Source organism: Quercus suber, unplaced genomic scaffold, assembly GCF_002906115.3.
Source record: "Quercus suber isolate HL8 unplaced genomic scaffold, Cork oak 2.0 scaffold_92, whole genome shotgun sequence".
Taxonomy (NCBI): Eukaryota; Viridiplantae; Streptophyta; class Magnoliopsida; order Fagales; family Fagaceae; genus Quercus; species Quercus suber.
In genome coordinates this window covers 587,689-658,946 of record NW_027069557.1, presented here as the reverse complement: position 1 = coordinate 658,946, position 71,258 = coordinate 587,689, and the positions used below count along the sequence as shown (strand labels likewise).

At 36.7% G+C, this 71,258-nt stretch overlaps 7 protein-coding genes across 17 annotated transcripts in view; all 7 read left to right on the top strand.

Annotated features, from left to right (window-relative positions):
- Positions 1-6,153, top strand: part of LOC111992094 (histidine biosynthesis bifunctional protein hisIE, chloroplastic) — a 9,603-nt gene extending 3,450 nt beyond the window's left edge. The window contains exons 2-3 of the mRNA XM_024023939.2: positions 5,615-5,766; positions 5,949-6,153. Coding sequence (XP_023879707.1) covers positions 5,615-5,766; positions 5,949-6,153 — 357 coding nt within the window. The remainder of the gene's footprint in view (positions 1-5,614; positions 5,767-5,948) is intronic.
- A 16,454-nt stretch (positions 6,154-22,607) lies between these two features.
- LOC111996007 (chalcone synthase) lies at positions 22,608-24,747 on the top strand. Its single transcript, XM_024027977.2, has 2 exons — positions 22,608-22,967; positions 23,474-24,747. Exons 1-2 carry the CDS (start codon positions 22,787-22,789, stop codon positions 24,475-24,477), a joined length of 1,185 nt encoding a protein of 394 aa, XP_023883745.1. The 5' UTR covers positions 22,608-22,786; the 3' UTR covers positions 24,478-24,747.
- A 2,341-nt stretch (positions 24,748-27,088) lies between these two features.
- LOC136067941 (uncharacterized) lies at positions 27,089-27,565 on the top strand. The gene has a single exon (XM_065774421.1). It carries the CDS (start codon positions 27,089-27,091, stop codon positions 27,563-27,565), a length of 477 nt encoding a protein of 158 aa, XP_065630493.1.
- Positions 27,566-27,784: 219 nt separating this feature from the next.
- LOC136067940 (uncharacterized) lies at positions 27,785-28,369 on the top strand. The gene has a single exon (XM_065774420.1). The coding sequence runs from the start codon at positions 27,785-27,787 to the stop codon at positions 28,367-28,369; it is 585 nt and encodes a 194-aa protein (XP_065630492.1).
- A 1,450-nt stretch (positions 28,370-29,819) lies between these two features.
- Positions 29,820-31,428, top strand: LOC136067939 (uncharacterized). Its single transcript, XM_065774419.1, has 3 exons — positions 29,820-30,435; positions 30,584-30,643; positions 30,770-31,428. Exons 1-3 carry the CDS (start codon positions 29,820-29,822, stop codon positions 31,426-31,428), a joined length of 1,335 nt encoding a protein of 444 aa, XP_065630491.1.
- A 19,549-nt stretch (positions 31,429-50,977) lies between these two features.
- LOC111996188 (proline-rich receptor-like protein kinase PERK15) lies at positions 50,978-56,743 on the top strand. 4 transcript variants are annotated; one of them, XM_024028354.2, is made up of 9 exons: positions 50,978-52,044; positions 52,631-52,763; positions 53,305-53,481; positions 53,579-53,787; positions 54,623-54,749; positions 55,060-55,131; positions 55,354-55,540; positions 55,785-55,917; positions 56,233-56,743. In XM_024028354.2, exons 3-9 carry the CDS (start codon positions 53,331-53,333, stop codon positions 56,494-56,496), a joined length of 1,143 nt encoding a protein of 380 aa, XP_023884122.1. In that variant the 5' UTR covers positions 50,978-52,044; positions 52,631-52,763; positions 53,305-53,330; the 3' UTR covers positions 56,497-56,743. The 4 variants fall into 4 exon arrangements, with proteins under 4 accessions (XP_023884122.1, XP_023884057.1, XP_023883942.1 ...); XM_024028289.2 differs by having other exon boundaries at positions 53,264-53,481; XM_024028174.2 differs by lacking the exon at positions 52,631-52,763 and having other exon boundaries at positions 53,264-53,481.
- A 3,058-nt stretch (positions 56,744-59,801) lies between these two features.
- Positions 59,802-63,362, top strand: LOC111990447 (UPF0496 protein At3g19330). Of its 8 annotated transcripts, none has more exons than XR_002880677.2 (5): positions 59,803-60,184; positions 60,272-61,231; positions 61,566-61,783; positions 61,926-62,002; positions 62,113-63,362. XR_002880677.2 is itself a non-coding variant. In XM_065774440.1 (4 exons), the coding sequence occupies exons 1-3, from the start codon at positions 60,088-60,090 to the stop codon at positions 62,193-62,195; spliced, it is 1,140 nt and encodes a 379-aa protein (XP_065630512.1). In that variant the 5' UTR covers positions 59,803-60,087; the 3' UTR covers positions 62,196-62,216; positions 62,892-63,362. The 8 variants fall into 8 exon arrangements, 2 of the variants coding, with proteins under 2 accessions (XP_065630512.1, XP_023878011.1); XR_002880669.2 differs by having other exon boundaries at positions 61,912-62,002; XR_002880661.2 differs by having other exon boundaries at positions 61,909-62,002.
- The last annotated feature ends 7,896 nt before the right edge of the window (positions 63,363-71,258 follow it).

The window sequence follows — 71,258 nt, the reverse complement described above, 5'->3', positions numbered from 1 at the left end:
GTGTGTAAGAACCATAACTGGTAAGGAAATGGTGCCCACCGGTAGAACCTTCATTCCTCCAAACCCAATCAAAGGTACATTCACTAGACGCAGTAATTCCTTGTTAACCCTTATTTGTTGGAAGGCCGGATAGTAAAGGATATGCACAGAACTCTCATTATCTATTAACACTCTTCTTGTTATGTAATTCGCAATCGTCAAAGTGATAACAATGGCATCATCATGAGGATGATGCAGTCTCCTTGCATCTTTGCCTGTGAAAGTGATAGCAGGCTCATCTACTCTGAACGTCCTTGGTGGGCGGCCAGTGAGTTGAACATTCTGAACTACCTGTAAGTAAGTCTTCTTGGCTTTGGACGAACTTCCAGTAGATGTTTCTCCTACAATAACCCTTATTTCTCCAAGTGGTTAACACACTGGTTCTTCTGCTTTGCCTTTCAATGGTAGCCTTTCGTCTTTGTGGTCTCATCCACGGAAATTCTTCAACTTTCCTTACTTAATAAAAACCTTAATTTGCTGCTTTAAGTCGTAACACTCATCTGTGTTATGTCTATAATCTCAGTGGAAACAACAGTACTTGCTTTTGTTCCGTTTGCTAGGGTCTCCTTTCATCTTCTCTGGCCATTTCAAGGTTGGGTCATCCTTGATTTGCATTAGTACTTGGTCATGTTAAGGATGATCCTGCTTTCCTGCCGTCTCGGTCTCTTTTTTCTCCTATCTTAGCCTTCTTTGCATGAGGGACTTTTTCTAGATGGTGCATGTACCTAGCTTACACTCGTTCAACCTTCTTCTTTTTCTTGACAATAATCACATCTTTAGCATTCATGAAACTTTAGGTTGAGTGTATCAACTTGGCCATCGTCTATGGCTCTTGGTCATAAACTTATGGATGAACAAATCCAAAGTAACTCTATTGTAGAAGGCTGCCAAGAGGATTTTGTCGTCTATCTCACCTACCAATAGGGCTTCCCTATTAAAATGATTTATGAAAGTCTAAAGACTTTCGTTTTCTCCTCGCTCTATGTTAAATAGGTTGGACGATGAGTGCTTATGTCTTTAGCCTCCAACGAAGTTGTTGATGAACACCCACACCCTAGCTAGGCCTTTCTGCATAGTAGGGAAGGTTCTGCACATGATTTCATATGGAATGCCTTGGAGGTGCATGGTTGTCTTGAACGTGGCAATGTAATCACAAGGATCTCATGTTCCATCATATGAGTCCAAGGTAGGTATTTTGAACTTTGAGGGTAGATGATGACTCATGATGGATGCGGTGAAGGGAGAGTTAGTTTTATAGACGAGATCATTCACATGGTTTGCCCTCCTCATGGAGTCCTTCATCTCCTCCATGGCCTTCTTCATCTGGTCCATTTCCTTCTCCAAATGTGGCACACTTCGAGTGACGATACCTCTGGACTAATCTCCTCCTTTAGCACTGTACTTCGCCTCTCCATATTTTGAGTTTTGCTTGTTCCTCAGCGTGTCGCTGTTGACCTCTCTAGTTAACTCCTAGTTTTATTTCGTCAAGTCAGCCATTGCAGCTACCATGGACTATAGCTATTGTTGGATGGATGTCGGTTGAGGTGCTGGTGCATGATTTGAATGACTTAAGGTATTTTCACTCTCCTAGTGTCCGGGACTTGTGGCCATCGGCCTAGTCCAAACCATGCAACCTTTTGTCTTAGAAAGCAAGGTGGTTAACACTTCAAAACTTTGCTTACCTTCTATAGTGGGTCTTTTTGCAATGTTGGGCTGGGCTGTCTCCTACCGTACTGGGCTCAAGTGTTCTGAGTAAGGAAGTTGAGACCAGTCTAACTACAATACACTTTGGTCCGGCTTATATACAAACTATGCCTCGTTTGCCAAGAACTTCATTCACATGCCCATGGTAGGCAGAGCTACTTCGGATGAATCATGGCAAGTAGACATGATAATAATAATAATAATAATAATAATAGAAAGTACTTTTGCCTTTAGACAAAGTGAATAAATAATTCCCAATTAAAATGATAATCACAATGATAAGAAACACCTTGTAAAGAAAATGGTGGAGATAAATAAGTAAGACATGAGTTATCTAAAGAAAGAGAAAGGTCAATCTGTTACACCAAGTTATATCACAGTACCAAGACCAAGGAGGGAAACATCTTCCTCAATGTGAATAATCTCTCAGGAAAAATCCTGTTGTTGAAATTAGTCACTTTGAGGGAAACGGACCTGAATGGCTTGTGCCCAAAAGAATCTCCATGCTTTTGGTAAAAAGTAGGACTTTTAGAGGGAGAAAGGGGATCAACCTATTGGTGCATGCCTACCGTTATAACTCTCTGTTATCTTTCCTTATTTTATAATTTTCCTTTTCTCTTTCTTTTTCTCTTCTTTTCTCAATACTTGTTTCTGTTTCGTGGTTTTTTTCCTAAAGGATACTATTATCGTGTTCGTGATGCCCCTCCTATGCAGGGCACGAGTCCTTTATATGATGCTTGTCATGACCGGATTTTACTATTTTCACCTTTAACTACCTTTGTCTAGTTTGGGTGTCCTTGCCAACCACCTACTAGTTTATTAGTCGCTCGGCCACCACTACTTACCTACGCTAGCTGTACCACCAGACAAAAAAGACTTTTTTTTTTTTTTTTTGCCGTGGCACTCTCACCTGCTATGGTGTGGGTGGTCTCTCTCTTCCTATCTCTCATGGCATGCACCTAGTGGTTCCAGCTCATCCTTACTTCTTTTAGATGGTATGTCATCCTAGCAAGACATCTCCCCCAAAAGAGCCTGAGTAGAAACCCCAGAATAAGCTTTCCCCTCTCCCCACTGCCAGACCATACCCTCTTACCTCTAACCCATGACCCACCACCTCCTGTATTGGCTGGGTGCAGGTTGGTAAAACCTAGGCCTTGCACATGCTCAACTTCTTCGTGTGTCCAAAACTTGCTCGCTGCGTTGGCCATGGTCTGGAGGTTCCTCTGCACATTCTACCCCCGTCCTTGACTTCTTATCACATGAGCTACTTTCTGATTCCTCATTCTCTATGGCCTACTCCCTTCGGGGGCTAGGTTTTACTTAATTGTGGGCTTTTCCTCCTTCAACCCATTCTTTTGCTCTTTTCTGCAATCTTTGCATTTCCTGTTGCACCATTCTGCCATTCCTGTTGTGATGTTATTGGACCCAAGCCTGCCAGGCTTCTTTGGGCTTGCTGCTCATTCTTCTCTCAATGACTCAATGTGGTCATTAGGCTTTTTGTTATATTACTTGCGGGCTCTTGTGTCCCATTTCCTCTTGGGCATCCTTAGCCCATTTGCTTTCCTTAGACATCCTCGGCCCTTTCTAATTCTCCATGGGCTTTTAGTAACTCTTTTGGGCTTCTCTAGCCCAATTACTTTATCCTTCATCCTTGGGGCCTATGAATTTTTCATTAACCCCTTACTTTCTTTACTTGCATTATTTTGGGTCTACTGTGACCCATTCTCTCTTTTCTACATCACATGTTGCCTATAGGTTTGCTACTTCTCTCTTTTCGGGCTACTTCTCTTTTTTCGGGCTCCTTTAGGCCTGTTTACTTCCTCAAGACCCATTTATTTATTTTACAAGCCTATGATCCAATATTCCTGCCACTTGGGCTTAATGGCTTTCCTATCCAATTACTAACTCATTTCTGCCCATGTTGCTGGGCTTCTTCCTTCTTCTGGGCTTCCCAAAATGAGCATCATCACCTTCCCATAGACGGCGCCAACTAATGATGTTCTAAAATCAGTAGGCTGAATGCTCCGAGCTACAACGACTATTTGATGACCTGAAGAGAAAGAAAATGATTGTCAATGGTGACTAGAGTGAACCGACCAAGGACCTCCGACGGTTAAGTCAGTTTTTCTCTCTAGAATACAAGGATAGTGAGTAGATGAATAGTAGAATGTACCTTAGGCTGATAGAGTTAGATCCCTTTTATAGAGAGTTTTTAGTGGGTCTACTTGTTCGGATTCACTACCATCATGGGAGATGTGTGTAATTAATGGAGAAAATGGAGCGGATTTCAGGAAATCCTCCCCACGTTTTGGAATGATAGATCGTGGTCTGATTACTTGGTATTTGTAGAAAAATCTTTCGAAATTTACTAAGTATCATTTGGTCATCCATGTCTCTATGTGGCATGGACAACTAGGTTACTTTGGATGGTCATGACATTTGTAGACAGATCCTATTCATTATCTGTGGTACTTTTTATTTGGGCTGCCTTTCTCGTGAACTAGTTTGGATGTAGTTTGTCCATAGACGACCATCATGGATGAATGGAACTTGATTTAGCCCACCATCATATATATATATATATATATATATAATAAGAAATCATTACATATTTTAGAAATGTATAGTTTTAAAAAAAAGTATAAGTTAATACCATGTATAATTTGAACCGTATAATTGTGATTATTTTCAATTGTATCCGTGCATATGCACGAGGCTACACACTAGTAATGTTAATAGTATACGATAAGAAGGGGTAAATCAAAAAAAAAATTGTCCTTCAAATATTGCATTGATTCAATTTTTGATTTGATATTTCAAAACTTTAAATTAAAATACTTTATTAGTATATTTGTCTATTTTTTTCGTCAATTAATTTGTTTCCAATCATTTTTTATTTGCATTTTTGGTCTTTTAAATTATGGAGTGCATTCAATTTTAGTCCCTTATTAAGTATTAGATTGGTTTGATCTCAGTTTCTTACTTATAGAGCTAGTATATACCTAATGGGAAATGATAACAGATGCCCTAATTTTATTAATGAACCATTTTTAAAAACTTTTTATAGGAAAAGGAAAAAAAAAAAAAAGCAATTGACTTTCTTGATAGTTTTTAATATTTTTCATAAAAGTGATATCAAAACTTTTCAAAAATAATTCATTAATAAATGCCTTAAGTGCATTTGTTAACATGACTAGGGGCAGCACTACATTATTCTCAGGGGGTTCAAATGAACCCCCTGACTTCAAAACATATATATATATATATATATTAATACTATAATTTTTTCTTAAAAATATTTTTGAACACCCTGATTTAAATTTTGCACACCTTTATTATAAGTATTTCCAACTCTAAGAATGAAGAGTAAGTATTTGTGAATTGTAAGTGCCACTATTTTTTATAAATTTATATTATATGTGTGAGCGTGTCTAATAGTGATTATATGCATTACTTTTTGTTATAATATTATTTATGTGAATTATGATATATGTGGATGTTTGTGTGTACAATATATAAATATAATATAAATATACATAATTTAATAATTAGGAAATAGAAATGGTTTGTTACATGTATTTGTATTGTTATCATGTTATAATAACTTTTTGTTATAAAGTTAGTAAAATTTAAGGAAAAAAAAAATCGTAAAGTTAGTGATTGTCTAAGCATTTGATTGGTTAAGTAGACACTAGTGTATAATTTTATGTATGAATGAGTGTGGTTGGGTGTATCAATAATTAATACAAAACCAACGAGTTTAGTTTAGTTATTTAGTTTAAAATATTTTTATAAAAACAATAACATATAGATAATAAAAACTACATAAAAAATAAAAATGTTAGATAAACAAAATAAAATATTTTTGCAGGTTGAAGGAAATAAGTTGGCATTAAGCACGTTGTACTCGTTAGGGTCAACAATCCCCCAACGCAAAGCAGAATTATCAGCAGAACAAAATGGAAAACCCTCGTCGACAAAGCGATTGTTACTTGATAATAAACTTCTATGCTCAAAAATCAGGTAGTATGGATTTTATTGGACTGTCGATAGATTTTAGTGGATACTCTCTTTGCTTCAGTCAAAGAATAAAGAATGAGTCAGAGAAGAAATCTTCAATAAACCAAAGAGAATTATCTGTGTGAGGGGTATGAATTTGTGCGTGTGTTTTGACTTAAGATTTTTATGTGAACTTTCATTTGCAGGGAGGAAGCAGATGAGTTGTGTCGAACATTGGAGGAGAATGAAGATAAGTCACGTGCGGCATCAGAGAAGGCAGATGCCCTCTATCATGCCATCGTTCTTTTGGCAAATGAAGATGTGAAAATAGAAGATGTTATGCAAGTTCTTCAGCAGAGATTTTCTCAGTCAGGTGTCGAGGAAAAGAGAGGTCGAATATCTCAAGGCTAGGTATGGGCTGCATAGGCTGCTCAGTCTGTACATATTTACCTTCATATTGCAGCTTCCATTACCATCCTAATGGGTAATTATGATATATGCATGATCACCTGTAGTCCATTTTGAGTGCCCGGGGACTCGCATTATCTAGCTCTTGCATACCTCAGTCTAGCTGTTGTACTCCGGGAACTGGTTTAGCTCTGGATGACTTTGTTTAAGCCTTTTTGGTAAAGACACAATTTTGTTGCAACTATTTTCCTGGGAAATCGATCTGAATTATTGTTTTGGGAATGTATTCATATTGCTGTGAACTTATTTGTATTTAATTGTGAATGAAAAGAATTTTAAATCATGAAATATTAGCTACCACCCAGCTTTTAGCAGCATTGTGATTAAACATTGTTGAAAAAGAAGTCTGTACAAGTACTGACTACTTCATTGATGGGCATTTGCTCCATTGGTTTTGAAATACTTTGACTGCATAAGTGGAGTGTAGCATTACTGATTTATATATTTAAGGGAAAAGAACAAGAGAGAAGAAAAAAAGGGGGGAGGGGGGGAGAATTTCGGCTCATGAACCAAATATAATTGATGAATTCAATAAGAAAGAAATCACCAGAAGACTAGTGTCGTGATTTCATTTTATTCAAAGCTCATAAGCATGATTTATTACAATTATCATCATTGTATATATTTATTCTGATTCCCGGCTTTGGTTGATGCCAACGGTTCTAACTGAACGCTATAGGATTAAGTTCTTCCCGGTGTATCGGGGATGCTGGAGCAACTAGTCAAGCATGTATTGCCTTTTTGGGCACATGAAAGCAGGCATTGTATTATATCCGGGAAGACCGGCCCCTTTGAAAAACAGCCTATGAGGCACCCGAACACATCTTGCACACATAAATTACTGCATAGCGCCAGCGAATTCGGGTTCGGGGCTTCTTCATGGGCCACTCCCAAGTACACTAGCAATAGCACTGCAAGTACAGGCACCATCGACTTGGCCGTTAAACCCATGATCAGATATTACCCCTGTTAATTGATCTCTGACCCTGCTGATTGATTTTAGATAAGAAAAGCTATGGTTTTTATACATGGGAACACAGGGTTGTCATTTTGATTTCGTTTCAAATAGATCTCATGTAGGTTTCATGTTCAGTGCCTAAACTTTGGTAGCACGGCACAACTATAAAGACACGCATAGTTAGTGCTTCAATTGATAGAAGTTTGAAAGGTACATAGATTCTTTGTTTGCATTTTATAAAAACACCTATGACATATGGAAATTTTAAGAGTAGCAAATTTGATAAAGAAATTAGAGCTCTTAACTGTCTAAGGATTATTATATAGCGTCAGCTACTAGACTAGAGAGATACATTTTGTTGAGTAAAATGTCACTATATATATATATATAAATGTTAGGTAGAGTTCCATAGAGTGTGATGAGAAGATAAACTATGACTTTTCCCATTAGAAATAAAAATAAAATAAAATAAAAAAATAAAAATAATAAAAGAGTGAAGTTTTATCTGAATATTCTTTTGGTTTCGTAAGCTATTTTGTTTTACTAGATTTTTCGATTGTTACTAAAATCTCTAAACCTAGCTACCACCACGAGCATACGTCCAACTAACGCATGGGGTAGCCACAAGTTGGAAGCATGGGACTGCTCTATACATAATTATAACAAGTCAAGAACGGCCATATTATAATAATAATAATAATAATATCTTCATCAAAATAATAATAAGAATAAATCTTATCAATAATTTATATCTATATATTACTAAAATTAAGCCACATCAATGCCATATCATCATTTTTTTTTTCATATTATATTTTTTATTTTTAGATTTACCGGTTGACATTTATTGAGCATCTCCTTAAATTCAAGTGTTACTCTATTTTTAGCTCTATCATGTGTCTCTCCATTCACCTAGACTCTTCAAATGCCGCTATTATTTGAAATTCTAACAGTCACCAATAAATTCCAACCTCCTCACATCCTTTATCTATTGTAACTTCTTCCATTTATTAAGTATGATATGACAAATAATACCATGTGGCAAACATTTATATATTACTAAAAACTGAAGCGTAACATTTATTATTGCTACGCTTCAGTTAAGCCACATCAACGTCATATCATCATTTTTTTTCATATTATATTTTTTATTTTTAGATTTATCGGTTGACATTTACTGAGCATCTCCTTAAATTCAAGTGTTACTCTATTTTCAACTCTATCATGTGTCTCTCCATTCACCTAGACTCTTCAAATGCCGCTATTATTTGAAATTCTGATAGTCACCAATAGATTCCAACCTCCTCACATCCTTTATCTGTTGTAACTTCTTCCATTTATTAGGTATGATATGAGAAATAACACCATGTGGCAAACAATTATTGATACATGTCAATTTTTTAACATGTGTCAACAAAATACACTATAAGTTCCACCATTATAATTAATATCCACTATAAACTTAAATACTCCATCAATTTTTTTTTTTTTTTCCTTTTCTGTTTTTGCTTAGATCTTTTTTAAGTAACCCAAAATTCATGTTTTACTATAACTAAATCACCCCTAACAAAATCTATTGTTTCCTAAGAAGAAAAAAAACTCTTTCATTTTTCTTTTTTTCTTTTTTGATTTTTTTCCCCCCTCCATCACTCCTAAAACACATATCTAATTATATATTATGAAATTGGATTTAAAACAATTTATATTTTTTTTCCCTTTCCATAAACCTAAAGATCTATGCACTCTTTCCTCTTTTTCCATTTTCCTATTACCATAATATCTATACTCTCTTTCCTCTTCTTTCATTTTCCAATTACCACAATGACCCTTAACGTTCCAATTAAGCATATCTCTACACCTTTCTCTCTCTCTCCTTCTTTATTAGCATATGAACCGATATTACCTTTTATTTTTTGTTTCCATTTGAATGTTACGCTGCCAATATTTTTCTTTTTTGTTTTCATTCAGCATTTATTCATACTTCCTATTGCGTTGCCATGATAGACTCCATTTTCCTTTTTAAGTTTAAGCTTTTATAACCATTACATTTTATGGGTTTATCCAACCTTTCATATGTTGAAATATGATTGTTACCAAAAAAAATAATAAATCTTCTACATCCTTGCCTCTTCTTTCAATAAAACAGTCAAAAACTTCAACTCTATATATTTCTTATTTTTGGATTGTCTCTTTCAATTTCTCTAATACATTTTTCTCCTAAAAAAAATCTCTCTAGTACATGAAGTTTAGGGGTTGCAATAGGGAAATTAACTTCACCACAGCAACAGTACCTCTCTCTCTCTCTCTCTCTCTCTCTCTCTCTCTCTCTCTCTCTCTCTCTCTCTCTCTCTCTCTCTCTCTTCTCTCTCTCTCTCTCTCTCTCTCTCTCTCTCTCTCTCTCTCTCTCTCTCTCTCTCTCTCTCTCACTTTATTCTTCATGTATTTGCACGTTCTCAATTCACATATTTCCTTCTTTGTATTTAGAACTTGTGGTTGAACTGTTATTTTGTGACCAAAGATTTATTTTTCCTAAAAGTTTGAAATGGTTGATATTATTTTAAGGACAGTGTTAAAGTTTTGAATCTCAATGCTTGGATGAGTTTTCTTTAGATTAATGTTTTTATAGCTTTGAGCATAAAATAGTTTTATAAGAATCAATTTGTTTGTACAATTTTACTTGTATCTTTAGTACAAAACTTATATTTGGTTGGTATTGTTCTTTGTATGACATGTAGTACTATTTCAGGTCTTTGTTCCTATGATGCTGCATTGATCAAAACATATGACATTTGGATGAGAAGCAACGTCCTATAAATACCTTTACTTCTAATGCACATAAAACACACGCAAACATACTTTCATTTTGAGTTATATATCAATTTGACCATGCATTAATCTATATATACTATAAACCCAAGCCTCTGACTTATTTTGGAGCTCTCACATTTTTTCACATCAGCCCTATTAAAAAAAAAAAAAAAAAACTATATTTATTGTTGGATTTTTTTTTTTTTCATAGTCAATAGCCCTTGCATCGCACAAGTTAACGACTAGTAATAATAATAATAATAATAATAATAATAATAATAATATCTTTACGTGACCAATAGTTTTTCCCATTAATTAAGGTGAGAGAAGCACTTGCAAAATGCTAGTAATAAAAAGAAAATGTTCTTTACGTGTCCAACAGCAATAGGGCTTGCCCTTTCAACTTTCAAGGCAAGAGAAGCCCTTATAAATGTAATTAAAGTGCTAATAACGAAAGAGTATGCTTGTTATTTATTTATTTATTTTTATATATAATTGGATAGATATAGTAAGGAGAGAGGATTTGAACTCTAAAAATTTTGGTTGGAAATATTTTGAGTTGTCAGTTTTTTTTTTTTTTTTTTTTTTTTTGAGAGAGACTTCAAGGTGTCAATTGAGCTACAAATTATGTTTGTGATTAGTAACTCTGTTAATGTGTATTGTCGTAAGAAACAAATCATAATAACCCTAGCAAGATTGCAAAGATGGGTTAAGACTTGTGGAAAATAATGTCAACAGTCAATTGGATGGGTGCAATGTTCACTTGACTTTTGGTGGTGTCACAACTACACCCGCAAGAAACAAAGCCAACCCATTGTCAATAACATTTGTTGAAAATTTGCTATAAAATTGGATAGTTACAATGAGGAACTTTAGAAATCTCCATTAGAAATGTTAAGAGGGTGTTCATTGAGTTACAAACCATATCTGCAATTAGTAACTCCTGCAAATGTGTATTGTCTTAAGAAACAAATCTTAATAACTGCAGCAAGATTGCATAGATGGATAAAACTTGTGGAAAATAATGTCAATTGAATGGGTGCAATGTTCCACTTGACTTTTGGTGGTCCCGTGATTACGCCCACAAGAAGCAAAGCCAATCCATAATCTATCACATTGATTGTTAAAAACTTGCTATGAAGTTGGGAGGCTAGAAAAAATGTTAATGTTAGTTTACTTTCACTCTTTAAATAAATTAATGACAGTGAATTGGGAAATAAGTTCAATTGTCAATTGGGTGAGTGCAATGTTCCACATACCTTTTGGGTGCCATGAATAGTGAAAAAACCCACAAGAAGCTAAGCCAATCCATATCTATCACATTTGACTATTTGAAAATTTCCTATATAAGAATGGGAGGCTAGGAAAAAAAAATTATTATTAGCTTACTTTCACTCTTTAAATAAATGACAGTGAACTGGTGATAACTCTTTTTCCCCCTAAGCATTATAAGCTATAACTTATAACTTGTAACTATTTGAGTAGGTTAGGCAGTTCATGTGAGAAAATGATAGCATTCCAACGGTCTCTAAATGCCTTTATTCAGTGGCATATATTCTAGTTTCAAGTTTGAAAAAAAAAATNTCTCTCTCTCTCTCTCTCTCTCTCTCTCTCTCTCTCTCTCTCTCTCTCTCTCTCTCTCTCTCTCTCTCTCACTTTATTCTTCATGTATTTGCACGTTCTCAATTCACATATTTCCTTCTTTGTATTTAGAACTTGTGGTTGAACTGTTATTTTGTGACCAAAGATTTATTTTTCCTAAAAGTTTGAAATGGTTGATATTATTTTAAGGACAGTGTTAAAGTTTTGAATCTCAATGCTTGGATGAGTTTTCTTTAGATTAATGTTTTTATAGCTTTGAGCATAAAATAGTTTTATAAGAATCAATTTGTTTGTACAATTTTACTTGTATCTTTAGTACAAAACTTATATTTGGTTGGTATTGTTCTTTGTATGACATGTAGTACTATTTCAGGTCTTTGTTCCTATGATGCTGCATTGATCAAAACATATGACATTTGGATGAGAAGCAACGTCCTATAAATACCTTTACTTCTAATGCACATAAAACACACGCAAACATACTTTCATTTTGAGTTATATATCAATTTGACCATGCATTAATCTATATATACTATAAACCCAAGCCTCTGACTTATTTTGGAGCTCTCACATTTTTTCACATCAGCCCTATTAAAAAAAAAAAAAAAAACTATTTATTTATTGTTGGATTTTTTTTTTTTTCATAGTCAATAGCCCTTGCATCGCACAAGTTAACGACTAGTAATAATAATAATAATAATAATAATAATAATAATAATAATATCTTTACGTGACCAATAGTTTTTCCCATTAATTAAGGTGAGAGAAGCACTTGCAAAATGCTAGTAATAAAAAGAAAATGTTCTTTACGTGTCCAACAGCAATAGGGCTTGCCCTTTCAACTTTCAAGGCAAGAGAAGCCCTTATAAATGTAATTAAAGTGCTAATAACGAAAGAGTATGCTTGTTATTTATTTATTTATTTTTATATATAATTGGATAGATATAGTAAGGAGAGAGGATTTGAACTCTAAAATTTTGGTTGGAAATATTTTGAGTTGTCAGTTTTTTTTTTTTTTTTTTTTTTTTTGAGAGAGACTTCAAGGTGTCAATTGAGCTACAAATTATGTTTGTGATTAGTAACTCTGTTAATGTGTATTGTCGTAAGAAACAAATCATAATAACCCTAGCAAGATTGCAAAGATGGGTTAAGACTTGTGGAAAATAATGTCAACAGTCAATTGGATGGGTGCAATGTTCACTTGACTTTTGGTGGTGTCACAACTACACCCGCAAGAAACAAAGCCAACCCATTGTCAATAACATTTGTTGAAAATTTGCTATAAAATTGGATAGTTACAATGAGGAACTTTAGAAATCTCCATTAGAAATGTTAAGAGGGTGTTCATTGAGTTACAAACCATATCTGCAATTAGTAACTCCTGCAAATGTGTATTGTCTTAAGAAACAAATCTTAATAACTGCAGCAAGATTGCATAGATGGATAAAACTTGTTTTTTTTTTTTTTTTTTTTTTTTGCTTGGTAAGTGCGGGAGACTGAACCTCCGAGCAACAAGTCACTACGGAATCCGAGTACCAACTCGCCAAGATGGGCGGTAGTAGTTTGAAAGGTTGAACCTACCAGTCAAGCAGATGGTATTATCTTTGTGGCTTACATTGCCAATTTGCTTGGGCACACAACCCAGAAATTTTGTTTGAGCCTTTGAGGGGACTGAAATGGTAAATTCAATATATATATTGAAAAATATGATTTACAGTTTTACAGTCCTATGTATATTTTTATTATATGTATATATATTAATTTTATAAATTGGATAGAATTTCAATCTATAATGTCCACTCCATGATGATTACTCTTTATCATTATCATCAATTTAAGACGCCAATCGGTGGTATAAATGGGTTAGACCCATTTGCATTCTAAATGCATTGAAAACTTCTTATTTAGATCCCAAATATTTATACAACAGACTACAATTTGATTAATTCAACCAATTACATGCATCCCAAATAGATAATTCAACAAGTAATTCAATTACAATAAACAATCAAGAAATCAAAGTAAAGAAGAACACAAATTCGGGTGACAGTGAAAAATCAATGAATAACATATTCAATGGAAAAACCACTCTCGAAATCTAATCCCCTAGAAAATTCACTAGAAGAAATAGTTACAGTAGTTTACTTAAAAATCCTTTTGCACAACTAGACTCTCTAGTGTAATATTTGCAAATGCTTTGTTTGCCTTTTCACCCCAATTTTTCTAAAATTTCTAGAATCATTTTATGTGAATCTTCTCCATGAACAAACCTTACTCACAGCAAAAAATTTAATGGAAATTGAAATCCCCCCAAAAAACAAATGTGTGTGTATATACATATATTATTATTATTATTATTATTTAGATTGCTTCTCATGATAGACTTAGCAATTGTGTTCTATTTGCTATGAAAACATGTAATTCTGATACTTGCAAGAGATTGCGACTAATGAGTAAGGCTTTTTTTTTTTCTCTCTCTCTCTTCTTTTAACATTTGGACTAATATAGTAAAAAATAATGTTTTATCATATTCTGGAAACCATCTCCAATCTGAATATATTTGAAATAGCCATAGGTTTAATCTTGACCCTAGTTATTTCAACTACCCCTCAATACTTGGTCTAGAGTTACAATTAACACACAATCTATCTATCTATCTATCTATCTATATATTGATGATGCTAAAATTGTCAACAATCAGGATCATCTAGATGGCTTTAGCGTGACCTGCAAGATGATGAGAAAATGAAATGGAAAGGTCACAGGCATGGTGCCAACCAATGAACCTCTGATGACAAAGTTAGAAGTGAGAAAGAGATAATTGAGTGTTTATGTTGATAAGGGTCCAGTTTTGGTGATACTTTACCTTTGGTTGGGAGTGCTTTATATAAGCTTCTGTTCTCCTAGCCATTGGAATACCATTAACGGTGGTTTAGTTCCTTGAATGGGTAATGTCTCTAACAGTTAATGCTGGGATACAGAAACCTCTGAGATGTTACTCTCTTTACTTTGTCCAATCATAATGGCTCAGTAATTAAAGGCTTCATTTATGGTTCATTCCTCATCCATAGTCATGTCTAGACGAGTTGAATTTCTTGACTCATCATATATATATATAGTCAAGTTTAGAAAAAATCCAATTAGATTTTAATTGGATTCTTAATTTTGCGCCACGTGTTCTATTTAATTTTTAATTTTATGTCAAATGAATTATTAAGTGTAAAAATTGAAGAGTCCAAATCCAATTAAATTCTAAATTGGAGTCCAATTTTATGCCACATGTCCATCTAAGTTTTTAATTTTTGTGACAAGTAAATTATTGGGTGCATAAACCGAATAGTTTTAAACCAATTAAATACTAAATCATGTGTGTATATATATATATATATGAGAAATCATTACATATTTTAAAAATGTACGGTTTATAAAAAGTATAAGCTAATACCATATATAATTTGAACCGTATGATTGTGATTATTTTTAATTGTATCTATGCATATGCACGGGGCTACACACTAATATTGTTAATAATAGTATATGATAAGAAGGGGTAAATCAAAAATTTTTGTCCTTCAAATATTGCATTGATTCACTTTTTGATTTGATATTTTAAAATTTTAAATTATAATACTTCATTAGTATATCTGTCTATTGTTTTTGTCAATTAATTGTTTTCCGACCATTTTTTATCTGCATTTTTGGTCTTTTAAATAATGGAGTGCATTCAATTTTTGTCCCTTATTAAGTATTAGATTGGTTTGATCTCACTTTTTTACATATAAAGCGAGTATAATGAACCATTTTTTTTAAATATATATATATATATAGGAAAATAAAAAAAAACAATTGACTTTTTTGACAGTTTTTAATATTTTTCATAAAAATTGTATAAAAAATTTCCAAAAATAATTTATTAATAAATGCCTTAAGGGCATCCGTTAACATGACTCATAACTAATTAATTTTTTGCACCACTCCCTCGGTGCCATATTTTTAGTGCTACAATTTAGTCCATTTGGAAATCTATAAATACAAATATCAATAATTGAACATATTTTCAATCCTGTACAATTTTAAGATCGAGTAAAACTTAGGTACAGTACTTAGGTGCTATTCCTTAGATTTAGTGGCGTAGCTATTAAAAGATCGAAGGGGGCTTAGGCCCCACCAAAATTTTTGAAAAAATTAAAAAATAATTGGAAATATCTTAAATAATTTGAGAAAATTTAAATAACCATATCATTTTGTAGGGCTGTCCACAGGTCGGTCCGGGTCGGGTTTGTGCCCAACCTGAAACCGACTCGCTGAAATCGGGTGGAGAAAAAAGGCACCCGCCGGAGTAATCGGGTCGGGCGGTTCAAAACATCAACCGGTGGCGGTCAGGTCAGTTAGATTTGGGATGGCGAGAAAATGGTGGAAAAAACATAGATCGGAAGAAAATCTCATCGGATTCACTAAGATTTCTCTAGATTCGATTAAAATCTCACCGAATTCAATGAGATTTCGCCAGATCCGGTCAAAATCTCAACGGATCTAAGGGAAATATCAATGAAATTTGGAAAAATATCACCAGAATCAGGGGATTTCGCCAGATTCTGGAAAATTTTGGCCGGAATCTGGGTTTTTTCGCCGGATTCTGGAAATTTTGGCCAGAATCTGGAAATCTTTTTGTCGATTCAGGTTTTTTGGGTTTTAAGGGAGGAAAACTGAAACCCGACCCATCGGAATCGATTTCTAGTGATGAAGACCCGCCGTCGACTGGCCAGAGTAGTCAGGTCGGCCGGTTTCAAGTCAGATCCAGTCGGTTCTTCGGATAGGTCGGGTACTCGGATGAATCTAGACAGCCCTATCATTTTGGCTCCCCATACCTAATAATAAACATATATATTTAAAAAGTATAGGGCTTATTTGTACATAGTAGTAAAAATTGAAAAGTCATAAATTTTGTTGATGTGCCACACCACCAAATCTCTCACATAGTTACAAAACATTTTGCTTCACACAACTCTCTCTCTCTCTCTCTCTCTCTCTCTCTCTCTCTCTCTCTCTCTTCGTGCATGTTTGCCACTTGGCCTCACCTTTCTTTTTTACACAGGTCACTGCCGTGGGCCCCTCACTGTACAAAGTGCAGTAGCTCTATCTAAGCCCCATAGCTTTTAACTCTTTGACTATTTCAAGGTACTATTTATTTTGTTTTGATTTTGTTGCTTTACTTTTCATTGCTTTTTTTTTTATTCTTTATAATATATTGTTTATTATTATAATAATCAATATATTATATACAGTATATACTACTATATTAAATTGTATTTAGTTGTTGTTTATTATATTTTTTTTATGCATTGACATTTGAATGATTGTTTGTCTTTTATTTAGCAATCTTTGAATATTAGTATTTTTTTAGTTTTTTTTTACATCTTAGTCATTTTATTTAATGAGTAATAATTTAATTTTAATAATCTAGGTTCATGGGCAAGTTTAGGACTATTGACTCATTCTTCAAAAAAAATGAAGACGGTAATTCATAAAATAGTACACTTTTGGGTTCTAATGTTGATGGGTCAACTTCCAATGAGTGCCCTTCCAAATCTCCAAGGATTGATCCTGAAAAACATCCTTCTAGATCGTCAATGGTGGAAGTGTAACTTGAAGAAATTCATTTAAAATTTTCACCACCTAATTCCAATGAAGTTGATGTTAGAATTTTAAAACGAAATCCAGGAGAACACACTAAAAAGTGTAACTATCCAGCCAATATACGTGATGAAGTTAGACGTGCTTATTTAAAAGCTAAACCATATCAAATCCGTCTTTCAAACTATCCATTTTCTAGAGAAAAGCATCCTCGTCGCTTTCAAGCTTCTTGGTTCACTCAATTTTCTTCTTGGCTAGAGTATTCTCTTACTAAAGATGTTGTATACTATCTGCCATGTTATCTCTTTACTATGGAAAGAAGTAGACGCCCTAGCTACGATGCTTTTACTTTCATAGGATTTGAAATTGGAAAAAAGTTAATAATGGGAAGAATTGTGCCTTTTTGAATCATGCTAGGGAGGATCCTTGCTCACCCCACAACAATGCTATGAAATATTGTGATGATCTATTGAATGAATCAGTGCATATAGATAAAGTCATGAATGTGGGGTGAACAAATTCTAAATAATCGACCACGGGAGAAAACTATTATTAATACTGTTCAGTGGCACGCCTTTCATGATGAAACCCTTGGATAAAAAAAAATGGGGAAATTTCCTTGAGATGATTAGAATTTTGGCATCTTATAATGATAAGGTTGAACAAGTTATTTTGGAAAATGCTCCTAAATCTGCTAAGTACACTTCGCCTACAATTCAGAAGGAGATTCTACATGTTATTGCAAGTAAAGCATGGAGTAAGATTCGTGAAGACATTGGGGATTCCAAATTTTGTATTATTGTTGATGAGTCACGTTATGAGTCAAAGAGAGAGAGCAAATGGCTCTTTTTTTTAGATTTATTGACAATGAGGGCTTTATACAAGAACACTTTTTTGATCTTTCTCGTGTTAAACACACTGTTACATTGACTTTAAAGAACGAAATATATGCTATTCTTTCACATCACTGTTTTGACATTCAAAATATTCGTGGACAAGGATATGACGGTGCTAGCGACATGTGTGGTGAATGGAAAGGATTGCAAGCCTTAGTTCTTAATGATTGTCCTTATGCATACTATGTGCATTACTTTGCTCATTAGTTACAATTAGCATTAGTTGCTGCATCAAGAGAGGTAATCCCTATCCATGAATTCTTCTTGAATTTAAATTTCATTGTCACTATAGTCGGTTCTTCATGTAAACATAATGATGAACTAAGAGCTGCTCAAGCTGCAGAAATTGCTAGAATGTTAGCTATTGATGAACTTGAAACAGTAACAGGAGCAAATGAAATTGGGACTCTAAAATGGGCAGGTGATTCTCATTGGCTCTCATTTTAATTCTATTTGTAGCCTAATGAGGATGTTTGGTCCAACTTGTTTGGTGTTTGAAAATATAAAGCAATACGAGTCCACCTACTTGCAACGTGGAGATGCAAATGTAGCTCATAAAATGATTAATTCATTTGAGTTTATATTTAGTTTACATCTATTGAAGGAAATCATGAGTATTACTGATGTTCTTTGTCAAGCTTTGTTGCAGAAATCTCTAGACATCTCAAATGGCCAAATTTTAGTTTTAGCAACGGAGGCACTCATCCAAAATTTAACAGTAGATGACTGGGATATTTTCTTGAGAATGTCATAGGATTCTCCAAAATATTTGAAATTGATATTTCAGATCTAAGTGCTTGACTTGCTAAAGGTAGAGGTTGTAAGAAAAGGGATCATGTTACAGTGGAGCATCATTATCATTTTGATATATTTAATGCTACAATAGATGTTCAATTGCAAGAGCTTGACAATAGGTTTGGTGAATAACCGATAGAACTCTTAACACTTTGCTCAGCTTTGGGTCCAAAGGATGCTTACAAGTACTTTAATGTGGATGACATATGTCGTCTTGTTGAGAAATATTATTCTCTTGATTTTTTTGAGCGTGATAGGACTGGTTTGAAATTTCAATTGAAGCAATTTGAGCATGATGTGCAAAGTCATTCGAAGTTTCAAAATTTTTCATCTATAGCAGAATTATGTCGAAGGTTTGTAGAGACAGAAAAGTCACAAGTATATCCTCTTATTGATTGACTGATTCGCCTTGTTTTAACTCTTCCAATGTCCACAACAATTGGTGAGCGAGCCTTTTCAATTATGAAAATTGTTAAAACAAGACTGCACAACAAAATGGAGGACGAATTTCTCTCAGATAACTAGGCTATCTACATTGAAAGGGAAATTGCTGAGAACTTCACTACTGACTCAATACTTGATTACTAGATCTCTTAAAGAGCATAGGTTACAGTTTTGAAAAAAGATGTTTAACTTTTATGTTTTACGACTTTGCCCATTTTATAGTTGATTAAAGATAGTAAATCGTTTTGTCAATCTTGTCTCATGATTGTTCAATTTTAATTAAATACGTTTTTGTTTATAGCATATATTGAGTTATGAAGTATTACACATTACTATTTTACATTTCATACAAACAATATATATATATATATATATAGCCCCTCTATCGCTAACATAGTTATCATGGCCATACTAAAATTAGTGATTGAACTATCAAACCGATGAAACATACAAAATTTCTAGATTGGTATGAAAGAAATACTGGATTTTCAAAAAACCCAATTAAACCATAAAAAACTAGCATTTTTTTAATAGAAAAATACTGAATTTCATGGTTTTATTAGAATCATTCAGTTATTTATTTTTTTATTTTTTATTTTATATCAAGTTATTTTAATTAAATATCCACACTTTACTTCAATTTTTCTCTTTTATTAATGAGCTTTTAAGTCTTTTATTTTCTTTTTCTTTTTTTGATACAAGATAGAATTTCTACTCTAACTTAATCTAAATGTATATATATGTGAAACTCCCTCCTGAAGACTTAAACCTCAACCCTTGCCCCCCACACCCCACAAGCCTTTAAGTCTTTATTTCAAACTTGAAGTAAGTGGTCAAAAGTTGTGAAAAATAATGTGTTTAAATTCTATATTTGAATAAATGATCTGAACTATAGTTTTCTATTAATTTCAATCTTTGGTATATTTGCAATTTAATATTTAAATCAGGTACAATCAGAAATTATTTTGGTTGCTAACTTATTACCATTCATTTATAGTATTTTGGACGTATTAGAAAACTTATTGTTGACGGTCACTGCTCATTATTGTTCGCGTTACTATGTAGTATTATTCATTGATGTTCACTTTTACCGTTCACTTTATTATTACAATTTTTATTGTTTTTCATTTTTGTAAGTTTTTTTTTAAGAGAATTTCAACCTATGGTCAACAACAGCTAAAAAAAACAGCCTACTGTAGTCCTAAGTTCCCTTCCCTTGCAAATTAAACATATATGAATTCAAAATTTCAAACCCTTCCATTGTATCAGAACCCCTACAAATGATCCTCATAATATATCAAAGTATTTGAATAAAACAATAATATAGCTTTGAATTAATTTAAAAAAAAAAAATAGTTATCAATTCTAAAGAAATTAACAGAGGGAATCATTGGGAAGAAATATACATCACTAAAGTTAGAGCCACCTCTTCCAATTTGGGGAGGGGGGAGGTTTCCATCTTCATTCTTCAACATGAGAAGCTAAAGGTCTATTTGGATTGAGGAGGAGTAGAGTAGATTTAGTCTAAAATTAGCCTATTTTCAGCCAATTCTACTCTACTCTATTCCTCTCCACTCTTCCTTATTCTCCTCTCCATCCAAACAGGCCCTAAGTTTAATTACCTCACCAAACCGGCAATAATAAAAAAAATACAGGAATCATTAGTTCTAAAGAAACACAGGGAACCATTAACAAAAAAGATTTGACTAAAGTTCAGCCACCGATCTTCCAGGTTGGGGGGGAGACTTCTCATTTCTAAACAAACTTGTGAAGAAACATTATGGGCAGTGTTTATTCCATACATACATGCAACATGCTGTTTTTCCCGAACATTATTTCTTATATACATCCTCAAGATCCCGCCTGAGTATTAGTCAACGAGATTAAAAATTGAACAAAACCTTCCTTAACACGAAGCCAAGTTTAATTACCTCACCTCACCAAGGGAATCATTAATTAATTCTAAAGAAACATAGGAAACCATCAACAACAAAAAAGACAAAGAAAAAAGACATGACTAAAGTTAGACCACCTCTTCCAAGTTAAGGGGGCTTCCCATTTTTAAAAGACTTGTGAAGAAACCTTGTTTCTCATATCCTCAAAACCCTATCTAACTATTTAGTCTATATATGAGTATAGATATGAAACAAGACCTTCTTCAACAAGAAGCTTAGTTTAATTATTCCAATTACCATAACAGCAGTAGGTAGCTAGGTGCATTGTCTCAGCCCAAACTTTGGGCCGTTATTATGCGTCTCTTCTCTTCCTCAGAATGTCTATTAAGATGTTCTCGTATTATGACAATATGACCATACGAGAGAGATGGTCTGGGACCGCCTTCCTGTCTTATATTTTAATCTCCTTAAATGCAATGTCTGTCGCAGGAGAAGAAAAAAATGGTAGATCAGTAGGTGGAGTGTCCATACTTGTGAATGGTAAACCATCTAGTCAAACATTAATACAAGGCATTTAGGTCTTCTTTAGGACAAAATACTTTTTCCGCCAATCAGCTCCAAGTTTCCTCTCTTTTTTCTTTTTTTCTTTTTTTTTTTTTCCCTTCTTTTTTTGTTATAAATCTTGTTCTGTCTTTTTTTTAAAAAAATATCAATTTTTATAATTTCAAAAACTTTATTTAGTCCTAGGAAACAAAACATACATTGAGTGAGTTAAATTAGGATCACAATAAAAATTCATAACAATAACTAATATTTACATAGTACTTCACATTTGGGTCCATCATAATTTACAATTTAGAATTTGTATTTCAGTGGTTCTTTTATTTTTTTTATTTTTTGATAAATATAATAGATTTTCAAATAAATGCATCCATTCCATGATTATTATTACTTTACATTATCAGACCAAGACATTAATTGGTTTTATGATGTAGGTCGACTCTGAACCTTAAATCTCTTATTCAACGACAAATTTTTTTATCAATTGAGTTAACTAGAACTTATATTTTGAGTGATTCATTCCTGAGTAGTAAGAAAAATAAAGGAATATTGTTAAATGGTTTCGAATTGTTGTTGGTGAGGTTAGTTAAAAACATAAGTGGCTTATAAGAGAATATTGGCAACAGAAAGGAATAGAGAAAAGATCTCAAAATGTTAGGAGTCAACATGCAAACCAACTTCATGAATAAATGTGGCTCTATATCTACCACCAGTTAAAGTGCCTAACCCCAAAGCTCACGTGGATCACCAAATGGCCGTCCATTCAACCTACCTCATTCCCTCTTATATAAACTCTGCCTTTGCTCTTCTTGTCATATCGTCTCCAAAAACCAAAACACAAACAAACTATTTCAGAAAATTAATTAGTATCACAAGCATCACTTAGAGCTTAAAAAAGAAATTTTAGTCCGATCGAGTTCTTGGTTAACTCGGTCTTTGCTAGCTCTTTGAGAGAGACTAAGATCAAATTCAGGCTGTCACAAATGGCTTCGTCTTTGGATGCAATCCGTAAGGCTCAGAGAGCAGAAGGTCCAGCCACCATTTTAGCCATTGGCACAGCCACTCCCTCCAACTGTGTCTCTCAGGCTGACTATCCAGACTATTACTTCCGAATCACCAAGAGCGAGCACATGACCGAGTTGAAGGAGAAGTTCAAACGCATGTGTATGTATTCGCATCTATCATATGTAATATTAGTAATAGTAATTTAGTACGCACTAGTAATTTTTATGCATCCCACATGCATCCTAAATTATTGTGTAGCAAATATCAACTAAATTAATTTTGTTTTTTTTCATAATTTGATTGTTACAAGCGAGTAACTTAATACTTCATGCTTGTTAGTTATAAAATGCACCGTAGTGGTGCTATTTACTCTTACTAAATAAATCTCCACTCGAAATGGAGTTTATTAATTATTTCTTAGATTATATAAAATTTTAAATAATTTGATAGTTTTATACATTTATAGTCTAAAATCATGAAATAAATTCATTTAGAAAAAATCTTATATAGATCTGGCGTATAAAATTTATGTGAAACTGGCTGTAAGCCTACACGCAAGACGTATAAGATAACATCTTATTCATTTCAAATTTAGATGAATTATTTTTTGTTTTCATGTAAACTTCTAATTTTTCCAATCCATGCACCATTTGTACTAATTACAGGTGACAAATCGATGATAAAGAAGCGTTATATGCACTTGAATGAGGAGATTTTGACTGAAAACCCAAAGATGTGTGAGTACATGGCTCCATCACTTGACGCACGTCAAGATATAGTAGTAGTGGAGGTTCCAAAGTTGGGAAAAGAAGCAGCAACAAAGGCAATCAAAGAGTGGGGGCAACCCAAATCCAAGATCACCCACCTCGTCTTCTGTACAACCTCAGGTGTAGACATGCCCGGTGCAGATTATCAACTCACCAAGCTCCTTGGCCTTCGACCCTCAGTGAAGAGGCTCATGATGTATCAACAAGGTTGCTTTGCTGGTGGGACTGTGCTTCGTCTTGCTAAGGATTTGGCTGAGAACAACAGGGGTGCTCGTGTTCTTGTGGTTTGCTCTGAGATCACAGCAGTTACTTTTCGTGGACCTTCTGATTCCCACTTGGACTCATTGGTGGGTCAAGCACTTTTTGGCGATGGTGCAGCTGCTGTCATTATTGGGGCTGACCCCGATACTAAAATTGAGCGTCCACTGTTTCAACTTGTGTCAGCTGCACAGACAATTCTACCAGATTCTGATGGTGCAATCGATGGGCATTTACGTGAAGTGGGTCTCACTTTTCACTTGCTAAAAGATGTACCTGGGATTATATCAAAGAACATAGAGAAAAGCTTGGTTGAAGCTTTTACTCCAATTGGTATAAGTGATTGGAACTCTCTGTTCTGGATTGCACACCCAGGCGGTCCTGCCATTCTTGACCAGGTTGAGATCAAGCTAGGACTCAAAGAAGAGAAACTTAGATCGACCCGTCACGTTCTGAGTGAGTATGGGAACATGTCTAGTGCATGTGTGTTGTTTATATTAGATGAAATGAGGAAGAGCTCCGCTGAAAATGGAAAAGCCACCACAGGTGAAGGGTTGGATTGGGGTGTTTTGTTTGGATTTGGACCTGGTTTGACTGTCGAGACAGTTGTGTTACACAGTGTCCCCGTGGACATCAGTCACTGATGATCGATGATGAATATCTCTGTGTGCTCGTGATGAGTGAAATTGAAATTATCTCGATTGGGTTACAGGCAAAAAAATATGAGCATTTTCCAATAAAGAGACCGTTAAGTTGATTGGTGCTCCTTAGTAATAATATCCTTCTACTACATTATTGTTTGTAATTTGCATTAATTGTTTAGCATTTAAAAAAATACAGATGGCCTCGTGACCGGGTTGGTTGGTTCACGTTCTTGCAACAACTAATCAACTACCTTTCAATTCTTGTTTTTATTTTATTTTTAATTTTCCTCTCCTTTTCTTTTCTTTTTTGGGTTTATTGTATAATCAATTTACTACTCTAAAAATCAGATCTACCCTTGAATCCATTTCTTCTTACGAATCTCAATATTTGTTGTATGTTTTTACTTTTGTTTACGTGGAGAAGGTTCTTCCACATTTGGTCATTCGCTTGGCATTTAATTAGTTGAAAAATAAAAATAATAAATCATGACCATATTTTTCTTGAATATAATGTATTAAATTACACTTTTTGCTTCCTAAAGTTTGGGGTTGTTTTTATTTTGGTTCTTGATGTTGGATTTTTTTTTTTTTTTTTTTTTTGGTCCATTAAGTTTTATCTTGTTTTCAAAATTATCATTATGTCCATTAAATTGAATAACTAAATTATAGTTGAAATTATATTATTTGATTTAATTAAATAAAATGATTTTTTAATGAACTTCTACAAATTTAGATTCATCAATCTTGTAATGTTAAAAATTATATATAATTTTACTTCAAAATGAATTATTTATATTATCATAAAAGTTGACTATCAAATTGAAAAAATAATAATACTAGTGATTTTAGCAACAAACAACTTGAATATTGCTTTGTCTGAGCTGCCAATTCCTATGGTGGAAGCTTTATGATTTTAGACTACTATTACTCACCTTCCATTTTAATTTAAAAAATAACAATGTCATGCTTAACATATATTTTAAACAAGATAGGTTCAAGTTACACTTGATGTAACTTCAAGAGAGTTATACATTTTTTGAACCATTGATTACTGTGGGGGGGAAAAAGGCACAGTCTAACATAGTGGGCCTAGAGCCCCATGTGAGGATTACTGTGCGTCCGAAGAGAAAGAGATGGTAAGGGCAAGGCCCACCTAGAAGAAGGATCCCCGGAAAGAAGGATGGTGTCCATCCAAGGAGACCGCCTTCCATCCGAGGAGATTTTATTCCTCGGACGCGAATAGTACTAATTGATCAAGCGTGTGGAAGGTCCGAAGGATTTTCCTAGCAAGCCCATCGATCAAGATAAACTCTGGGTATATTTGGAGAAGATAAGAACGAGGAAATATCTAAAGGAAAAGCTGCTACCACCGCATTTAAGGCTCTGCAGCAACTTCTCTGGCCGCATTTATGTGGAAAAGACCCCTGAACAGTGTAACCTCACCTACCGCCACTCACACAGAGCTAAAGGAGATGCTTGACATGACATATACTCAAGTGGACTTACGGATGAGGTACAAGTGGACGATAGAGATGAGGAGAAGGGAGGTTATATAAAGGAAAGAAGCTCCTGAGGAAAGGGGGGGAAGAAAAAAAAGAAGAGAGAAGGAAAGAGGAAGAGCTTTATTGTAACCCTAAAATCTGTATTCACCACATAATCAATAATATAGCTCTTCGGACACCCATTCTTTATGTGTAAATTCATGTTGGTTTATGCTTGAGGGTTGTAATTAGTTATTGTCGATCCCATAATCAACCTAGCTGTTTCACCCATACTCTACAAATTCATTGTTTTGGGCTTGAGCCACAAATCCTAACCCTACAATTGGCGCCGTCTGTGGGGAGAGCTTGAGTGTAAAGGAAAGCAGCAGCAGTTGGTCATGGCCGAATCAGGGCAACAACCGGCAGAATCTGGGGCGTCCCAACATATAGACCATTTTCTCAATTTGGAGTGGAGACAAGATCGTGAAGGCAGTGTGCACACTACACACACCGAGCGAACTCAACCTCGTGGCGGAAGTCATGTGTCTCATGCAAAGAAGAATAGCATGCATGTAGAGATTGAAAGGTTAAGAAGGAAATTACGCCATGCAAAAAGAAAACATACTGCCTCGCATTCTGATGAAGACTCGGGTGACAAACAAGACATCACTTATGAACAAAGGTCTCGAACTCCAATCAGTGAATCTTTTTCATATGAAGATGAACACCCTCGCAAGAAGCAACCTTAAAGGCCATCACATGGAGGGGTGGGAAATGATACCATGAGTAAGGCGTTGAATCAAATCTCTAGGTCACCTTTCACGCACAGGATTGAAGGAGCAAAACTTCATCGGCGCTTTAACCAGCCAACCTTCACTATTTACAACGGTAAAACGAACCCTGTGGAACATGTGAGCCATTTTAACTAAAGGATGGTTGTTTACTCCAGAGATGAAACTCTGATGTGCAAGGTATTCCCTTCTAGTCTTGGACCCGTGGCAATGAGGTGGTTCGACAACCTGAAAGCAGACGCCATCAATTCCTACCAAGAGCTCACTCAAGCTTTTGGTTCATGTTTTGTTACATACTGAAGGGTGGCCAGGCCCTTGTCTTCTCTGCTATCCTTGAGCATGCGTGAAGGTGAGTCCCTTAAGGCGTATTTGGATAGATATTGGGAGATGTTTAATGATATGGAGGGCAACTTCGATGCAGTGGCCCTAGACACGTTTAAGCTGGGTCTCCCCACTAATCATGGTTTAAGGACATCCTTGTGTGGCAAGCCTGTCACCAACATGCGTCAACTTATGGACCGTATTGAAAAACATAAAAGGGTTGAAGAAGATCAGCAGCAAGGGAAGGGTAAGGATAAGGTTATCCCCCAGGACAGGAAGGACTTCAGGTCGGATCGTTACAACAACAATAAGCCGCGAAGAGATTTCACTGGGCAATCGGGGTCAACAAATGCTCAAGCAGTTAATACAATGTTCAAGGAGCCAGTTCATCAAGTTCTGGAAAAGATCAAGAATGAATCATTCTTTAGGTGGCCGAGTAAAATGGTAGGGAACCCTGAGAGACGCAATCACAATCTCTATTGTCAATACCACTAAGACCATGGGCATGCCACTGAAAACTGCAGAAGTTTGTGGGATCATTTGGACCAGTTGGTCCGTGAAGGCAGGTTGAGGCACCTTTTGCACCACTCCAGTGGCCGAGGAGGTCAAGTGAATTTTGAGTCCGAGAAGAGAGATTCTACAAAACCTCCATTAGGTATTATTAACGTCATTTTCGCAGCGCCAGGAAGAACAGGGTCTTGGCCGTCCAAAGTTATGTCAGTCGCTCGGCTACCAGCAAGGGATATTAGTCGAGATCCGAGGAGCTCTAGACAAGCTGCCCCGCCCATCTTAGGCTTTTTGGACGAGGATAAAGTTGGAACCATTCAACCTCACGACGACGCTTTGGTAATCACCCTCAGAATTGAGGGATATGATGTGAAGAGGGTGATGGTGGATCAGGGTAGCGCGGTGGAGATTATATATCCTGACCTTTACAAGGGGCTGAACCTTAAACTTGATGACTTGACTCCATACTATTCTCCCCTGGTTAGTTTCGAGGGAAGGGTGGTCACCCCGAAAGGACAGATACGGCTGCTCGTACAGACTGGCTCAGAAGTAGTGGAAGTGGATTTCATTGTTGTAGATGTTTATTCCCCTTATACGGCAATTGTTGCCAGACCTTGGTTACACACGCTAGAGGCTATTTCCTCCACTCTGCATCAAAAAGTTAAATATCCATCCGAAGGGCGCGTTTGTGAAATCCGCGGAGATCAATCCTCGGCTAGGCAATGTTTGGTGGCTGCCATACGGTACGAGCCTGAGACTGAATCCTCAGTCAGGGCGGAGGGAGACTTATAGCAGTTAAGAGGTCGGTTGTCACCTGTCGAAGATCCTGATGAAGGCGCTAAATGCAAGGACTTAGTGCAAGTTTTAATTGGGGGCAATCCTGAAAGATACTTTCAAATCGGGTCTCGGATACCTCAACCAGAAAAGGACGAGCTAATTGATTTCCTTAAAAGAAATATTGACGTATTCGCCTGGAGTACTTACGAAGCCCCAAGGGTGGATCCGGAGTTCATTTGCCATCATTTGAGGGTCAACCCACTGATTGTACCCAAGAAGCAGCCTCCTCGGCGGCTATCCAAAGAGCATGCGAATGCAGTCAAAGAAGAAGTGATGAAGCTCAAACAGGCTGGGGCTATTAAAGAAGTTTTTTATCTCGAATGGTTGGCAAATACTGTGGTGGTAAAGAGAAGAGCGAAAAGTGGCGAGTTTGTGTGGACTTCACGGACTTGAATAAGGCTTGTCCTAAGGATCCTTTCCCTATGCCCAAAATTGATCAATTAGTAGATGCTACTGTCGGCCATCCTCGGATGAATTTCTTTGATGCTTTCCAAGGTTACCATCAAATACCGTTAGCCCCAGATGACCAAGAGAAAACTGCTTTTGTTACCCCCATTGGTAATTACCATTATAAAGTGATGCCATTTGGTCTGAAAAATGCAGGTTCTACTTATCAACGGACGATGACCAAGATGTTTGAATCACAACTAGGCAAAAGTGTTGAGGTCTATATAGACGATATGGTGGTAAAAAGCAAAGTTATTTTGAGCATGTGAAGGACCTAGATAACGTTTTTGAAACCCTGAGGAGACACAAGTTGCGCTTGAACACCTCGAAATGCTCATTTGCTGTGGGATCAGGCAAATTTTTTGGTTACATGGTAACGCACAGGGGAATTGAGGTCAATCCCGATCAGATAAAGGCTATTCAAAATCTATAGCCTCCTCGGAATCCGAAAGAGGTTCAGAAGTTCACAGGGATGGTAGCTGCTTTAAATCGATTCATCTCCAGGTCCGCGGATAGGTGCAAACCCTTCTTCTCGCTGATCAACAAGTGGAAGGGATTTGAATGGACTGAAGAATGTGCCTCAGCTTTCCAACAACTTAAAGACTACTTAGCTCGGCCACCGATTATGTCTAGCCCTGAACCAGATGAGGTCTTATTTGCCTATATCGCGGTGGTTCCCCATGCTGTAAGTCTAGTATTGATAAGAGTGGATCAAGGTATACAAAGGCCGGTTTACTGTGTGAGTAAGTCTCTACATGAGGCCGAGATCAGATACTTGCCATTGGAAAAAACCATTTTGGCAATAGTACTTGGAACACGAAAATTGCCCCACTACTTTCAAGCACATACTGTCGTTGTGCTCACGCAACTCCCGCTTAAGACAGTACTCTGAAGTGCCGACTACACGGGGAGGATAGCCAAGTGGGGCACTATTTTAGGAGCTTTTGATATCAAGTATATGCCTCGTACTTCAGTCAAAGGGCAGATCCTTGCGGATTTAGTGGCCGAGTTAACGGAACCCAGTTTAGAAGAAATAACGACAAAGAGAGACATGGATGGAAAATCAGTTGGCATGATTTCTCAACAAGATCCTACCCGCTGGGAAGTATATGTAGACGGCGCTGCAAACCGGAAAGGTTCTGGAGTAGGGCTGGTCTTGATATCTCCAGAGAGAATCATCATTGAAAAATCATTAAGGCTGGATTTCGATGCAACCAATAACGAGGCAGAGTATGAAGCCCTATTGATGGGAATGTCTATGGTCCGAAGAATGGGAGGAAAGGCAGTGGAGTTGTTCTTAGACTCAAGATTAGTTGTGGGCCAAGTACAGGGGGAGTTTGAAGCGAAGGATGAAATGATGCAAGGATACTTGAATCGAGTCAAACGTCTGCAGTCGGAATTCAAATTTTTCAACTTGCTACATGTTCCCAGAAGCAGTAACGCACATGCAGATTCTTTGGCCACACTAGCCACCTCTTCGGAGCAAGGCTTGCCCAGAGTTATCCTCGTCGAGGATTTCCATGAGCCCACCGGGACAGGAGGGGATGCAGTCCGATTCCACCAGATCAGAGATAGTCAAATTGTTGAAAGATGACATTTTGCCGGAAGAGCGGGGGGAGGCTGACAAAATTCGAAGGAAGGCTACCAGATTTTGGCTGTCCAAAGACCGAAAATTATATAAACAATCCTATTCGAGACCATACCTGTTGTGTATTCATCCAGAGACGACTGAGTCACTACTAAAAGAGTTGCATGAAGGAATTTGTGGGAGTCACACGAGAGGTAGGTCTTTGGCTCACTGAGCCATTACTCAAGGATATTAGTGGCCGAACATGCAAAAAGAAGCCCATGATTATGTAAAGAAGTGCGATCAATGTCAATAATTTGCGCCGAACATACACCAACCAGGTAGAGTCCTCAACCCACTATCTAGTCCGTGGCCGTTTGCACAGTGGGGTTTGGATATAGTGGGTCCATTCCCAAAGGCCGCAGGAAACAGGAAGTACCTTCTGGTCGGTACAGACTATTTCACCAAATGGGTTGAAGCTGAGCCTCTGGCCAATATCCGAGACGTAGATGTGCAAAGATTTATGTGGAAGAATATCATTACTCGTTTTGGAATTCCTCATACTCTCATCTCCGACAACGGCTTACAGTTCGACAGTAATGCGTTTCGGAGTTATTGTAGTGAACTGGGAATCACGAATAGATACTCTACCCCTGCCCACCCTCAGGGAAATGGGCAAGCTGAAGCAGTTAACAAAGTCATAGTTAATGGATTGAAGAAAAGGTTGGACAATGCGAAGGGCAGGTGGGTTGAAGAGTTGCCACATGTGCTTTGGGCTTACAAAACTACGCCTCGCAGATCTACTGGAGAAACCCCTTTTTCGATGACTTATAGTGCTGAAGCTGTCATTCCTTTAGAGACGGGGTTCCCAACTCTAAAAACTAGCTCGTTCAGTCCGACTAGCAATGATAAACTTCTAGAAGCAGGCTTGGATTTGAACGAAGAAAGGAGAGAAAATACAATGGTTCGACTCGCACATTACCAGCAGAAACTCAAGTAGGGCTATGATGCCAACGTAAAGCTAAGGCCCCTAGAACCCGATGATTTGGTACTCAGGAAAGTCATCGGCACTGCAAAAAACCCAACCTAAGGGAAATTAGGACCAAACTGGGAAGGGCCATATCGTATTACTTCAGAGGCTGGCATTGGGGCATATTTCCTGGAGGACTTGGATAGTCATGTAATACCTTGCCCCTAGAATGTAAATAATCTCAAAAGGTACTATTATTAATCAAATCATTTCTTTGGTCACTATGATAACTTGTCATTCTTAATTGTTTTCTAAGTGTTTAAACTTAAACCCAATCATGTCTATAGTCCTCGGACCAAATGATTTGGGTTAGTTAACACTCCTTGTCCTCTAAGTGTTTAAACTTAAACCCAATCATGCCTGTAGTCCTCGGATCAGATGATTTGGGTTAGTTAACACTCCTTATTCTCTAAGTGTTTAAACTTAAACCCAATCATACCTGTAGTCCTCGGATCAGATGATTTGGGTTAGTTAACACTCCTTATTCTCTAAGTGTTTGAACTTGAATCCAATCATGCATGTAGTCCTTGGACCAGATGATTTAGGTTAGTTAACACTCCTTAGTCTCTAAGTATTTAAACTTAAATCCAATCATGTCTGTAGTCCTCGGACCAGATGATTTGGGTTAGTTAACACCCCTTGGTAATTCTCCCCAAGTATTTAAACTAAAACTCAATCATGCCTGTGATCCTCAAACCAGATGATTTTTAGTTAGTTAATACTTGTGTTGCTATTAATACTGAAGGTTAACTTTAGAATGAATCTTGCCTGACATTCTTAACTGTGCTTAATATCAACTCTAACCTATGCTAATATTCTTAGTGTACGTGCGAAAAGATCTATCCAACTTTTATAGTACTTGTTATGTTCATCACTTAACAGTAACTTTTATGTACTGTCCTCTTCGGAATCAATTTTAGTTACATATATTATCAGCAGGATAGAGTGATTACATTTGCCTACGTTACCATAATTACAAAGTGAAGTCACTTGTAGTAAAAGTAAGTCATATGGTATGCAACAAATACACCAAAAGTAAAAGAAAAACTGTTTCATTAATCAAAATAGGATAGTTTACAATCCCTTACATAAAAGGAGAACAAGAGTAAGAAAATAGTAAAATAAAAAAAAATAAAAAATAAAACTAAAATCTAAGTGTCTAAGCTTCTGCTGGGGCCTGGTCCTTAGGCTTTGAGGATGTTTTCTTTTTTTCCAAGCCTCGCCCATATCCTTAGGTGGCTCAGCTGGGGTGCTCTGATCACCTGGCTGGCAAGAATCCTTGGGAGGTTCAAGGGTGATTGGGGGAGCTTGGCTGACCAAGGTTGCTCTGAGGCCTCTGGGAGTTGTGTTGGAGGAAGGGGATTAGACTCTAGGAGCTCTCGGATGTCTGGGTTGTAATAAATGCTCCTAGGAAGCCTCAGTTCTGAGTCAGCAGACACCCCAGCAGCATCCAGCGCCTTGCCCCATGTTATATCGCAGTAGTCCCGGGCGACTGAAGCAAACTGCTCAGTAAGACCTTTTTCAGTCACCTCCACTCCCAATTGGTAGGCTGCTTTCGTTTCGGCCTCGGTCTCCTCCTTGGCCAGCTGAGCATTCCTCTAAGCCTGTTTAGTAGCCTCCCTGGCCTTCTGAAGTTCGGCGCGAAGTTCCTTCACAAAAGCTTTCTCAAAAGCCAGAGTGTTCTGAGTGTCATTTAGCAACTTGCGTTGGGCTTCGGCCTGGGTCTCAGCATTTCTGAGACCAGCATTGAGGCTATCCCTTTCCTGGGTCACCCCTTTTAGCTGGTCCAAGATTTGAGAGACCTCTTCCTTTAGACTGCCCAATGCTTTTTCCGCCTCGGACCTAGAGTGGGCCTCCGCTTGGGCTTCAACGTAGGCTTTTCGGTTCCACTCTTCGGCCACGAAGACTTGCTAGGTAATCTGAACAATAAAGTAAAAGAGTTAGCATAAAATATGGAAAATTAATAGGCCAACCGAAGAGTTGGATAAGCATGCTTACCATGGCCAGGTCCCTTTTCAAGGACATGAAAAGTTCATACTGGCTGAAGCGCCTGTATGACTCCATGTCTCGGGGGAGAAGCAGTGGTTGCTCCAAAGTTTCAGCTATCAGCCCTGCTCTACCCCCATCGTAGTTCCTAACAGAGGTCTCCCAAGAAAAAGGAACGCCATCTAGTTCCAATCTGGGAGACCACGTGCATTGCCCTCGGCACACGTCGGCCACAGGAGGCTCCTCCCTGCTTTCTACGGATGAGGCCCTCTTGCTCCAGTGGTCCCTTACCACCTTCTGTTGCTTTGTGGTCTTTGGTGGTACCACCACCTCCCGCTCCTCAGGCTCGAGAGGCCTCTTTTTCTTTAGGTCCGGTATTGGTTTCAAGGCCGGATCAAGAACCTGAGGTGGGGGTAGAGGTGAAGGCAAATTCACCACTGGTCGAGAAGTCCCCGTCCCTTTAGACTCAGCCTTATTACCTCTTCTCTTCAGCAGAAGCTTTAAGTCAGACATCTCTTCTTCCTCCGAAGAGTCCTCAAGCAGTGTAGTTAGCAGAAGTAATTGGTGGACACTGGATTGCCTGTCGGCCTCCTCCTCGGAATCTGTGGAGGGTATTACCTGTACCCCCCCTGAAACTTCCCCTTCAAATCTAAACTTGTCTATCTGTTCCTCTAGCGAAGAGGATGAAGAGCCAACCCTTTCTCCTACGACCCCCGGCTCGATGGGAACTTGTTGAACTGGTCGGATTAGCAATGGAACGCCTTGTGGGTTGGGGTGTGGAACGGGCTCAAGGTCGTATGGCGCTAAAAAGTGTCGCCGAGCGACGTCTATTCGCCGAAGTCGGTGATCACCTTGTGTAATGGCGTTGCCGGCCAGCTGGATATCGGCTTTCTTGGGTTTATAACCGAGTATAAATGGGATAGACCAGAGCTGTCCGTCTTCACTCACGAATATCTCCGAGCGCAGTAGATAATTAAGGGCGGCAGTGTTGGTAAGGTTGAGCCGAGGAGTAGTATGTGCCTTATCTGTAAACAAACAAACAAACAGACCCGGTCAGAAGATTGAAATATGATGGCATAAAAAACAGGTTATGAAGAATGAAGATCCTAAGACTATTGTTAGAAATCCTAAGTCTAGGAAGTCACATCTGGCTCTCCTAGCTCTGTCGGACAGTGTAAACCGTCATGTCATGCGCCTGAGACGATTAAATAGTCGTCTTTCATCCCTTTATTTGATTTGGGAAGGCAGGAGAACAATCTAACGATATCGGATCGGGATTTAAGGTAGTATCCCGCCCCTTTTTGGCTATGACATTCATACATATATACCAGGTCATGCCAGGTCAGCCCTAATCCTAACTGTTGGTTCAAGGCATCGATAGCTCCTAGTATCCTAAAGGTGTTGGGCACGCACTGCTCAGGAGAGAGTTTGTGGTTGCGAAGGTAGTTCAAGGTGATGGAACCCATTAGGAGGGTCATTCCCTCTTCGATGAAGGCTATCATTGGGATTACGACCTCTCCCTTTCTTCGGGCCGTTAGTATCTGCTCCTGAGGGCAATATCTCAGATTCACCCCCCGCGGTATACCATAATTTTGCTTAAATTCCTCTATCAACGCCGGACTATCGACGAGATGTTGAAATTTGCCCATTCTTAGAGAGTGATTGAAGCAGTGGACAGGAAATGGGTTTCAAAGGTAGAAAATACTAGCCGAGAAGAAAATAAAGGACCAAAAGATGCCGAAACTTACACAGACGAGAGTTAAGAACAATCCCTAGGCTCAAAATGGACTCTTGGTAGATCCTGGAAGGAAAGAAAACAGGAAGTTGAAGAAGCTTGAAGGGCTTTGAATGAGTGAACTCGCTGGGTATTCTGAGGATGCGTAAAGTAAAGAAAAATAACCTCCTCTGAGGGTTTATATACGGGGACAAGTGAAAGGGTGTAATTCATCCCGTCCAAATCCCGAAGAAGAACCCTGTCTGTTGGATCAACAGTACACCGTTGGATGTAAAAGACAAAACGCCACTTGGAGTTATTAATACAATGCTTTAGGAATACGGAACTGACAGCGACAATAATGGAACGCTTGTCTCTATACCCGTGCACGTGTAAACTGGGGTATTTACGAGTTCCCTCTTTTAAACTTTTTTATTTCTTTTTCCTTACGTGGCAGGTCAAAATCTTATTCTTTCTCCTCGGATGGGAGGGAAAAATTAAAATTTTGAGGGGCTATTGTAGGGGAAAAAGGCCCAGTCTAACATAGTGGGCCTAGAGCCCTATGTGAGGATTACTGTGCGTCCGAAGAAAAAGAGATGGTAAGGGCAAGGCCCACCTAGAAGAAGGATCCCTGAAAAGAAGGATGGTGTCTATCCGAGGAGACCGCCTTCCGTCCGAGGATATTTTATTCCTCGGACGCATATAGTACTAATTGATCAAGCGTGTGAAAGGTCTGAAGGATTTCCTGGCAACCCCAACGATCAAGATAAGCTCTGGGTATATCTGGAGAAGATAAGAACGAGGAAATATCTAAAGGAAAAGCTGCTACCATCGCATTTAAGGCTCTGCAGCAACTTCTCTGGCCGCATTTATGTGGAGAAGACCCCTGAACATTGTAACCTCACCTACCGCCACTCACACAGAGCTAAAGGAGATGCTTGACATGACATATACTCAAGTGGACTTACGGATGAGGTACAAGTGGACGATGGAGATAAGGAGAAGGGAGGTTATATAAAGAAAAGAAGCTCCTAAGGAAAGGGGGGGAAGAAAAAAAAGAAGAGAGAAGGAAAGAGGAGATTTATTGTAACCCTAAAATCTATATTCACCACATAATCAATAATATAGCTCTTCGGACACCCATTCTTTACGTGTAAATTCATGTTGGTTTATGCTTGAAGGTTGTGATTAGTTGTTGTCGATCCCATAATTAACCTAGCTCTTTCACCCATTCTCTACAAATTTATTGTTTTGGGTTTGGGCCACAAATCCTAACCCTACAATTACTATTAGATTTAAAGGTAAAAATACTCATGGCAATGTCATTATTATTTTTTAGAACTTAGTGATTTAAACATTAACTCTTCTTATTAATGAAAAAAAAATGTATTAACCCTCACTCTCCACGCCATCATCTTTTTCCTTTCTCACATAATCTTCTAGATCTCTTGCAAACAAATTGTAAGGAAGCAAGACAAATGTTGACTGTATATTTAGCTATCCGTGACTTTCACTGTAGAATTTATTTTGGAGTATGGCAAGCATTAAAGACTATGGGGCCATATCATGGAGGACATTAAGGTTCAACTCCAAAGTGGTGGTCCTTGGAGTGTTTGTTGGTTATACAAAGACAAATAACGCCACGAAATTAAGTGCTAACATATTTAGCCATAAACCATGATGCTTTGCATATATTGATGTAAGAGAGCCCATCCTTTTTAAGATCTTTCAAGGACCATGGTAGGGGATGATGATATGACTAAGAGATAGTATTATGTTGTTAGAGCACCAAATTTTTAAATTGACTTTGGCCATGAGTTCTTTTTATCCTTAGAAATACTCATCCTCAACCATTTTTCTCTAAAAAAAATTGTGACTATTTCTAAAATTTTCTAGTACCTCAAGACAATATTGTTAAGAAATCAATGGTGGTGACCTAAAAGTACATAGTGCAAGAAAAAAAAGATGTGAGAGAGGATGAGAGGAAGAAGATGATGATGTGGAAAAGAGTGGGAGTTAATGCCTAAATCCCTAATTTTTAGAGAATAATAATGACTTTAATATAAGTGTATTTTCACAAAAATGGGTAATTGCACTCCCCTTCCTTGAGATTTGAGGGTGTGAGGACAGGCAAATCGAGCACGTTCATTAGGTTATGGGCCATGTTTGAGAACGAGAAAACACCCAAGAATGGTCAAAGGGTCTATATAGGCCTAAGATAATGGGCCAGGGAGAAAGGAGGAGAGTGACGAAGCCACTAAGGATCCCGAGGAGCCAAGACACCTCAAAAGAGCTTTAGGGAGTTAACCATTTTGGGAAGATAAGCTTCAAGAAAAGTAGTAAAGCTGGGCCAACAACCAAAAAAGAAATATCTAAGAAGGAGGCTATCACCACCACATTAAATGCACTGCACCAAATGAATTGGCCTCATTTATGGAAGAATGACACCTAAACAGTGTCATCCCAGCTCATATCTCCTCACAAAGTTTCTAAGAGGTCTTGATGGGACAAGCATCCAAGAGATTTCTTAAGAAATCAACATGTGGAGGGTTGAAATGTAAAAAATGAGTGACTATATAAGGGAATAGCCATCACAAAAATGGGGCATGTAATCAAAGAAGGAAGAAAAAAAAAAAAAAAAGAGAATACATTGTACACAAATAAACTCAATCAAATATAAGAACTTCTCATCCTCAAACTTGACCGAGGACTGTTACTCCTATCAATTTGCGCACTATATCATGTTAACATGGATATTATTTGCTAAGGCCCATAACCAATTTGCTAGGAAGTTTTCTTGTTAAGCTCACTCTCTAACAAATTTGTGCAATTCAAGCTAGCCACCCACTAAGTTGGCGCCTACAAAGTGCGCCACTACTAGATCGGCCCAAAACTTGACTGGACCACGACCCCAACCACTGGATTAGCGCAACCTTAAGGGATTCACGGCCCCAGCCGCCAAATCAATGCCCTCTACCACCATTGGTGCCCTTCAATCATGCTTAGAGCCTCTAGCCATGAATCGAAGTTTCATTGCCACAATTCGCCAAAAGGCCTAAAACCCAACCACAATGAACTAGGCTTCAAACACCATTGTGATCCATAATTGCATTGCAATGACCACCTTTATGAGCAAGAAAGGAGTGATAGACGTATGACAAGTGTTTAAAGGGGTGTGCGAGTTAGTCAGATTGTAAAATGTTTTACTAAGTTCTTTTTTGTTAAATGTTTTACAAACTTTTATAAAGGGGTTTTACCGTCATCAGAAGATGTTTTCAACTTTGACCAACATTTTACCAAAAAAAAAAAAAAAAACAATGTAAAATGCTTAAAATATTTTACAACGAAACAAACAGAATAGAGCAATAAATTCATCAATCTTGTAATGTTAAAAATTATATATATTATACTTCAAAATAAATTTTTTATATTATCAAAATAAATTATAATTAATAATTTAATATCTTATGAACTTATTTACGAACTTACTACATTCTCAAATCTATATAAGTTTATTTTAAATATTTATACATATAAACATTTAATATTATATACACTTAAATAGAGTATCATATTCATGAGCTTGTTCTTAAGCACATTTTTATATTTTGACATGGCTTATTTAAGAGTCGAGTCTAAAATTAGATTTGACTTATTTGCCAAATAAACAAATATAAACAATTTTTTTCTCAAGCTCGAGCCCACTAAACTTTTTCTCAAGCGATACGACCCCATTCATTTACAGCCCTCGTAATCCTTTACAAGCCCAAGCCTCTAAGAACAAACCTCTGCATCCTTGATTTATTCAATTGTTTGGATTTAGGGCCTATCATCGAACAGAAGAGCTACAACCTTTTGCTGTATGTTTTCAAGGACATACACATACTATTTCCCTCAACCAATTGGTGATTAATGTTTCGTACATGAAAATCTGTTTTGTGCTATCGATACGATATTAGATATTTTTAATTTTGTTTGTTATTGAAACGACCAACCCTCCGTTTGGGAAGTGCATTTTATGTGTTTCCCAACAAAAGTGTTTTTTTTTTAGTCTCATACACTGTTTACAGGACCTACAAATACCTTTATTCAATAACTTTTTCTTTAAAACTGAGTCTCACGGCACTATTCACAAATTTAAAAATTATTTTGCTAGTGTTTTCAGTTTTTAACAATAAGTGGTATCTCAAGTGCTTATTTATTTGACCATCAAATTGAGTTTAAATTAATCATATTAGAAACATTTCTTTGCTAGGCGGAGAACGGTACGGTTGAAAGGGGAGAAAACAAAGAGGCATAATATTATACATTTCTTTGCTGCTGTTCTGTTCTCTTTGTCTCGTTAATCATGGAATGCGTATAAAGAACCGACTCAACCTCTCAATCTCTGTCCACTTCTTTCATTTGTTCACTTCATTTTTTTTTACACATGCTTTTTAATGAGATTATTATTATTTATTTTTTTTTCTAACTTTTTGCATGATTTGGATTTTGGAGTCCATATATTGTGATTCATGCAGAGCCACACATTTTCTTTCCGTTATAAAAATAGATGAAACATTGATAGAATGTACTAAATTGGTGAAAAAAGTTCAGAAAGTCTGAACACAAAAATTACCTCCAACTAAGAAGAGTAATTTTAGAACTACACAATCTTTTACAACAATTTTATGTAGTATATTATGATTGGTTGTCTGTCAATTTCACATGAACTCACCATTATTTCTTCACTATTCACAGTTACGTCAAAGTTGTGGCACAAAATAGTGACCATAGATTTTTTTTTTTTTTTTTTTTTTTCCCCCGCTTAGAAAGGAAGTAAAAGGCTCCTCCGAATGAAAGAAGCTTGAAAATTTATTCCGAATGGTTTGTGGGCCTTCTCAACAGCCCATTCATAGATCTGGTGGGTTAGTTTGAGCCTTCTTTGATAAAAGGCCACTTCTGTAGGAGGATAAATACCTTGCAGCCCATTATAAATGCAAGCAACAAATTAATTGCAATTCAAGTATATGTGGAGTAATTTTGGCATACGTGCAATCAACAAATTAATGGTATGTCCCCAATTTTTTTCAAGTCATTTTTGGCATATCATTGTTGAGGAGGTAATAGCAGTTGACCTTCGAGCTTTGAATACAGGTAATGTTCCGGAATCTCTTAATACCATTTTTATCTCTCTAATACCAAAAATTAAAAATCCAAATAAAGTTTTAGATTTTAGGCTTATTAACTTGTGCAATGTCATTTATAAATTAATTGTTAAAGTGGTGGCTAACTGTTTGAAGAAGTTTTTGGCTAAATCTATTACAAATTCTCAAAGTGCTATTCTGTCAGGTTGGTTAATTATAGATAATATTCTTATGGCTTTTGAAACCCTTCATTTCCTTAAGAGGAAGACAAAAGGGAGGTTGGGCTATTTGGCACTTAAACTAGATATGAGCAAAGCATATGACCTGGTGGAATGGGAATTTCTAGAGAGATTAATGAACCATCTGGACATACATTGAGGAAAGGATGATAAAAATTATTATGTCTTGCCTACAATCTATCTCTTATGCAGTCCTTCTTAAAAGGCAGCTTGTGGGTAACATCAAACCAAGAAGGGGGATTCATCAAGGAGACCCATTATCCCCTTACTTGTTCCTATTGTGTGCATATTCGGGGTGTTGCTAGCTATAGAAATGGTCCTCAAGTTTCCCATTTATTCTTTGCGAATGATAGTGTATTGTTTTGTAGAGCAACGGAGATTGAGTGCGAAAAGATTATGGATATTTTGGCGATCTATGAAAGAGGTTTTGGTCAAAAATTAAACAAAGAGAAGACGAATATTTTCTTTAGTTCAAATACCTCATACCCACTGCAGGCTCAAATTCAGCTTCTCTTAGGTGTACCAGCAATTCACCAATATGAAAAATATTTGGGATTGCCAACATTAGTTGGTCGAGAAAAAAAAAAAAAAAAAAGCTTTGTGTACTTGAAAGAGAGAGTATGAAAGAAGCTATAAGGGTGGAAAGAGAAGCTGCTGTCACAAGTTGGCAAGAAAATTCTCATCAAGTCTGTTATCCAAGCTATCCCGACCTATACCATGAGTTGCTTCAAACTTCCCAAAGGGCTGATCAAGAAATTGGAAATCCTTATTCGAAAATTTTGGTGGGGATATAATGGTGATTCGAGGAAGGTGCATTGGGTTTGTTGGGAAAAGCTATGTGAGGCAAAAGAAGTGGGTGGCATTGGTTTCAAAGAAATTGAAAAGTTCAACGATGCTCTCTTAGCAAAACAGGTTTGGAGGATGATAAACAATCCGTATTCCCTATGCTGTCGAGTGTTCAAAGCCAAGTTTTTCCCAAATTGTTCTATCCTAGAAGCTAAGGACTCTATAGTTGGCTCCTATGCATGGAAAAGTATCCTCAGTGCTAGAGATGTGATCCAGAAAAGTATGGTATGGCGGATCAGGAATGATCAATCGGTGCGTATAATTAAAGAAAATAAGTGGCTGCCTATGAAAGCTAGTAGCTCCATTATTTCTCATCTACCTACTATCTTACCCGAGACAAGAGTTTGTTCCTTAATTGATGCTGATCTGAGAGTGTGGAAAGCAGAGCTAATTCGGGAGTTGTTTCTGCCTAGTAAGGCCTCTGTGATCATGGGGATCCCTTTGAGCATTAGAAACACAATTGATCGGGTGGTTTGGGCTTATTCTCTATCGGGTGTGTTCACTACAAGCAGCGCCTACAAGCTGCTGGCAGTGACTACCACAGTGACAAATGCTAGAAGTTCCAATCTGGAGCCACAAAAGAGATTCTGGAGAGCAATTTGGCACCTACGTGTGCCCGACAAAATTAAGCATTTTGTTTGGAGGGCATGCAACAATGCACTCCCTACGAAAATGTAATTTGGTTCGGCAAAAGATCACCTCCTCGGAGGTGTGTGGGCTCTGCAATGAAGGTTCTGAGTATGTATTACATGCCCTGTGGAAATGTAAAGTGGTGGAAGCCGTGTGGAGCACTCATCACAGTTGGTCCCAGCAAGTCTTAAAGCCCCCTCCCCTAACTTTTGCGATTTGGTTGATTGTTTTCTGCATGTGAATGACGATTTTAGGTAGAAAATTTTTGCTGTCTCGGCTTGTTGTTTATGTAACCAAAGGAATGCTCTTCACTTTGGGCGAGTGGTGCAACCTATCGCGAACATCAGCTCAATGGTGTGCAATCTGCTGCAAGAATTCCTAGTAGCTCAGGAATAAGATGACTTGCCCGTGCCTCTGCCCCCAACCTAGCATCAGTGGCGGCCCCCAGAACAAGGCTACTTCAAAGTTCAAAGTGAATTATGATGCTGCTGTTTTCAAGACTCTCAACTTGGCAGGTATAGGGTTTATTATTCGTGATTGGCGTGGAGAGGTCACTGCTGCTGTGTCAATGCCAGTTCCGTTATCCATGACCATAGCTGACTTGGAAGCTCTAGCCTGCCGCTGAGCTGTGATGTATGCTGTTGAAAATGATCTTCACAACGTTATTTTCGAAGGGGATTCAGCTTCAGTGATCAACGCCATCTCTCAGGAGAGCGCAGTGTTGACTTCTTTTGGGAATATTGTGGACGATATTCGCGCTTTAGTTTCTATTTTCCAGTTTTTCAATTTGTTCATGTCCATCGTACCTGCAATGTTGTTGCCGACGCGTTAGCAAAAAAGGCAAAAAACTTAGTGGGGATTCAGGATTGGTCAGGTGGCCTGCCTGAGGATATCTCCCAGCTAGTTGGTTTTGATGTTCCTTGATTTTTTTTTTTTCTAATAAATTCCCAGGCTGAATGTCTGCTTTCTCAAAAACAAAAGTATATGTGGAGTCCGTTACTTTGTCCACGCCACCCAGAAATTCACAGCGTTATACAAACCCGGCCTCTAGCAAAACTTCCAGGAAAACAAAAGTTTTCTATCATTTTCCACCATACAAATACACACAACTATCAAAAATCAAAACGTTGACACTTCCTCGTATTTTCAATAGAAACACCTAAATACAAATCCCCTTACCCTCCACTATCGAATTATAAAAATAAAAATAAAACTAAAACTATCAGAAAAATCAAGATAAAAGCATTCATAAATCATAACCCTCCCCAAAAGAAAATTGCATTTGGAGGACATGGCAAACAGCTAAAAGGGTTATATCCCAGAAAGTGAATGGAAGGTAATTTCCCACTTTAACTTGTTGCTAATCTTTTTAGTATTCACGTCCAGTTAGGTCCATTTTGCTTTGATAAATCCAAAAAAATACATTATGGTAGAATTTACCCTTTTTTTTTAAGGAAGGGTAGGATTTACTTAAGTCATGTTTTAATATCTATCATGGTAGTATTAGATCTGTGAATTACATGTCCATGATCTTGCATTCATATTTTCACATGATTTCATCACTAGAATAGTAAATTCCATAATTTGAATATATCACTTATGCATCCATTGTTTAGATGTGTAGATCCATATGTTTAGGTAAATTATACGAATTATATTTATCATAACTAGGATTTCCTAGATTAAACATTGTGTGCATACATCATTAGAATAAAATTCAAAATGTTTCTTTAGGTTTAATTGCACCACATGAAATCATGAAAAGACGAATATAAAATTATTTTTTTCCCTTGTTTATTGTTATCCACATTTCATCAGGATAGCTCTAAGCATTTTCTTTGCATAGGAATAATGTTGATTCCATGAAATCGTGTAAGATAAGTTAAAATGATGAATTTCCAGATTTGTGTTCTAATCTAAATTTTCATGATTGTAAATGAAATATGCTTAATTCTCATAAAGAAAAAGCATCTAGGGACCCGTATTGACATTTGACAGGCTAGTTAATATTCTTGCATACATGTACGGAGTTTCTTCATATTTTTCGCTTTGACATTTTTACCACTTAATTGTATGACAATTTGGTGAATCATTTATATTGGCCATTGTATCTTGGAAGAATAACTTATGTTGGGTAAGATGGGGTGCCTAACATCTTCTCATCTAGGTCCTTCGTTCTTGAATCTAATTTTTTAGATGTAGGATTCCGTATAATTTTCTTTCCACTTTTTGCTTAGATTGTGACTAGAAAATTTAGTCTTGCAATATTTATTTTATTAAATCGTATTTAGGACCAAAAACCAATAATCTTTGAATACAATTCAAGTAATTTTTCTTACTTATCAATAAAAATGTATCCCTTAAGAGGTTTATTTTATTTTATTTATTATTATTCTTAGTATCACTATTTCTATAATCGAATAACGGTCCGTTTGAATACAGCTGAAAATTGAAAACTGAAAAACACTGTAGTAAATAATTTTTAAATGTGTAAATAGTACCGTGTGACCCATTTTTAATGAAAAAGTTTCTGAAAAGTGAAATTTGTGGGTCCATAAACAGTAAAATTTGTGGAAAAAGTCAAATATTGCGGCTAATGTTCATGAACAATAGCCGCAACAGTGAATGAACAATAGCCGCAACAGTGAATGAACAGTAAAAAAAATTGACTTAAACGCGTGAAAAAAAAAAGTTGAAACACAAACGCGTGTTTCAGCTATTCAGCCCAATCCAAACGGGCACTAAGTGGAGACTTCATTTAAGTCCCTTAGCTTAGGGGTACAATCATTAATAGTTGAATCCCCACCTTGAAATTTAAAACTAAGGGATGTCTTCTCTAGACTTGTTAAGGAGTAAAAAGCCTAGAAAAAGGTCGAGTCCCCTCCCACTGGGTCTTGGTTCTCATAGTAACATTTTAAAAAGGCAATCACCTAAGGGAGGCATTAGTGGTAGGAGAAATAGGGATGAAAGAAGATAAACAAAATCAAGAAAAACCAGTGGAGAGAAACTGAAAGAAATTAGCATTGACAATGATAGAGAGGAAACATGTCATTCAAGTGGGATCCCTCTTGATATTTGAGTTGAAAAGTCTTATTCAATCTTTTTTGAAGAAAAACTAAGATGTCTTTGCTAGGTGCCTAGGTCTCATATGGACATGTCTAGAATAGACTCAAGAGTCATGATGCACTGGAAAGCTCGACTATTTGACATAGATGAACCCCAATTTAGTAATGTTAGCTGTGGAGGCACCAAGCATGAGTTTGGATTGGGCGTTTTGCTCAATTTGTGCGTTTTGCCTTTTTTTAGTGGGTCCCATGGATACTGTTCACGGACCACCAAACTCAGCAAAATGTAGATTTCTAGGTAAATTTAGGTCTCACAGCACTATTCACACCTTTAAAAATTATTTTGCTACAGTGTTTTCAGCATAAGTTTTCAGTTTTCAGCAAATAAGCGGTATCCAAACACACCCTAAGGTGAGGGGGACAATGTTTCACCTTGACTCTTCGAACTTGTGACGTTCACAAGAACAATTTAGAAATCAAATCTAAATCCCAAACCAACAACAATTTTGATTCTAGGGCTTTTGAGTGGAGTTTGTGATGTGCGTTTATGTTAGAACCCATTTCCTTCTCCTTTGTGTATATGTATTTGTTTCTTAAAAAATAGAAAAAATAAAAATCAACATAGAACAAGTTGACTCAGTTGATACCATTACAAACGCAGCGGAACACATCATCTAAGAGCACTCATAACAGTGGTGCTAAAAAGTTATATTGGTATATTTTAGCTCCTCACACACAAAAAGCAATCTCCAGTAGTGGAGTTATACTTATTTTTTTTAGCTGATTTACTACAGTGCACATCTATAGATAGATGTGCACTGTAGCTAAGAGCAAAAAAATAATAATAATTTTTTATTCTGCCGGTGATTAATATAATACACTTGCTCCTTTTTTTTTTTCATTCTTTCACACCATGCCTCTCTCTCTCTCTCTCTCTCATTCACTCTCATCTCATCTCTCAAGCTCACTCTCTCAACTCCGGTCTCACTCTCTCAACTCCAATCACCGACCCACGAAGCTCGACTCATCCTCATCTACGACGTCACCGAAGCTCCCTCGTTCACCGGCACCACCGATCAGCCTCAGACCCACGCCGCCATCCGCCTCAGACCCACGCCGCCAATCGCCTTAGACCCACGCCACCAGCCGCAAGCCACCGCTGCCGCCCATCTCTCTATTCTCTTTGCTGTGACTGAGTTTTTTTTTTATGTATTTTCATATGGGTTTGGTGGCTGTGGTGGTGGTGGTGGTGGTAGATGATTTTGACAATGGGTTTGTGGATTTTGGTTGTGGTGGTGGTGGATGATTTTGGCTTTGGCAGTGGGTTTTGTGGATTTTGGCTATGAGTTTTGTGGTTTATGGTTGTGGTTGTGGTTGTGGTTGTCATGGTTGGTTGTCATGGCTGGTGGTTTGTAGTGACTGGTGGCGATGGGATTGTGATTGTGGTTGTGGTTTTGTTTTTTGTTTTTTTTCTATGTTGTGTTGTGGTTGCCAAAGTAGAGTGGTGGTTGTGGCCGGTGGTGGTGGTGGTGTTGGGTGTGGTTGTGGCTGTGGCTAATGGTAGAAGTGGTTGTGGTTGGTGCTGTGGATGTTTTTTGGGTAGTGGAATATATTATTTTATTACAGTAGTTATATTATTTTATTGAGATATTTATATTATTTTATTGTGTTGAAAGCTAAAATAGATCTACTGCTGCAGCATGTGTGTATGTAAAATAGATAAAGTAACTTTTATTGGTGCTAAATAGCTAAAATTATAGATCCACTGCTGTGGATGCTTTAAGGTAGCAATACCTTGTTGGATTTCTAGAAAAAATTGCTTGTGGCTCACATTATTATTGTGCGGCATACAAACCGTTGGGCCCACTCAGCCCCTAGCTTCCGCTTCAAATGCACAGTAATTGGGCCCAACTCTCATTCGCCCTAAAGCCCAACCCTCACTACCACAGCCCGAGGGCCCGAGCTTCACTACTAATGTTATGCTCGGCATATATTTACCGAGCATGTTAGGAAAGTCACTGAACGGCGTGTCATCTTTGTTTTGCTCAGAGAAGTCCCTCTAAGCGCCGCTGCCGAGCTCTAAACGGAAGTGGGCACCAAGTCCCAAAGCCATCCAAGCCTAAATTCTCACTTACCATCCCCCTGATTGGACCCTCCGTAACACTAAGCGCGCACCGACTCTGCCGAGCTGCCGACGGGGGTGGGAACCAAGTCCCAAAGCCACCCATACCTGACCTCCCACTTATAGAGAACCTTACTGGACCCCCTGTGGCACAAACTATGAGAGCATTGATAACCTACGTCTAAGCCAGGAACTATAAATAGGAGGGGAGGATAAGAGGGAAGGGTTGGTTCGAGAAGAGGGTGGAGAAGAGAGGGAATAGAAAAGTCAAATGAAGAGAGTATCTTAGGGGAGGAAGAGGAAGTAGTGTGTTGCTGAGGAGGAGAAAAGTGATCTCATTGAGCCTGTAGTTGGAGAACGACCCATAGTAGGAAATTCAGCCCAACAAACAAATAAGTTGTGAGCCCAAGTGGGGCTGAGCCCATAGGCCTCATTTGCGACCCGCACAATTATGTTTGTCAGATGTGCTGTTAGGGATTTTAGGGCAAACAATGCAATAACATAACAAATTTGATAAACGGTTATAGGCAAATTTGTCTCTATATTAATACAGCTAAATCAAAATTCTTCAAGTAGCAAACTTGGAGGATGTGAATTTCTCTCTAATGGTGTAAAAGCTATAAGAAAACTGATTCACTGAATATGTAGACTATATTTATAAACAATGAAGAGATTCATCTGAAAATGAATGAATGTTCACTTTGGTTAATACAAACCCTCAAATCCATGCCTTGGCTATTACTAGTTGCTAGAGACATAATTCTAAAAAGAAACTTATAAATGTCTCTCCTCCCCTTGTTTTTCAAAAAAATTCTTTAGAAAAAAACACTACTATAACTGTCTTGCTCAAGCGAGCTTCATGATCTAGCTCGAATGGACATCGAGTGAGCACTCACTTGAGCTTGCTCGTCCACACTTGTACTTTGACATGTTTTCTTGGGAGGGCTCATTAAAGTGCTTATACTTCAATTTTGTACAACAATTAATGTATTCAATTTCCTGATCACATTGCTTGAGTGGGCTTAGTCTTACTCAAGTGAGCCATTAAAACTTGGTTTTTCTCTTCATTCTGTTACTGCCAAAATAAGATTACTCATGTATATTACAACATACATTTGTATATAACTTCATATACAACATGGACTCCTGCCCAGTCACTATGATTCAACCTCAATATGGGACCCATGGATAGGGCCACTCCTTATGAGAGAGGGGAGGAGTCTGTTTGATGACCTAATAATATCTCCATTTTCAAAGCCCAAATGGTTCTTATCTCATTTCCTTCTTTTTTTATTTATTGAGTTTAGGTCCCAAGGGAAAGGGAAAAGAGAAATTTAAACTAATAACCTTATGTACCTAATCTCCAGCTAATTATGCTACTCTTAATGTTATTGCATACTCAAATATAGAATTTACCTCCAAATTGGTTTATAGAAAAATTTCTCCAATCCGTTATGTGGAAATTCATAAACTATGGTTTTAAAAAACGGACCGGTCAAAGAACCAAAAAAAAAAGCCAGTTCCCTGTTTAACCTAGTTCTAGATCGGTTTTTCCCAATTTTGACCAATTTTTTGCCAATTTTCTCGATTTTGACCAAACCGATTCTAGGTCTAATTCCAGGTTCAACCGATTGAACCGATCGATCCGATCCAATTTTCAAAACAACGCATAAAACCATCAATGTGTGCTTTTAGTTACCCTGGCTTATTTTAGAACACATTTCCCTTTTCCCTTGTGGGTGTGTTTGTTTGTTTCTCAAAAAAAAAAAAAAAAAAAAAAGGTTACTTGACCTATTTAATAAGACATTTGACTTGTTAAAATATTTTAATAAATTATGTGATTAAATAAACATAAATTGTCTCATCAAGATTCACGAAATTGGTTGGAGGTTACCTATCTAGCTTGGAGGAAAAATTTGTCCACATATTTTTGCTTGATCTAGGCTGTTTACCTAGAAAATTGAGCCAAATCAAATTTATTAAACAATCTTTGAAAATTTCTGACAATGTAATTGGGTATTGACAAAGTGATGCACCAGTGGAAGTCAAAGCAGCTTCAATGAAATTGTAATTTTTAAGACTCAAGCTCGGGTAACCTTTTTTTATTTATAAAGAAATTCTATTAAAGAAAGAGATGGGTAAACATAAGGAGAGTAGGAAATAACAAATCCACCTGCCATGCCTAGGGATATAAAACAAAGGACTAGGAAATACAAAATTAAAATCAAATTCAAACTTACGTTTGACAACTAATACTTCATCATTGTATCAAAAACAATGACTGTTGACCAAAACATTCAAAAATAATAATAAAATGTAAAAGAGAGGACACAAAAATAAAAGGTTCTGCTTCTGCCTAAGGTATTGATAATAATTTGATAGATGTCAATTTTGCATCAATTTATAAACTTATTTTTTAGTTTTTATGTACAATTTTTTAAAACTTTACTTATTTTTTCATTTTTACAAATAAATTTCGAGGTACAAATATATTTTAACACATTTTTAACAAATAAATAAATAAATTATTCTCAGACGGACACTTAACACATGTTTCCAATTCCGACATTGCAAGAGTGCATCGCTGATTATGCTGGGTGAACATTTTGGAGAAATAATGTGTGAATTGCTTGATTATGTAGCAATTAATGTGAATAGGAATTAGCATGGGGCCAATTATTCTGCTTTAAATGGTCTATAGCTTATATGATATGAGTCTATGACATCGATAAACCGACAAAATGCCAGTGGTACGTGCCAGTGTGCCACTTTAAGTGAGACCAAGAAGAGAAAAGAAAAGAAAACAAAGCGAAGTTTGGTTATAAGAAAGGATTAAAAATCATTGAGCCACAATAATTTTGGATGTTGACATCTCGTATATTATTAAACCATGGTGGTTACTGCATTATTGTTGTCATTAGTGCTGTCACAATTTGTAGTCTTTGATCTTCCGAAACCAATCATAACGAGGCATAAAATATATGTGTAAACTCCCTCACACTCCAATTAAAATTTTCCTTCTCTCCTTTTTTTCCTTAAAAAATAATGAATTGGCGTTTTATTAGCTTTTTGAGAGATTATTTCACTCTTTATCTATGAGACATTAAAAAAACTCAAAATCTTTTATTATACGTTATATTTCAAACTAATAATGCCACAATTTAAATACTTCGTAGAAGTCATTTTCCCAATTTTGATCGAGATCAAATAAATATCATGTGTTTCGCCTAGTTTCATAAGAGGCGATCATATTCCCCCATTAATTATTCCCAAGAGCTCCAAATAAAAAATAAAAAAAGAAACAAAGAATGACTTTCTATCTATCACGGGGAATACATCTCAAACAACTCGGCCAGCTCTTAAACTATTGATCATCATCATTATTATCATCGTAATATGATAATAGTGCCGAGAATCCGAAGTGTTCAGGTAAGGGAAAATTAAATAAAAATTAATAAAAAATTAAAAAGTAAACAAAAGTGGGAAAAAAAAAAAAAAGTGTAGAGCCGTAGAGGTAGCCGTTTTATTTTCCTTTTGCTTTTAATAATTTATTTATATAATATAAAATAATGTATTTATTTAATATATATATATAGCCAATTTTTTTTATAGATAATATTTAATATAAGCAATATAAAACAGGTGAGTAGGAGCAATGTCAACATAGCTGGCTGGTGGGGATAGCAACCCCACAAGCTAGTGAGCTACAAACACTTTGGAATCTCTTTCTTTCATCAATCTCAATTCTCATCAATATCAATTTTTTTTTAACCCAAAAAAAACAATTTTTTATTATTATTATTTTTCAATTAACAAAAAATAATACTGCCATACGAATAGTATATCAGTGTAAAGCCAAGCTGGTAGGGGCAACTCTCTCTTTCTTTCTCTCTCTCATGTATACTGACTGTGAATCTGTTACAGCCAAAGATGCTCTGCATAGGACACCCTCTTCAACTTGCAGTATCAGACAACCATTGTACTGCTTTACAGCACACACAACAAACTAAAAATTAACACACACACACACACACACTCTCTTTCTCTCTCTCTTTCTCTTTCCTTGTTGATAAGTTTTTATTCCTGTGCTTCTTCAATATTTTTTCACCTTTTTTTTTTGCTTGTATGGATTTGTTTTTGTTGGTGTCTTTTTGAATCATCAAAAGCATAAAAGGAGTTATTTTTTGGGTTTTTGGGGTTGTGGGGTTTTGTATTTATATGGATAATTTTTGAATTGGGTGGTTTGGTAGAGAGGTGAAGTGGAGTGAGTGTGAAAATTAACTCCTGAAAGTGTTGTCGGCGCTATGTCACTTTCTGTCGGCATTGTTTGTATACAACGATGATAGAGAGAGAGAGAGAGAGAGAGAGAGACTGAGTGAGTGAGTGAGTATGAGAAAGCATTCCCATTAATTTTTTATTCTAAAAGTACAACAACAAAGTTTGATAGACAGACAGGTAAGAGAGGCTTCCGGGTTTTCATTCTTGGAGTTAGAGAGTAGCTGGTACGTATCTGTATTTGTCATCACCCTTTTTGGTATGTCTGTATCATCGCCCACTGAAGAAGTATATTGATTTTGATTGGACATAGTACACTGGGACTTGAAGATTTGGTCGTGATCCCAACTGGGTTTCATTGATTTTTTTTTTTGAAAAAGTAGGATATATTATTTGGGGTATCTTCTTGATTTCATTGCTGGGTTTTGCCTTAAGTAGAGGATTCATATTCAATGTTGGGAATGTGGGTGAATACTGATTTGGTCGTTTGTAGTGGTATTTAGAAGATTCATTTCACTTTATCATTGGCAAATGAAGCTGCGGTTCTTAGAGATCTGGCTGCATTACTTCCCTGGGAATTCAGGTCTGGACCCCCTTTTCCTATCTATGCTTTTTTAATTTCAACTAGTTCGAAAGTTTCAGATTGGAATTTGAGTTTTGGTTCAATACCTTACATTACATGCATCTCTGAATTGAATACAAAGCATGCAAATAGAGTCTCTCAATGATCGTATTGAGCCTTGTAACTTTGTCTGAATTGAACTGGTATTTGTAGACTTTATTTAAGTGGTTAATTCGCATAATCAGTCATGATGTCAGTTTTTCTATACTCATTTCAACATCAATGCAAGCTTTCTGCACTTTTAGTCATGTTCTTTGCAGTTCTCTTTGGGGGGTAAAAACAATCAGTTGTGTTTCGTATACCCTATGTTTGGATGGGAGGGATGGAGGGAGATGAGAAAGAGAGGGGAAGGTAGCTTAAATAAACTAAAAATACTGGAATCTACAAGTTTTTTAGTATGCTTGAGCCACTTCCCTTCTCTCTCTGTTCCAAACTGTTGAATATATTAGATGGCCATATTATTCACATACCTTTGTAGAACCGATTAACCACTTGCTGGATCTTTATCTTTGCTTGCTTTACAAACTCCTTCTCATGACCTCTACAGTTCTTGGAGCACCTTCTTGTCACTGGAGAGGCTACTATAGTCTCTTTCATGATTCCCCTGGCTCCAAGCTCTAGAGTACTCTTGATGGTGTCCCTAGAGAGAGATGACTCGCTTAAGAGAGCACTTAGAAATTGTAAGTACACTCTAGTTATCCCAATTTCTATCTGTATTCAGACTGTTGAAGGAGTATTTAAATACAAATAGGGATAAACCCAGTATTAGGATGAGTGATCCTATAATCGCCCAACCACTCATTGTATATCACTTCACGATCAGTTTTGAACTCAATTTTAAATCCACTTATCAGATAACCCGTGTGGATGATCCATGGGCCGTGGGTTATAGTTAGGTCAAATCCAACCCAATTACTAACATATACATACCCCAATTCTGAATACTGTTTCATTTTTGGTTTACTCCCTTTAAGAAATTTTGTAATAGACTTGCCACCTATGTTTCTGAATAATTATCTACTCTTGATTCAGGGTTATCATTGCTGCCCAATGTGTTTCTACTATCCATTTGGGTATAGAAATTTAATAAGCATGAATGCTGCTTGCTTTTTATTTTTAGCCACTTTTCTTTCCCCATTAGATTATGATTCTTTTGCTTGTGGTATCCTTTGTATTCCAGGTTCAATGCATAACTATTTGTATCCCAATTATACTGTACAGCTTAGCTGAAGTGCTTCCCATACCAGATGTCAGGGCATCTTGCAGCAATAATAGGAGCAGCTGCAGGAGCCGTGGCATTGGTGGGGATAGTTATCTTCTTTATATGGTTCTTCCTCTCTCACAAAAGAAGCGTCTCAAGAACTTCTGAGACAGGATCCTCTGATCCGTCTGTTCAAGGTAACTTTTACACTATGTACGTTTCTTTGAGGTTTTCAAAAGAGGCAAGCTCAATGTAAAGAACAATCAGTTCATAGTCTGTTATGATAACCTGCAGTGGGAAGACATGTTAGAGTTGAGTTGTCATTTCGAGAAACAAGGCGCTTCGAGATGGAAGAATTGTCTCTTGCCACAAAAAATTTTAGTGATAAACAATTAATCGGGGAAGGAAAATTTGGGGAGGTATATGAGGGCTGGCTTAATGATGGGGTGCTTGTGGCCATCAAGAAGCGATCTGGAGCACCTAGCCAGGAATTTATCGATGAGGTAATCATCACTTTCCTCCCAGGCAGCTGAACCCAGCAACAAAAAAATGAAATCATATACATATTAGGGAACTGCTGAAGCGGATTACAACATATTCTAGATGCAAAAGCACTTTTCTTTTGAATCTGAAATCTCCCTATAATATTTAAGGTTCACTTTGGATGAAATCATACTTAACAAACTTTCCTAAGATTGACTAGCCAATATGAATATTTATCACAAACAATGCTTTCCTTTTTATGCTTCTTTATAGTATTCAATATTGCTTCCACCATGACATGTCATGGTATGGTATGGGCTGCCTTTATTTTTTCTATTTCTCTTCCAAATTCCTTGTTCTGGATGATTGAAGCAGTGCCTTGCAGATGTTGATCAGTGCTTGTCACATTAGGTTATAGTAGCAAAAGCCATTGGGGTCTTTATTTTATACATTAGAACTGCAGAATCCAGTAATGAATTATATACAACTCAAAGTCAACTCCACAAAGTCTTCTCCTAGTTAATTGGTGAGATGTTGATTAATCCTTTGCCAATCTGCCCAACCAATCTAATGTCATACATCGTGTCCATTCTCCCTTTTTATATATTGAAAAACAAGTCAGTTCAAACTGAAGAACGCCTTTTCTGGGCTTCCTGGAGTCAAATACACTAAAACATTTAAAAAGAGTTTCTTATATTTTCCTGCTTTTCTTATTTCATGAATCTAATGGACTGGTATATGGATTTACCTTGTATCTTTTTCCTCGGTTTTCCTGTCATGTTTTTGTACTACAGTAAATCTCTTAATTTAGTATTTTTCATGGCTGGATCTAACTGCACTGACTTTAACTATCAGGTACGCTACCTTTCACCTATTCGGCATCGAAATCTTGTGACTCTATTGGGCTATTGTCAGGAAAATAATCTGCAGTTTCTTGTATATGAGCACGTACCTAATAAAAACATTTCCAGTCACTTGTACGGTAACTCTCTATCCAGTCACCATATTTGCTTTTATTTACCTCAGTTAACTAAAGTATTTTGGTGAAGCAAACATTTCTTAACTGTATCTTTTCTCCATACAAAATTTTATCCATAGATCTTCACCTTAAACTGCATCCAGTATGTGACCAAAACTATGGTATAAATAATACTGTTATCAATATAACGCTTCTTCTGTGTTCTAGATATCTACATTTTTTTTTTGCTGAACCAGCTTAGTATATACATAGACTTTGGCCTCTGCAACATTTAATTCCAATCCATGTTGAAGAATTGATCTTCCCTTTGCAGGCACTGGCCCACTTCCGAAAGAATTGCTAGAATTCAAGCTTAGACTTACAATAGCTCTAGGTGCAGCTAAAGGTGATCCTCTGCAAAATCAGTGAGCATTTGTGGCTTTCCTGGTATCCGTTTTTCTATTCTTTAGATAAAATATCGAAATATTGATATCAGTCCCACAAATTCTTTTGTAAGCTACTGTAAGGCTTTCAGTTATTTGAAAGTTCCTCCTTTATATGTAAAAGGTCTTGAAGCACCTGCTACCTTAGTCATCTAGATCTCATTGATCCTGTTGTCTATGTGCAGGTTTGGCTTATCTTCACTCCCAGTCTCCCCGCCTGATACATAAGAATTTCAAAACAGCCAATGTTCTTGTAGATGAAAATTTTATACCTAAGGTTGCAGATGCAGGACTTCGTAATTTCCTTAGAAGAGCTGATATTGCAGGCCCATCTTCTCAAGTGCAAGCAGATGAGATATTCCTCTCCCCGGAGTATTACTCCTTAATTTTTTATTTCTTTATTTTCTAGACTATTACTCTTTAATTGTCCTTGTTTTTTCATGAATGGCCCCAAAAAGGGGTGGGGAGATTCATCCTTGTGACTTTCACTTCATGAGTTGTGGTCCTCAATTGCTATTCTACCCCTGGGGTTAACTCTTTAATTTCACGTGTTTCTTATTACTAATTAGATGATACATTGTTAATCACTCAATCTATATTCTGATCACTGATGCAGAGTGCTAGAGTTCAGACGATTTTCTGAAAAAAGTGATGTATACAGTTTTGGAGTATTCCTTCTGGAGTTAGTAAGTGGGCGGGAAGCAACTGAATCACCTTCTTTTGACTCAAATCAGAACTTGGTTGAATGGGTACGTGATTGTCTTAATACAATAGTGAAGGCTTATATCAGCTTCTTTAAATCATATGTTGATCACCAAATGAATGTGTGTTTGTGGGTCGGTCACTACAGATATCATCATGGTAGCTCATTCAAAAAGAAATATGTGCATTTGCTTGTGCATGTTTATGTCTTTGTAGTCCTTCAAGATTTTAACTGTCCTATACAAGCTTTAAGTGATTTTTTTGAAACAAATTGGCAATATGGCTATAAAGGCTTTTGAGGTGCTTGTTTGATTGGAATTTATTTGGAGCTAAATTTTTTTTTGTTGTATTTCTCCTTTAAGGTGCAAAATAATCAAGAAGATAGCAAGTTTTCCAACATCATTGATCCAAGATTGGACAATACCTTTACAGCTGAAGGCATGGAAGAGTTCATACAACTGATAGTCCGATGTGTCCAACCTTCGAGTGAGAGACGACCTGCCATGAGCAATGTGGTAATGGAACTTGATCGAATACGAGAGAAAGAGATCAGCTTGACAACAGTCATGGGGGAAGGAACCCCACACGTGGCCCTTGGAAGCTTCTTATTCAAAACAACAGAATAAAATATATTTGTTTGCAACCATAATGTTGAGAGTGATATTTGTTACATACTTTTTTCTTTTCTTTTTTAAATTTCTATTTATTATATTTTTCCTTTTTGAAACATGAAAGAAGAAATCCAGCTGTTTGATAAGTGTATAAAGAACAGCTGTTTTTTTTTTTTTTTTTTTTATTTCCATAAATGTATGAGAAACCTTGATGTAACCATTATTTTTGTTAATATCAAAGTGAAGTTTGGGGTGGGCTTGATTTTTGCTGTGCCTACATTAGATGCTTCGATTACTTTCTCTCATCAGGTTGTGCTTGATTTTCAATAATGCCGGTTCCTTCTAAGGGAAAAAGATAGTAGAATTAGAAAGCTTGTAATGGTTACTTCTTTTTACACAGCTATCACTTGTTTAAAAAGTAGAAGATATCACGATTTTATGTTTGAAGGTTGTCTCAGATACTTCAGAAGTGAAAACGATTCACTAGCATTTTTTCATGTCTTGCAAATTCTATTTCGGAGCTTTTGAAATCTACAAAATTACAATTAAGTAGGACTTTTCTTCTTTAAATGGGATGTGAGTGACAATTTTGTGTTTGGATAAAGGTTGTCCTTTTTGAGTTTAGTTGCTCAAGAAAAATCAAAATATTGAGGCTTCTAAAGGCTCATTTGTGCTGGTATAGACCATGATACCTGTTTTTTGCTACCATCAATTCTCAGCCCCTCTTTTTGTCTCTTGTCGGGCACCTCTGCCCAATTTGGCACGAACCTAAATGGTCCGTTCGTGCTACCATTCTTCTTTTCTTCTTAATCTTCTACTTCCCGTTCGTGTTACCATTCTTCTTTTCTTCTTAACCTTCTACTTCCCCATTTATTTTTTCACTTTATACACACATGGGATCTAATATTTGTATATTAGCATTTTGTTATTCATTTTTGGCTATCTTACATAATGCTAGCTACTTCGTGCATAGAAGCTTCTAACAAATAACAAGGCATTTAATGTTTAATTATTGACATTCTTATCAAGAATAATTTTGCAGAAAACTTTATAAAAAAAAAAAATGAAAATCATGTTAAAAATGGTTTTGACATGCGAATTTTGTTTGTACTCTTCTCTGCTTTTATTATCTTCTTTTTCTTTTTTTTTTGTTCTTTTTCTAGTGCCCACTTCTGAATATAAGTTACTGTCCTGGATCAGAAGATGATTTGTCTCATGGAAAAAATTTGGTAAGAAAAATAGTTTCCCCATGTTATATTCTTTCTCCTTGCAATAATTATGACCCTTTCTAATCCATTTTGATAAATAACTGACTCTTGGATGGAAGATTGATGGTGTAATTCAAATTCCGGAAACTCTCTATCTCGAGCCGACTGCTCTAATAAAATTGGTACAAAGAGAACAGTGATTGGATGCAATTTGCTCACAAATTGGGTAGCGTTAGTTGCAAAACCCATGAGCTCATGAGAGTCTACATCTTCCAAGGCATATTCAGTTTCAATGAGCAGTTCCCACCCTTGATTTTCCATGGTGTGGTAATATTTATTAGAATGAAAAATTTCGTTGCAATAACCTCAATACTCATTGCAATAATTGATGCAAGGTGTTGCAATAAAATTTAAGGTAATAGATTTATGCAACAAAAAATTTTGTTGCAATAATATAATAATGTGAATGCTAATTTTCCTGACAACTTTACTCAATATTAATTATAAATAATAATAATAATAAATTCTAATTTCTAATGTAAATGTGCTAAGTAAAGAGTAGAAAATTTAAAGAATATTTTATATACTTGCAAAATTTTCAAATGATTACACCCAAAAAAATCTCTATGAAAGTGGAGAGGTAATTGTGTCTTGCAATCTATATTTTTCTATTATATATAGTGATTTTTTTTTTTGGATAAATTACAAAGTTAGTTCTTATCCTTTACACTATATCTCAATTTGGTCCCTAACTTTTTCATTATGTTAATTTAGTCCCTAACCTTTTTAATGTTGTGTCAATTTGGTCTCTGTCGTTATCTTTTAGATAAAAAAGCTGATGTGTCAAATGAAATAATAAAAATTGATTTTTCATGCCACATCAACTACTAACTATACCACCACATCAGATTAAAAAAAAATATCAGTAATTCTAAAGTTAGTAATTCAGAAGTTTTTGTCCTCTGCCAATCCACCCCCATCATCCATTTCACCAACGTCAGAAAATTTCGAAACACACTTTGGGTTGATCACAAGAAGATGTGGAAATTATAAGATGGTGTGGATGGGTTTGCGGCTAGAGATAGGAGGTGCCAAAAAGACGATTGAGTAGCCAAACTTTATTACCTAGTTACCTAGTAAGACAAGAAGCAAATTAGAGCAACAAGGTTGCCGGTTGGGATTGTTTGCTATTGGGGATTGGGCATAATGCTTTTGCAATGTAGTGATATTCCCTATTGTTTGTGATCTATATTTGTGAATGTCTATATGATTCGAATGAATTGATATTAGTATTGTCTTCAGATTTTTATATTGTTAGTATTTAACAATGATTAATATTAACAGACCTGCAGGGACGGAACTATGCATAAGAAGAGGGGGGCTGTGGCCCCCCCCAAAATTTTTTAAAATATTAAATAATATGTGTATATTTCAGATTTTAGAAAATAAGTCCATGAAAAATTATATTTGCCTCTCTCAAGAAAATTATATTTGCCCCCCTCAACTTTGAATCCTAGTTCCGTCCCTGCAGACCTGGAAAGTTATTTCAATTTTTTTTTTAATTTTAAATTCTAATCTCATTAGGTAATAGGTCTAGAGAAGGGAGGCGGTGTTGGATTTATTTTCTTTGGAATCTTGGGTTGAATCAAAGCTTGCATTGATGGGTCTCTCATGCTTAGGTGATGGTGGCAATGTTGCAGAGAGAGGTGAGGTGAGGAAAAGATGAGGAAATTACATAGATTAAGTGGGCTTTTTTTAAACCATAGGTTTAGTAAATTGCCATGTGTCATTTAACATTTCAATTTGAGTTTTTTTTTTTTTAATCTTACATGACGTTATAATTAGTGATTGATGTGGTATGAAAAATTATTTTTTATTATTCCGTTTAACAAATTAGCTTTTTCCATCCAAGAGATAACGATAAGGACCAAATTAATACAATATTAAAAAGATTAGAGACCAAATTAACACAATTAAAAAGTTAGAAACTAAATTAAGATCTGTTACAAAAGATAGGAATCAATTTTGTAATTTATCCTCTTCTTTTTTTTCTTTTTTGGTGCTTAGGTCTGAAACTCTGAATATTAGCTTTTATTGCATGGGCCTTAAAGACAACTAGTTTGGACTTTGGAAGCCCCATAAATCAGTACCGGGTTAGTGATTCAGAAACGGTGGCCAGAATTCAGAGTGTAATTTCTGAGCTATTTCCCATTTTTTGACCTTGTGACTTGTGAGAGAAGTAGAGAACGATACGTATCATGATGTAGTAGTTGTATGTAGTCCACGGTCAAGGCTGAAGAAGAGGCCTAGTCAAAAACCCTATCTATGCTTTCTTATGGCAATTGAGAATTAGGAATCAAATTCAATAGCAACCAAATCCACAATCAAGATACCAAAAATGCTTCAGTGTCTCTCACTCAAATCATCATCATCATCATCAACAACAACTTCCTCTGCTGCACCACCGCCACCGCCGCCGCCGCAGAATTCTCAAGGTAAGATTAATCTGCATCAAGTTTTCTCAACGCACACCACCTGTTTGTCTAAATGCGCTAACCGGTTTTTTCGTTTTTGGTGTACAGGGAATTCCACGGAGGCCGTCTTACCTCAACCCTCACCTACTAACATCAACTTCAGTCGCGAATACACCCTCACTGTCCAAACCAATTCCTTCAGCTTAATGCGTTCCAAAATTCATCATTTGCAATCACAATTACACGAACAAAACGGTGAGATTCACCACCACAGCCACAGCCACAGCCACAACCGTGACCAATTAGCAGAGTTACTTGACCCCAACAAAGAATGCGTAGAAGAGGCACTTCTTCACGCCAAGACTAGCCCCTTCACCACTCTTGTCAAAGACTACTTTGATCATAGCGAAAACACCGCCACTCTCTGCCTTCTCTTACACCTTAGTGTCATTCGCGCACGTGCCCTTTACTCTCCTCTTCAAACCCTCCTTGAAATCCTTAATCTAGAGTCTTCCCTCTCCCAATCCCAATGCAATCACATCTTCAACTTATTAGTTGAATTTGATCGCCTCAACAACCCTTTTCCTTCCCCTGACTCTCACAACTTCAACCAAATGCACCAATGCTATTCCGAGCTCAAACCACAGCTTGCTCGCCGCCTCCGCAAATCCTGCTCTACAATTCGCCTCATCCGCCACGCCACAACTGGGCCTGCCCTCTGTTTCTTCTGCACTGCTGGTGGAGTTGATCACAGAGAAGTTGCCGGCATAGCGCAGCTTGAGGCTGCTACTAGGGGCACTTATAAATTGGACAAGGACCTTGCCACCATTAACTGCCTCGTTGATAGTATCAGAGATGCAGTTGACAATCACAAGTACCTCATTCGCTTTGTACTGGAGAGGGGCAGCGAAAAGCATCCCATACAAGAGGTGATGAAACGCCTCCAAAAAGACCAAGTCAGTTTCCAGCGCAAGCTTGAAGATCTTGAGGAACATATAAACCTATGCTTTATCACCATCAATAAGGCCAGAGCTCTGCTCCTCCAGGAGATCTATCCTCATCAATCTCGTAATTCCCGATGACCCTTTTGCTCACATGAATATTTATTATTTTGTTCTCAATGTGTATATTTTGTTTTGAGTAACATTCTTGCTAATCCTGATAAACAAATAGAGGATTGACTCCCTCTTATGATGTCTGATTGTACTACAACGGCTCTAAAGTTGCCAATCCTTGATCATTTGTGATTATAGATGTTTTAGCTTCACTTCAAAGTTCAAACGCATGAACAATGACACTGAATCATTCTTCATGAAACATTCTCTTTTTTTATCTTCTATTGAATCGTATATGTTGTGTAGAAGCTGATATTTTTTTTTTTTTTTTTTTCTTGAGGAATTAGAGGTCCTTTGTGATGTGATGTGATCATGTTTCTTTGGGGCAATTTCATGTGCAACTCTTTGTCTTTGGCTAGAATTGTGTCCATCAGTTGTATTAGCGTGCAATATTAGCAAAAGACTCTAGCCCTCTTGCTTAAAATTCAATGGCGGCTAGTGATTCTTAGTATTTAAAAGGTGGGCGTGGCACTGCTCAGTCTCCCCTGTGGATCAGAGAACCAAGGTTTGAATCCCCCCTTCCCCATTTGTTATAAGCACATTTATGGTATTTAAATATGGGTATGCCATGATTATGTAAATTTAATTAGTAAAAAAAAGCACATCTAATTTGGTTTTGTGTTTGATAAGAAGTTGGAAATTCTCAGCTTCCCTCAAATGACATAAAAATATTAGAGAAGTTGAATTTCATGAGCTCTGTGGGCCATTATAATGACATAACAAGGTAATTTCATGTTGGTTGTATGCAACTGTTACAGTGAAAATGGTTGTTGTTTTTGTGCTTGATTTTGGGTTGGTTTCCCTGTTGCTGGTACTAATAGTTTCTATTGGCAGCAATGTCAAGAGATTGCAGGCATAGACAAGGAGCTGACTTAGCTGCTAACTCTCATGAAATATTTGTAAACAGTCCAGGCTGAAGCTTCAACTGTGGCTTTAAGGTTACTCTCTTGAACAGAAAAGTCTATTATTCCATCTATATTTTATTTGCTTGTTTGAACCTTTTCATTGATTGACTAATTAATGGAATAAAATTATTAGAAACAAATTAGTTTTTCCCCCCTCAAGCAGGGTAAGGCTAGAATTCTTTAACACTTCGACTTCATAGTCAACATTGATGATCTTCGTAGAGGTTATGCTTTGTGTATTCCAAGATTTCAATTATTTTGTGTATACTTTGGTGGAGTTTTTGCACATTCCATGATGAAGTTCATTGTGAATTCTGTAGTTGCATTGCTATATAAAACTGTATTTTAGCACTTCCTATCTTCTTCTTTTTGAAGTGGGTAGACTAACAGTCTATCCATGTATGCGTAGCCAAGAAATCTCCACATGGTTATCACGCTAATGAATAATTTTGCAGTGACACAATCACAAAGTCTGAAATCATCTTCTCAACTACTAGTTTGTATAACTTATAAACTTATCTAAGAAAAAAAAAGTCTCCCCACCCCCCCCCCCCCCCGCTTTTTTTCTCTCTTTATGAAGGTGCAAAACTGTCAAGAGCTTCTAGTGATATTTTCAACTTCATTGATCTGAGAATGGCTTCATACCATTATCTGGTCTGTGTGTCCTTGTATTGGGAGACAACCAACTATGAGCCTATGTGATTACAGAACACAATCAGATACTTGATAGAAGATATCAGCCAACAACACTCACGAAGGAAGATGCCCAATTGTGATCTCGAACAAAATCAGATACTTCAAATATAATCAAAGTGAGTTGTGGCTATGACCCAAAGAATGGAGGACATTAAGATATCAGGCTGACAAGAAACTTGGAGGAAGATACCAATTTGCCCTATTTGTGACCTTGGAAGATGGCTATTATGAGCTATGATATGAAAGAGATCTGTTTTGCATCAAATATGTCAACTCTGAATTTAATGAATTATTGATCTTTCATAAGAGATATCCAAGTTTTTGTAAGGTTATAAAGAACAGCTCCATTATTTTAAAATGATAACAATGTGTTTGAGACTGTTGTTAACCATTATTGTAAATTTAGAAGTGAAAACTGGGGCTGTTCGCTGACACACTAGTCAGATTTTGGTTTTATTTTAAATTTTGATTTCTGTTTGGTTATTGGTTGCAATTTGTTTGGGGTGGATGGTTCTTTATCAATGATGCTGATTTCTTCTTGAGGAGAAAGATAATAAATAAGAAAATGTTGCATAAGAGTGAAGGAGGGTGATATATCACGAAGTGATAAAGGTGGTTTCAACTTTCAAGTGTCACAATTTCATTGTAATCCTTGGAAATAATCTCAAGTGGTTTCTGTTTCCCACTGTCCCTTTTTACTTTTCTACGCAATGGGATAGTCATTTCCTAGGTTCCTTCCAAATCTCCGCTCTTGTTGTACGCGGTAGACTAAAAGACCTTCCCTTCGTTAAAATATAATCTTTTTGTATTATTTGAGACTTGAAACTCTAATTTTCGAAAGAGCCACAACAAAGAGTCAAAGCTGAAGACTTTTTCTTTAGTCAAATTCTTTTTGGTAAAACTTGGGTGCTCACAAGAAGATGACTATTCCACAATAATAGTACAACAAAGAGTCATAGCTGAAGACTTTTTCTTTAGTCAAATTCTTTTTGGTAAAACTTGGGTGCTCACAAGAAGATGACTATTCCACAATAATAGTACTTGATGGGATAGCAAAAATTACATCTATGGTTCGTTCAGAAGAGTCGTCCATGATCACCAGTTAGCCAAACGGCCAGAACATCTCTGATTTGTCCAGACACCTCGTCCTTGAGTATGGATCAATGGAATAAATCTCAGAGAATCAAATTGTAAGAGTCGTCCATGTGCAAAGTGCATGGACGACCCCAACAGTCGGACAAAGAGTCATCCATAGGCATTGCACATGGACGACCACATAACATTTAGCAAATTCTAGAACGGTTAATCAGCCCATGTTCATCGCCACCAATTCCTCCCAAGTATGTAACTTCCAGCAGCAGTTATAATTTCTATAGCCGTTGAGGAAGTTATGTCCAGATTCCACAAATCTAGGGGAAGTTATTGAACCAATAACCGCCCCAAAGTTCCTTATATAAGGGCTGGTCTGAACCAAGTAAAGGTATGAAATACTGAAATTTTTACTCCCAATACATTGAGAACTTCATTGGTGAGAAGATACTAACTTAGCCATCGGAGGGTATTAGGCCAGTCCACCCCGGTCTCCTCTGACAGCGTGTTCGTTTTTCAGGTCTTCGCTACCACTTTCAGCCCATCGAAGCCGAGTTGTTCAGCCTACTGATTCTGTTCATCATCAGTTGGTGCCTTCTGTGGGGAGCAATTATTTGTGAAAACTTTAAGTTTGACAGTTTATTCTTCTCCGACAAAAGGCTGTATGGTTCGGACTAGATCAAGGGCCACTAGCCCAGGCCACCAAGAGAGTAGGGATGCTTCTAGCCATCCCAACCGAGATCGCCAACCAGCGCCTATCACACAATCTCCTTCCATCCAACACATACAGTCCATGGCAGCCGCCATGGCGGAGTTAACTCGCCAGAATCAAGAGTTAACTAGGGAGATAGAGAGGCAGCGCCGTGAAGGACATGTAGAAGAACAAGCCCAAAGNGGAAGTCGAGCGGGGAGCTTGTAGTCCTTTTGTACGAACTTCAATTCTTTCATAGTGAATTCAGGTTAGCCTTGAGGATCGGTGGGTCAAATCCTCCCCAGGTTTTTACCGTGTGGTTTCCTGGGTGATCATATCTTGTGTTATTTATTTTCCGCTGCTTTATATCTTGATATGATTGTTTGGATTGTTTTAACCTAGAATTGCTTAATTTGACTAAGTAACAACTTGGCTAATTAATCTAGGCTACGCAATCTGTGTGTTTAAGGGGTCTAAATTTCCAACAGCTATCTTCACTGGAGATTTTGGCTTCACTGGAGATTTTGGCTTGTGCAATGCTAGCTACCTTGTGTATTCACAGAATCTGACTTGTTGGGACATTTATTTAGTGTTTTGCTTTCGCATTCGTTTATATCTGATTGAAATATATAGGAAAACAAATTACAAATTAGAATCAGCAGCCAACAGATACTTTACAACTAATGCCCCTGCCTCAATTCAAAGAAAGAACATTATTATTACTTTGAAAAGCAATATTAAAAATAAAAAAGTTAATATGACATTAAATTCTTAATTTAGTAATTTATTCTTCTTCATAAAAATTTGTATAATAAGAAATTAAATTTGGGATAATTACCTAATAACATCGCTTACGTAAGACGTACTTGGTGTTTAATCTAACTATTAAGAATATTTGAGTCATTAGTGGAACTTTAACAGCTTATTCATTCAAAATATCCTTAACAGATAATATATATATATATATATATAATGAATATACAAATGTTTAATGAGTTTTCTTTCAAAAAAATATCATTTAACCACCCCGCACTATTGGTGTGATGATTACTTCATAAGTAAAAAGTTTTTGTGAGGTGCGGGGGGACAAGAGCCAGGGTTCAAGTCTCTAGAAGGAAACTTCACACACATATATACCTAGATTAGGTTACAGTACGTAAGATTGAATTTAATCAATCATCTTGTTGGCTTTATTCCGTGCCAAATTTGCTTCTAATTAATTCAGCATTTAGAAACCCTGTATTTATGTGGGAATCTTGTAAGGGTAGTGTGTGAGAGAGTGTGAAGAAATGCTCAAAAATGTGCAGTGAAGTAGGGACTCGCGACTAGATCTCGCGGGTGGCTCACGATTGGCAAGCCACCAGAAGATGCGCACAAGTGAAGCATGTAGAAAAGCTGAATCGTCATGCTAGCTATAGCACTACAGGACAAAAAGTCCAGACTGGCCATTCAGTTAGCTCGTGGCTTGAACTCGTGACTTAATCAAGTCGCGAGGTAAAGTCGCTAGCCAGCTCTGTTTTGAAAAAATGGTTGTTCACATTCCAAACACCCACCACTATATATAGACCCTTATACCCACGAAATGTAGAGAGTTTCCATAGAGAATTTTGAGAGAGAAACCTTAGAGAAAAACAAGATTGACTCATCCACAATATTTACATAGAAACTCTTCAAATTCCTTTACTCTCGCCCTCTCCATTGTTAAATCCTTGAGAGGTTCTTACTGAAATCCTTTTCTCACCATACCCACATTTGTGAGAAGGCTTTTCGGTACTTTGGGAAGCATTTAGGAAGGGACCAATGGTTATTGGTTAATGCTATGGGCTATAGCAAAATCCGGTCAGTTAAAGAAGCAAAGGTTCAACGCAATCTCGTTGGAGCAAGAAGCTTGAAGGGCTTAGGTACATTGGGTAGATTAGGCTTGGAGGGTTTTCTGCTATTCATGTATCCCAACTTCATTCTTTAGTGGATTATTGACCACTTGGAGGGCGGTGGAGAGGTTTTACGCTGAGGGCTTTGGTTTCCTCTCCGATAACACATTGCTGTGTTGTCTTTGTGTTTGCATCTCTCTTCCCTTAATTTTTGCCATTTAATTTTTGCTGTGGATGTGATTTTAATTGGTTTATATTGTTTATCAATTCTGTTATTAGCTTATGTTCATGTTCCGCACATTTATTGTTTGATTATAAATTTGAATTGGTAATTTGTAATTGAGGGTCTAAATGTTCATAGTGTTTTACACGCTATTTGAATAATCAGAATAGAATTTCTGCCCTCAATTACCAAAACTCTCTTTCCCTAGAAGGAACGGAAAGTGAGGTTTTGGGGGGCTATTGTGGAAGGACGAGAATCCGAGAATATAGACAAATAGACTAAGGAGAATGTCAGGAGTATGAACCTTGAAAAACACTAATATAACATCCTCAAGAAAATATGAGTAACCCATGCAGGTACAGGGAGACTATAACGCCTAAGGACCCTGAGGATACTGACATGCCCTCGGGAGACCGAGAACAAGGCTAAAGGCTGTAGGATGCAAACCAAGGATGAGGAGGAAGCCTTATCATCAAGCTAGGAAGGAAGGAGAGAGGACAGAAAAAACATCCATTATCTCCACATTTAATACTCTGCATCTATTTAGCTTGTTGCATTAATGAAGAAATGACCTTTGAACAGTATCATCACAGCTCATGGCCCAGTGTGGAAGCCTTCTAGTAAGGCCCTGATGGGACAAGTATCAAGGGAATTGAATCCTAACCCTCCAAATGTAGGGTTCAGGTACACCTTAGTTGATTATATAAGGTTGAGAAGCCCCTAGAAGAAGGGGATTCACTTTTTAGAAATACAAAACCATTTGCAGTCACTAACTCAGAATAAATCCAAGGAGCTCAATATAGGCCCTTCGAGGCTTTTTCTTATCTATGTGCACATGTTTACACTTTGACTCAATTAAATCAACCCTAGTTAAATCTTTTCCTCTTGTTAAAGGTGTTCAAAGTTGATTAAGCATCCCATCTCTTCAAAATTAATTGTGTGAGCAAAAGTAACAAGTTTTGACTAAAGATTGACTTGTCTCATTTTTGCCCGCCACAATATATATATATATATATATATATAAATATAAATATAAATAGATGATGAATACAATGATGACACATGCATGTCCTTTTGTGAAAGCATACGATAATGATAGATGTCAAAACTCTCTTCATTGTCATTTGAATCTCTTAATATGCTATTATTATTTATTTCCTACTATAATATGAAATAATAATGACAAATTATTCTCCTAAACATTTCATAGTATGGGTCATGGGCGGATACCCATTCTCAAACTATTATGACTCTACTAAAAATTTTAAATTATTATGATTTGCAAATATGTCCATGAATCCAAATGTATGGTTCTAATGATCTTTTTTTTTGGTAGAAAGGATAATAATGCATTAAACAGAAGAAGAACTACATGACACGCTTATAAAAATTAAAAAAAAAAAAATAAATTCATTTTCTTTGTTTGTATCTAATAAAAATTTAAATTCTAGGATTATTAAAATTTGTCTTAGGTACTTTTGCACAACTTTTATCTTTGTAGCTAAGTTTCTATTGCTTAATGCCATATGTGATTTTTTTCTTCTCTTTTTAAAGCCTCCATGTGTGATTTTCAAGAAGCCAATATTTTTTTCCACATTGCCTATATGATTTCGAAATTCATATAATACAACCAAATACCAATAGTTCATGTGAGTTAATTCTTAAAGAAATAAAGAAGTACAATCCACTTGCAGCCAAAGAAGAACAAATGCAATATTGTTCAATTAATAATTGGAGAGAAAATTAAAACACCACACAAAATGTTTTTAAAAAATTAATTAACAATTAAGTATGTCATGTGACAACATTCCAAAAGTTATGTAACTGACGTAACTGACAAGAGGGAATAACAAAAGGGTTGTTCAATTTTATTTTTTTTTGTTTTTTGGATACAAGAAAGAAATTCTTCTCTAGCCTAATTTAAGTGTATATGTGTGTAAAGCTCCCTCCTGAAGTCTAGATGAGATCAAATATTAAATATATATATATATATATATGTATATATTAACTTCTGTTTGTTATATGAATTATACCTTTATTGTTCAATGAGTTTTATTTTTGTGTAAATATATTTCATAAATTTTGAAAAAATATATTAAATACATTTTCGTGATATTATTTCATTTTCATTTATAAAAAGTCCATTAAATATAATAGAAAATCTAAATTGAGTTTGACAAATATGTTTGCTAAGTACTTTTCAAAGGAGCATGAAATTTCATTTCATTTCATTCATATATTCACAAATAAATAAAAGGAGTGAATTAAAGTATGAAAACTAGACGAATATGCTAAAAACGAAAGCTTGTTGGTAACTGCAGCTTACCTTGACATCCAGTGGAAAGATAAGAATTTCCTTGGTATCCTTTAAGGCAATAATAATATTCGGCCCCGTAATCTGTAGGATACCCTTCTGAGTTCCGTCTACGCAGCTCTTTTGGATCCAAGGTAATAAACTCAGATGCTGTCCACTCCAGCACCACAGGAACGTATTCCAAAAACTGCACATAGTAAGAGAGATCTTGTAAGGTTGAATTTTATCAACTATCTTGTTGGCTTTATTCCATGCCAATTTGTTTGTATTTTAACACTTAGTAATCCTGTATTTAGGTGAGATTCATGTAAGGGTAGTGTGTGAGAAAGTGTGAAGAAATGCTCAAAATTGTGCAAAGAAGCAGGGATTCGCGGCTAGAACTTACGGCTGACTTGCGACTGGCAAGCCACCAAATGCAGCACACGTGAGAAGCATGCGGGGAGGTGAAGGGTCACGCCAATTGTCGCACTACAGGACAAAAGTCCCAGGCTGGCCAGGCCGTTAACTCTAGACTTAGACCAGTTGTGAGGCCAAGCCGCTAACTTGCCCTGTTTAGGAAAAATGGACTCTTCGCATTCCTTTCTCACCCCACTATATATAGACTCTTATACCCACGAAATGTAGAGAGCTTTTAGAGAGAATTTTGTGAGAGAAACCCTAGGGAAAAACAAGATTGCCTCATCCTCAATCTTTACTAAGAAACTCTTCAAATTCCTCCACTCTCTTCCTCTCCATTGATACATCCTTGAGAGATTCTTGACCAAATCCTTTTCTCACCACACCCATGTCTGTGAGAAGGTCTTTTGGTGCTAAGGGAAGTAGTTTGGAAGGGACCAATGGCTATTGGTTGATGCTATGGGCTATAGCGGAATTCGGTAAGCTAGAAAAGAAAAAGGTTTGGCACAACCTCGTTGGAGCAAGAAGCTTGGAGGGCTTAGGTACCTGGGTAGATTAGGCTTGGAGGGTCTATTGCTGTTCATGTATCCCAACTACATTTTCTAGTGGATTATTGACCACTTAGAGGGCGGCGGAGAGGTTTTACGCCGAGGGATTCGGTTTCCTCTTCGATAACACATCGCGTGTTGTCCTTGTGTTTGCATTTCTCTTCCCTTTATCTTGACCTTTTTATTTTCTGCTGTGGATGTGATTATAATTGGCTTAGATTGTTTATCAATTCTGTGTTTGGCTTATTTTCATGTTCCGCACATTAATTGTTTGATAATAAGCTTGAATTGGTAATTTGTAATTTGGGGTCTAAACGTTCAAGAGTGTTTTCAACACTAATTGAACTTTCATTTAGTATCAGAGCGGGTACACTTGTTGTGGTTTAAATACCTAAGTGTGATCCCTGACCCCCTTTGAGATGGATAGGTCTCAATCTTTAAATGTGCCAACATTTTTTGATGGTAATAATTATGCATTTTGGAAAGTCCGAATGAGAGCATTTTTGTGTTCTATTTATGATGCTGTGTGGGATGCAGTTGAAGTTGGTTGGACTAGGCCAGAGGCTGCTAAATCCACTTGGGATAAGGCAGCTTTCGCCGTGGCTAATGCAAATAGCAAAGCCTTGAATGCCATTTTCTGTGATGTCTCTCTAGAAGAATTTCACAAGATTTTACATATCACCATTGCTAAGGAAGCATGGGAAATTCTAGAGACAACTTATGAAGGGACTAAGAAGGTGAAGGACACCAAACTCCAGATGCTGACCACTCGCTTTGAGGAGCTAAAGATGAGTGAGGATGAGTCCTTTGACTCTTTTTACAGTAAGCTGAACAAGGTGGGTGTTGGCAAATTCAATTTGGGGGAAAAGACGGAGGATTCTAAAGTTGTAAGGAAGATCCTTTTGTCACTACCAGAAAGTTTTTGTGCCAAAGTAACAGCCATTGAAGAGAGCAAGGATCTTGACGACATTAAAGTTCAAGAGCTGGTCGGTTCATTGTAGATGTATGAATTGTCACTGCCCACGCAGAAGAAGAGCAAATCTCTTGCTCTTAAAACAATTGATGAGAGAATGGTATCTCATGACACTTCGGAAGAGGATGCAGTAGATAAAGATGTGGCGTACCTTGTAAAGAACTTCTGAAAATTTTTGAAACTAAAAAACGGTGGAAAATTTGGTGACAAAGGAAAATTTTAGAGTTCCGGGAAGGAGAAGAAACAATTCCAAAGGAAAGATAGTAGAGATTCC

Coding starts and splice junctions, on each gene's coding strand:
- LOC111990447 (XM_065774440.1), top strand. CDS start 60,088: ATGCTTCAGTGTCTCTCACTCAAATCATCATCATCATCATCAACAACA. Junction 60,185..60,271: donor GCCGCCGCAGAATTCTCAAG/GTAAGATTAATC, acceptor TTTGGTGTACAG/GGAATTCCACGGAGGCCGTC. Junction 61,232..62,112: donor GATCTATCCTCATCAATCTC/GTAATTCCCGAT, acceptor TTCTATTGGCAG/CAATGTCAAGAGATTGCAGG.
- LOC111996188 (XM_024028174.2), top strand. CDS start 53,331: ATGTCAGGGCATCTTGCAGCAATAATAGGAGCAGCTGCAGGAGCCGTG. Junction 53,482..53,578: donor CTCTGATCCGTCTGTTCAAG/GTAACTTTTACA, acceptor GATAACCTGCAG/TGGGAAGACATGTTAGAGTT. Junction 53,788..54,622: donor GCCAGGAATTTATCGATGAG/GTAATCATCACT, acceptor TTTAACTATCAG/GTACGCTACCTTTCACCTAT.
- LOC111996007 (XM_024027977.2), top strand. CDS start 22,787: ATGGCTTCGTCTTTGGATGCAATCCGTAAGGCTCAGAGAGCAGAAGGT. Junction 22,968..23,473: donor GGAGAAGTTCAAACGCATGT/GTATGTATTCGC, acceptor TACTAATTACAG/GTGACAAATCGATGATAAAG.
- LOC136067941 (XM_065774421.1), top strand. CDS start 27,089: ATGCGTGAAGGTGAGTCCCTTAAGGCGTATTTGGATAGATATTGGGAG.
- LOC136067940 (XM_065774420.1), top strand. CDS start 27,785: ATGTCAGTCGCTCGGCTACCAGCAAGGGATATTAGTCGAGATCCGAGG.
- LOC136067939 (XM_065774419.1), top strand. CDS start 29,820: ATGCCTCGTACTTCAGTCAAAGGGCAGATCCTTGCGGATTTAGTGGCC. Junction 30,436..30,583: donor ATTCCACCAGATCAGAGATA/GTCAAATTGTTG, acceptor GTATTCATCCAG/AGACGACTGAGTCACTACTA. Junction 30,644..30,769: donor TTGTGGGAGTCACACGAGAG/GTAGGTCTTTGG, acceptor TACACCAACCAG/GTAGAGTCCTCAACCCACTA.